A 65,609-nucleotide genomic window follows, 5' to 3' on the forward strand; every position below is an offset into this window, starting at 1 on the left:
AGAGAGGCGGCGATCGTAAATATTGCCTATCAGAAAAAAAGAACTACAGTTAGTTTCAGTATTGAGATATTTAATGTGCCCTCCATGGGCGTACCAAAAATAAACGAGAAATAAAAAGGGGCCCCACAGGGGCGTAGTTTGGGATTACAGCAGAAGAAATGTGATTCGTCACACGGTGACCTTATTTTGACCGGAAGAAATGGACCGTGACTCGCCCGTGCATCTTGACCTCGATGCGGAATAGTCGGTCGTCTGCCCACATGAGGAAACGGTGGTTTCTGCGGGGTCCATCCTGACGTACTCGTCTATCGGGGATGTCGACGAGCCATTCCGGTGGTGTGAGGACCCAATTGGAAGCCGCGGGGGTGGCCTCCGGCACATAAACTGCAATGGATCGGCGCAAAGGACCTCGCGACGTTGGTATTTGGCGGGCGTGGGTCGGCGGGGTAGCGGTGTTTTTGGCTGGGGCGAGCGGTGGTCGAGAGCGGGGCCAAGAGAGATCCAGAGGCATCTTCTCGTCGACAGGTGGACACTCGCGGACCCTGACGGCTGGGGGACTTATCGGCTCATACACGGGCCGCGAGGGGGGTGTCCGGCATGGCTACTTCTATGGCTGCCAGAGATGGACGTCACTCCAGACACTCACAAACGGGCCGCGGAGGGGTGTCCATTGTGAGTGGAACTCGGTCTGCTCGGCCTTTGGAGGATCCCTGGTCATCGGCGGCTGGGACTCTGTAATCCTCCATTGGGACGGCGAGTACTTCATCAGGGTCCGACCCGGGGTACGGCAGGAGGGGCTCCGTTTGTGGAAGCGGGGGTGTGACCATGTTTTGTCGATATTGTCCGAGAGCCGTATCTGGGGGGCACACGGGCACCGGGACTGATCCAAAGAATGTAGCGGCGGCGGAGACGTTCGTCTCTTCCTCTGCATGAATGGGGCCGGCAGACTCCGAGGGTCCGATATCTTGTGCCAAGGAGGGGAGGTTGACCACCGACAGCATCACGGCGCGCTCCGGTCGCGCAGAATCTGCAACACGTTGAGCCTCGTCGGGTGGTTTTCGGTCGCCCTGGTGACCCTTGCTCCCTGATGGACGCTCGATAGGGATGTCTGTCGGGGCCAACTCTACGCGGCAAAGTCGGACAGGTTTTTCCGGTGCACTATCGCGTGTAGGAGGGATGGGCATGACAGGGCCATGTTCTCTTTCCCATACGGCTATCATTTCTTCGACGATCCGGGCTGAATCTGCCGCGCGATCGCCGTCGTCTTCTCCTTGCTGTGACATACTTTGAAATATAAAGTGCGTTAAAACTACCCTGCCTTCTGAGTGTACTAACGGGGCCCTATGAGTGCGGTTTACAAAAATGCTATTATTAAAGCTAAGATACAATGGTTTTAGACAATTCTTGCCTAGCATCGGCGCGAAGAACCCCTCTTTAGAAGGGAGGGGGACGTTGGGCAGGCGCATCCACCAACAAGTGGTCCCCCTTGAAAGATCTTTAATCAGTGGCCTCGTGCGGGCCGTGAGAACGCGGTGTCCCGAGGCCGATGTCGTCAGAAGGACCAAGTTCTGGTGGTTCGCCGTCGTTACTATTGAAGACCTTTAAGTCAGCCAGACCGGCGGTACGTCGTTCACGCACCTGGGTTTCTTGTAATCTAACGACGTTGCTGGCGCCAGTTTGGCATTGAACCCTTCGATGGCATTAGACAGCACGTGTTGCTTGAGCATGACCATGCTCCCGATGTTTGGACGCCAGTCGCGTCGCCTCAGGTCGTAGTATTTCTTTTGATTCTGGGTCGCGTTCAGTTGATTCTCATGTACGAGCTTGAAAATATCTTCCATTCGTCGGGTGCGCTCTTCAGGGCTAGGGGGTTCGTTACCGGCGACATTCGTTACTTGATCATGAAGGGCGCCGGGCATACGGGGTTCCCGCCCCAATATGATGTAGGCTGGACAGAATATGGTGGTGTCGTTGACGCTTGAGTTAATCGCTAGTGTTATTTCTGGAAGCCATTGATCCCACGTGTTTTGCCCATTCTCCAGGTATTGTGTAATCATGGTTTTAATTGTTCGATTTGCGCGCTCGGTAGGATTCTGCTGTGGAGAATAAGGGGCGGTATGCTGGAGTATAATTCCGGATGTTTTGCAAAAGTTTTTGAAAAGCTTGCTAGTGAACTGGGTACCGTTATCGCTCACGAGGGTACGAGGATTGCCGAATCGGGCCCAGATCCTTTCCCGAAATGCCTTCTCCAAAGCGGCTGCAGTGGTCTTACGAAGTGGTACCATCTCGACCCAGTTACTATATAAATCCAAGAAAACTAGTAACATCGTATTACCTTGCTTAGCGCGACTTGACGGGTGAGCATTTTGCCCGCCGGTTTCATTTGCGCCGGCTTAAACTGCGAGCAGACGAGGCAGCATCTAACGTAACGCGCGACATCTCGGAAGAGGCCAGGCTAAAAGTATCTTTGGGTCACTCGCAAAGTGGTTTTCCTGATTCCCAAGTGGCCAGCCGTCACCACATCATGACATTCCTTTAGTACTTGGTGTCGAAATTCTAAGGGGACGTATAGTTTCCAAGGTGTAGAATCGTAGTCATCGGGGTGGGAGTCTCGTCTGCGATAAATCTGGCCGTTTTTGAATATATAGTCTGAGAAATCCAAAACTTTACAGCGAAATCTGGACAAGCTAGGACAGGGGCAGTGGTGAGACGTGTCTTGAGTGCATCGAATGCCTGTTGTTGCTTTACGTTCGAAAACCAACTCAAACCTTTCTTTAACAAACTTGTGAGAGGTTGTACCGTGTCGGAGAAGTTGGGTACGAACCGACGATACCAAGAGGCGATACCGAGACATCGACGTAACTCCTTGACATTGGTTGGGGTCTGAAGGTTACGGATAGCTGCTACCTTTTCAGGGTCGGTATGGATACCATCCTCACTGACGACATGACCTAGAAATTGGATCCGTTTTTGAAGAAACGACATTTGTCTCGGTTGATCCTTAAATTTGCTTCTCGTAGACGTCGGAAGACTTCAAGCAGGTGTGAGAGGTGTTCCTCGAGCGTCTTTCCGATTACGATAATATCGTCTAGGTACGCGAAGGCATGTGGTTCCATTTCGGGTCCAATCACACTATCCAAAGCCCTCTGGAACGTGGCGGATGCGGAATGTAAGCCGAAGGGCATGACTTTCCAATGGAATAACCCGCGTCCGGGCACTGTGAACTTTCTACTTTTGACCTCTAAGGGTATTTGCCAATATCCGCTCTTTAAATCTAGAGTAGAAATGTACTTCGCGTTCCTCAATTTCTCTAAGATATGGTGTATATGAGGCAAGGGGTATGCGTCACGTACTGACTGAGCGTTCAGTTGTCGAAAGTCTATACACATGGGAGTGTCACCAGTTTTCTTACCTACCAACACGATTGGTGCGCTGTGAGGGCTTTTTGATGGTTCAATACGGTCCTCCTTCAGCAGTGCGTCTACGGTTTCATTGATAATTTGTTGCTGGGCCGAATTACGGGGATAATACCTCTGCTTCATGGGCCGATCGTGCTTCAATAAAATGACATGTTGTGCTATTTGGGTAACACCGTTGAGTCCGTCGAACTTAGTGATTTCCGCGTCAAGAACCGCTTGAAGTTCCGGCTCTAGTGTCTCCTGTTCCATACTGGATGATTGTTCTGGCTTTAAGTCCTCGTCACGGGTCTCAGCTTCTACTGAGGCTAATCGGGCGTCCACCTCGGTTACCGGTTCCTTTTTGCCGCCGGGCTGGCGAAATAGGTTTTTACGGACAGCGTCAGGTGTTGGAGGCGGCAAAACTGAGCCTGCTTGACATACTGGTTTATTGCTATGCTGAGAGTCAGAGGTATCCTTGGGCATAGTGGACGTTTCTGTAGGACACATTGATTTGTATGAGCATCCGGCTGCGTGTGGTCATCCGCCACTAGGGATGGCTGAATTGTAGAATTGACTGGGCTGTGCGTCTTATCGAAAGGAGGCAATTGCAATAGATAACCTCCACAACGTATAGAAGTTCCTATGTTCCGAAGGAAATCTACTCCTAGAATAAGGGGATCTATCATCGATGGCATCGCTAACAAGGTCATATGCACGGTCTGTGCCCCGAGGCTGATGGTTGCCCTAAGAGAGCTTTTGATTGCTGTTCGAGTATTATCGGCAAGGTTAATATTAGTATGAATGTCTCGCAGAAGGAACGGAGCGAAGTGTTGAAGAGCCACTTCCTCGTTTATGAAACTCTTGTTCGCTCCTGAATCCAAGGTAGCTACCATTGGTTTTCTATTGACGAAGACATGGAGTTGGATGCGGTCTTTCTTTAGGAGGAGTGGGTTACTGGGCTGAGGTCCTGGTCTGGTCCCTCCGTCTGGCCCAGATTGAGACGGAGGTTTGGCCCGTTTCCCGAACGACGGCAACATTCGATGGTACGTACTCCCCTTAGTCCGCATTGCCAACAGAACAAAACACGGAGCTTCGTGCATACTCGTGCGAAGTGACCAGCTCCCGCACATTTGCGGCAAGCGGTACTGGTATCTACTAGTGCTTCGGAGAGTTGACATATAGCAGTCCCGTTTAGGCTGGAAGGCGTACGATCCACGGGCTTACTCTAAACGGCGTTGCTTCTTTTCCAAACATTCGCTGAGTCCTCGCTGCCTTGCTCCAACCGAATTGTCTCATAATTTACCACCAACTTGGTTAGGCCGGGTAACGTTTGGAAATCATTTCGTCGGGTATACAGCTTGTAGTCTGGTAAAAGATTTTCGTAGATCCGGCCAAGTTCTTGTAACGTCGAGTAATGCGCTCTCTTCATCATCAACCGAAGGTCTACTAGATACTCCTTATATGGTTCCTGATGGCGTTGCTTTCGAGCGCGTATACTATCCTCTAGTTTCTCAAAATAGCGTGGGGGTAGAAAGAACTCTAAGAATTCGGACTTGAAGTCGACCCATGTCATCTCCGGATAGCCGCTGGTTTGCCACCAGCTTTCGGCCCGTCCGGTCAATAGGATGGCTATCATCGGAGGCAGTGTCTTCAAACTCAAACGGTAAGTCGCGGCTCGAGCCTCTATTTGCTCTATGAAATAGATAGGGTCGGTAGATCCGCTGAAGGCAATTCCCCATTTAGTTATACGTTCCACGATCGAGGCATATCTCCCAGTGGTACGGCCTACCATAGATTCATGGACTCGACTCCGCTCACTGGGCTCGATGTTAATCGTTGAGCCAGCCATGCCGAAAGGTGTCGGAGAACCGGAGCGAGAACCAGAATGCGATTCCGAACGATAGTTGGGGTCTTGTGGCACCGGTAGTTGAGAAATGATTCCTTCGGGGCTAGCGACGGTGCTCTGGACTGCGTCTTTACATCTAACTTCTTGTCCCCGGCACTAAATTGGGCTTCGATTTCTGCGAGTCGACTCAATACCTCAGGATGATGATCCTCCCTTGAGGCGAACTCACGGAACCGATTTCTTAGTTCTTCCACTATTCCACCGGTATCTAATCCGAATTCGTCACAAAGGACTTCCAATTCGGCTTTACGACGATGATTTATCCAATGAACGCCCATTGCTAGTATGTTAGTAAAGACTCGGAGTCGTAGTATAAGTGATAACCAGCTTAAGGATCTTGGAGTTTGCGCAGTAGGTTACGCGATACTGATTGAGGATGGCTACGGTAAACCGATAGACTATGATGTGGACATGCAATTTGACCAATGCGTATATACATATATATTTTATTTAATTTTTAATAAATTCTGCAAGGGAGGGGTCAGAAAATATAAAAAATGTATATATGTTTGTTCAAAGAAGAGTAAGAGACGGTGACGCGTAAAGGAGAATTATCGCCGCCGGAGAACTTTCGAGGTGGTTTAAATATTCTGAACAAAATCTTTGCAATGGCTCAAATATATATAAGAAAGATCTTGCCTGTTGGTAGAATTCGATCCAGTTTGTTTATTTGAAATAGATAAATCCTTGAACGTAGAATATAGTTATTGGGGACGTGATTGATTCTCCCTCGATGTTGTCAAAAAAAAAAAATAAAAGTTTACTCCGATTACTGTCTAGAATATCCTTGAGAAAATAGTGGTCCTTGCTGCCGACCACATAGGGACCAGCCTATGCCTATGCGTCACTCTGATGTCCTTTGCATTAATCTCCGTTGGGTCCTTGAAGCTTAGTTCAGCTTGGCGATGAATGTCCTTGTCCTATGTCCTTGATGATCCTTGTACGGGTACCGATCCTTGTCCTTGTATTGGTGAGTAGTCCTGATAATGATCCTTGTCCAGTTGCAATTTTTTTCGATGTTTCCTTGTTGAGTTCCAAACACTGACTGCCTTTGCCAGTGCATAGGCTTGGTTTTAAATAGTCCCTTGTGCGTCACTCTTCTGTCCCTTTCCTCTGCTGCTGTGACTTTTTTGGGTGTTTTGGGTGAGAGTGGTGGATTTTTAGGTTACCCATGCCCAGGTCCCGTTCGACTCGTAATGCGGTAGGTTACAACCTCACTAATGGCTCTCTGAGAGAGACTCCTAGACTCGTTCTATGTGCTTCTGGTAACGTTAGCTTTTTTTTTTTTTTTTTTATTTTGTTTCAATAAAACTAATCCCTATATGCGACTCTGTCGATGGCTCCGTTGATGACCCTATTGCTAGCTCTGTCGGTAACTCAGTAGCTGACTACATTAATAATTCTCTCCAAACTACGCTGTTAATAAAATTATTAATCCTGTCGGAAACTCTGTTGATGACTCTGCTAATAATTCGGTAGCAACCCTACCGGATACTGTGCCGATATTCTTCCTTAGCATGACCTGGCTTTGAGCGTGTTATAAATATATATATATTATTATTTTTTTTTTTTTTTGAAACTGATTTCCATGAGTGACTCTGTCGATGGCTCGGTTGATGACTCTATCGTTAGCTCTGTCGGTAGCTCAGTAGTTGACTTCATTAATAATTCCCTCCGAACTATGCTGTTGAAGATGCTATTAATCCTGTCGAGAACTCTGTTGATGACTCTGCTGATAATTCTGTCGAAACCGTGCCCGAGACTCTGCCGTTTTTCTCCCATAGCAGGGCATGAATGTGTACGTGTCGTATGTAAATATAGGTTTTTTTTTTTTTTTTTTTTTTTTTAAATGTTGTGTTTGTTCCACTGTTCTCAACGAAACAACGAAAAAAAAACAATCATGCAAGTCTGCATAAAACAAATGGTTTTCTTTTGCTCATGTGTGTGTTAGGCGATATACCTGTGCATACCCTTCCATTCGAATACCCATACGGTTGAGTCAATGCCTATGAGTCGCCTCTTCACGCATATGTACGTCACGAGTGAACCAGAAATTCTTATGCCTTGAAAGAAGTGTGTGACGTAATTGTCGCACCCCGACACTTTCAGGCCAATCTCTGCGATTCGTGTCGTGAGCGCACACATACACGAGAGTCAGCGACACTCATACACACTCACACGATCGAATGTAGCAGCACAAGTGTGAGAGCCAATGCACACGAACATAACAGTTTTTTTTCCACACACGCATTTTGAAAACTCTTTTTCTTTCCGCACAATAAAAAAACTCACACGAAACTCTACGCGCGACTGTACTTGCAACTCAGTGTGAATAAAGGAAAGACAAAAAAAAACGGTTGAATCAAAGCTATGTGTATGAGTGAGAGAGAAATGGCGAGAGAATGCTCGTAGCTCACACACACGCCCCGAATCAAACGGTGAATTGTCTGCTCTCATTCTTACTGGCCACTCGCGTGTCCCTGTCTCTTTCTCGCATGTAACTGTTGCTTGCAAAAAAAACTAAAAGCACGTGGCACATCGACAACGCATATACGTGAAAAAACATAAAATTCAAAGTTTCCTATAGCAACTCTTATTTCGAATCAATAGGCATCTCAACTATTAATCTGAAAAAAAATCTCAACATCTTTAGCTTTTATTCGCCTCCCAATTAAGATACTAACAGCTTTGAAAAAGGATGTACCGACATTTTGAACGCTGCCGCTGCCCTTAATGGACAGTCTATTGTGGGAAGAGATTTCAATGCCAGATCTTCTATCTGGGGCAATCCCTCCCATGATACGAAAGGTCTTATTTTGGAACAGCTGTTGGACTCCTCAGGCTTTAAATGCGTTAATGATGGATCCCCTACGTTTGCGCCCAATTCGTCGTACAATTCAATATTAGATTAGATCAGTTGGTCTGTTATAAACTGTAAAATTTCAAATAGCAATCATCTCCCTATACTCATGAGAATCAATGAAAATACTGTAATAGCACGTCAGAAATTCATAAAAGCAACTAAAGTCTTAGAGGACTTCTCTAAAATAAAAATATCTTCAATCCATAATCTAGCTCAATCTGCCAAAGACATCTTAGAAAAAAAAACACCATCGCATTAGCTGAAAATAATAAATATGTACGTAACAAATTCTGGGACATGAATTGCGAAAGATTATTTAGATTGCGTAATGCTAGCCGACAGAAATATTTCAAAACTAAATTATTGTCTGATGCTCTAATCTATTTTGACATCAACAAAAAACTCAACGCTCATATTTATAAAGTCAGAAAGGAGAATTTCAATAAAGTTATTGAAAACTTATCAAACTCGGCATCCCCCAAAGAATTATGGGCAACAATAAAATCACTGAGGAAGTACAAACAAATTAAACCATCCAATACCCAATTCAACGAACAAGATCATGTTAACTTTCTGCAGCAAATAGCTTTCGCACCGGATACCAATAAATGCATTCAATTAACGTTACCCACACTCAATAAACAAGTATTAACGAAAGCCAATTTGAATTCAGATGACCTCCTTCAATTCTTAAAAACACGCAGCTTGCACTCGGCCAAAGGCCTAGATAGAATCTCTTACAATATGTTGCTCACCCTTCCACCAGGGGAAAAATTAGCTTTTGAACAATGGACTCATTCCGGATGCCTGGAGAAATATAAAAATCAGAAGTTCTTAGTAAAGATAAAATGGAAGCACATATAAATAAATTCAATTTGTTACCAAAGAGATCATACGCATTTAGGCGTAATCACTCGACAGCAAACTGCATCAATGACGTTATCAATAACATTACTAACTTGAAGGTCCAAGGATTTCAAGTTGCAGCAGCTGTCTTAGTTATTAGTAAGGCATTTGACTCTGTAAACGTTCCAATTTTAGGTAAAGTACTGATAGGCTGCGGTTTTAATCATTTATATATTAACTTTATTACCAATTTTCTTTCAAATAGAAGACTTCAAATGGGAAACACTTCAGTCAATGTGAAAAAAGTGTTAGCCAAGGCAGCTGCCTTAGTCCAATATTATTTAACCTATACACAGCTGACCTAGACACAATCAATGACAATAATAGTATTTTATTTCAGTACGCTGATGATTTCTTTCTAATAACCTTTCATAGAGACTTCCTGACAGCTAGAAACACACTTGAACAAAAAATTAAAGATTTTATGGAGCTATGCAATTCAATAAACTTAACATTTAACGCCAGGAAATCTTCAGTTTTACACTTCAACCGAAGACGTTAAAATCTCAACCTAATATTAGGAAATACCTCAATCAGAGATGTTGATCAAGTTAACTATCTAGGTAGAAAAATTAGTACAAACAATTCCCCTGTAAATCATATGAAATCACGATTATCCAACTCTAATAAGTCTAATATTTTTCTACAGATGTTGAGCGTTTGTAGGTTCGGAGTTTACCATCCAAAGCCCTTAATTTCTTCAAAGCTTTTGTCAGACCTAAATACGAATATGCATGCTGTGAGGAACATTATATAGACAAGAATAATGTCCCACACAACAAACAAGCTACAACAAACAAGATACAACAAACAAATTACAAAGATACAACATACAGCCATATACAAACACAGCCAAGACACAAACTAAACACACGATATAAGACTAAGCACAGAATTGGTCGTATACGAGTGAAATCGGCTGTGAATGAACAAATGAACGAACATGGCCGATCGAACCCCACGCAACCGTTTGGCAATTTCGTACAAGCGGGAAGATGCGTGGGAAGCATAATACATTAAGTTCGATCGTATAAGAGCCAATGAGAGAGACCGGTCGAACATGGCCGATCGAACCCCACGCAACCGCTGGCGATTTCGTACAAGCGGGAAGATGCGTGGGAGGCATAACGAAAAACCAATATACATGCACAGGCGATGGGCAACCAAGTCCAACAAGGCTCGATCGAACCAAATCGAACCACATGCAACCGTTTGGCGATTTCGTACAAGCGGGAAGATGCGTGGGAAGCATAACAAATATGAGTGGCTGTATAAGAGTAAATGAAGCCGGGCTTGAGGGCACAATTGCATGTAAAAAGGGGGCATTGGCCTCATTAGATAAATTAAGAGCATGGAGAGGCAAATAAATGCATGCATTAGCATACATATAGGTCACACGTACACTATGCGTGAGTGACGGCAAGGGAGAATACCGGTGGCCAATGGGCCGCGCTATGCATACGTCACGCTCATGAGAGCGAAAGCAGTAAATTGCAAGCACCAAAAGAATTTCGTGAGCGAGAGAAAACAAAAGTGAGGGCCAAGCAAGCCCAAAAGACGGGTGCGGGGGGACGCTTGGTACCGAAATGAAACCATGTGAGGACTATGCTTATGAAACGGGGAGTAGGGGGGAGAGTAAAGAAATTGTAAAACGAAAATGGTTTGTGGATTTGTGAGGGGAATATGCAAGCCGAAGGGGGAGGGATGAGCCATGGGGAAGCCCTCTATCTAATAGATACGAGATGCGTATGAAAGTGTTTTGCGTGGGGAATTAAATATTGTTATATATTAAAGTAATCAAGCTAATTATGTTTAAACGTTAATTTAGTTAATACAATTAACATATATGTATGTAGATAATAATATTGAGTAAATGTGGGTGAATTTGGGTATGACGAGTGGATCAAAGGGAGCGACGGGCGACGGCAGCGTTGGCAGAGAAAGCAGAGAGAGTCAACGGGATACGGAGGGCGGCCAATAGAAAGGCGACGCCAATGCGAGAAAGTGATGCAAGTCAATATGTACAAACAAGAAGGATAAGGACAAGGCATAAATGGGCGCTCAGCCATAAAGAAAGTGGTCATATGCGCCAAGGATTTACGGGACTTTCACCACGCATAGCAACAAGTGGATGCGTGGGTGAAAGCAGAGGGTCGATGGAAATGTACCAGCTGTATAGCGGTACTACACCAAGATATTCCTGAGGCCATGGGATCTGCCTATATAAAGGCAATGCCCATCAAGCAAATCATCAAGTCAACAAGTCGTGATCAAGTAACAAGTAATTAAGGCCTTACGAGTAACCTTAAGAAACTTATCAAGGAAACACAAGAAACAACAGCAAAACTAAGAACTATACAGGCCTTACGAGTAACCTGTACAGCTTCATTCAATTATAACAAGTCCTTAAACAAGGATAACAAACACCGTACCCAAGCTAAAGTAAATTTTAGAGAAGCCAAGCAATCTCCAGGAGCGTCCAAAGTCAGTGGTAGGAACGAGGATATATCCTACTGCCGAAATTCCAGGATCTATATATCCTGATGAGTACCAATTTCTGAGGAAACATCCTGCGTCGTGATAACAGCCTTAAAGCAAAAGCATTCTCAACAAATTTAGCGAAAAGGGTGCAGAGGTGTATCGCAAATCAAGCACATTGTACAGATCGAGGCAGTAGCCAGCAACGGCTACAGAAACAAGAGGAAGACAGGAAAGGACGACGAGGGATTCAAAGTGACTCACCAACGCTATCCAAGCCCAGCACTACCATCGAGAAACCGTCATATCCAACCAACTCCATTAACGATTTGAATAAACATACAATTAAACATTAGCAACTGAAATCGAACGTGTTTTAATTTCACCGGGGCACAAAATAAATTTGTTGTGCCGAACCTAGCCCAAGAGATATTGTAAATATTCCGAAAGACGAAAAAGGATCGTTACAACTGGCGCCCAACGTGCTATACTGGTGAAATTTTAACAAAACAAAAGTTTGAAAATTGTAAAGAAAACATTCAAAATGGGGAAAGGATGGATTTACCACATGAAGAGGGGAGGATCTGTTACAGACAGGCCAAAGGATTGGGATCGAAATGACCGGCACAGTGGAGGAAATGAGGAAACAGCTAGGCGAGTGGGTAGAAAGGAACGAAACGGACCCAGACTGGAAGGAGGAAATAAATAGATTGGAGACAAAGTACTCGAAAAATATAAAAATGAAAACAATAGCAAGCACATCAAAAACATGCGAAAATGGCGTAGACAAGGAGGCCGATGAATTCCAGAAAATAAACATCGCCACACTAGCAATTCCTCCATATTTACCACCAAGATGGGGAAGCGAAGGAGCCCTAGATAGCGCAGAAACAAAGAGGGACATAAGGAGACAAACGATAGACCCCAAGAAAACGGTACCAAATGCAACAAAGAGGACCACCGAATACGCCAAGGTGGCAAAACAAGTGAGGGAATGGACATTCAGATTCGACGGCAATTCCAGACCGCTAGAATTTATAGAACAAATCGAGTGGTCAGCAGACATGTATGGCATCGAGCTGGACATGATCCCAAGAGCAATGCCAGAACTACTGAAAGACAAAGCACTCAAATGGTACCTCGTAAACAATAAGCAGTGGCGATCGTGGAAGGAATTCGTTGAGGGCTTCAAGAAATACTTCCTGCCAAGAGGATTCTTCAACAAATTGGCTGATCAAGTAAAAAATCGCAAACAAAACAGAAACGAGTATTTCAAGGACTATATGGTCGACATGCAAACAATGATGAGACCCCTTAAAATACCAGAGTATGAGCAATTGGAGGTTATATTAGAAAATTGCACTCCAGATTTGAGGATATTCGTTCGGCCGCACAGAGTCAGAAACCTAGATGAGCTGATGCAGTTGGCGGAAGAACATGAGATGCTTGAACAAGAACGATCAGATTTCCATCGCCCAAACAATGCTCAAAGAACACACAACAAACAATCAAGACATAGAGGAGGAAATAATTACGGGCCACCAGTCACACAGTGCCGAAGATGCCAAAACAACAGCATGGAGAACAATTCAAGACCTAGCAATAGTGTGGGCAGTACGCAAGCTGAGACCATATCTCGAGGGATACCGATTTAAGGTGGTGACAGACCACATGGCGTTGAAGTGATTGAATAGTATAGAGAGCCCCACGGGCCGCATAGCTCGATGGGCACTGGAATTACAACAATACGATTTCGAAATAGCATATCGAAAGGGCAAATTAAACATTGTCGCCGATGCACTATCAAGACAACCGATGGAAGGGTGCAAAAGAATAGTAGACAATGGCGCCCGATTACGACAAGCAAACAAAGAATGTGAGTGGATTCAAGATATAATACAGAAAATACAACAACAACCACAGAAATATCCAGATTACATAGTAGAAAACAGCCAGGTGTACAGGAATATTCCGCATAGAGCAGGCCAAGAAGAAGTAATATCATGGAAATTGTGTGTGCCCAAGACGCTACGGAACCAAGTGATGGAAGAAAACCACACTTCCATAACGGCAGGGCATACAGGAAACAGGCGAACGATTGCTAGAACTGCGTCAAGATATTATTGGCCAGGAATGCAACGAGATATCAAGAAATTCGTGGGAAAGTGTACAACGTGTCAACAATACAAACCCAACCAACAGCAAGCAGCAGGGAAAATGCTGACGCAAATACCGGATGAACCATGGGCCACCGTCTGCGCTGATTTCGTCGGACCCTTACCACGGTCGAAACATGGAAACACAATGTTACTAGTAATCATTGACCGATTTTCAAAATGGACAGAACTGATACCCATGCGAAAGGCAACTGCGGAGAATCTAATCAAGGCCTTTAGGGAAAGGATTCTGTCGAGATTTGGAGTTCCTAAAGTGGTAATAACGGACAATGGGGTCCAATTTACTAGCAGAACATTTAAGAAAATGCTAGAGGAATGGGGATGCCACCACCAATTAACAGCACCATACACACCACAAGAAAACCCAACCGAAAGGGCAAACAGAACAGTGAAAACAATGATTGCTCAGTTTACCGGTGAAAATCAACGGAATTGGGATGAGAGCTGGCCGGAAATAACACTGGCTGTAAATACTAGTCAATCAGAGTCAACTGGATTTACGCCAGCATATGTGATACAAGGACGTGAACCTAGAATGCCAGGCGCGATATACGATAGTGTCACGACAGGCACAGGAAAGCAAAGCGTACCACCAGAGGCGAAGGCAAAACAAGTACAAGAGCTGTTCGAGCTAATAAGACGTAATCTGGAGACGGCGTCACAAGATCAGGCACGTCACTATAACCTAAGGAGGAGAGAGTGGAGACCAACAATTGGAACCACAGTATGGGCAAAAGAACACCATCTCTCGAATGCGGCCGAAGGATTCGCAGCAAAGTTGGCACCAAGATTTGGAGGCCCCTATGAAGTGACAGGGTTTTTGTCTCCAGTTATATGTAAATTACGGCACAAAGAAACAGGAAAAACAGAAGCAGAATTCGCCGGAAGAGGCGACCCACTTCTGACACGATCCCAACGCCGCTGCCAACAGCTCGACGCCGCAGCCAGCGCCCTATGGGCATCTCGGGATTTTTTTAAGGGACCACGCTCGACAGAGCCGGCAGTCTTAGTTTAGACGTGGAACTAATTGACTCAAGTATACAAGTCATGATCAACCAAGGGAGTTTTTAAGGCCTTACGAGTAACCTTAAAGGCTCAGACTAGTGAAACAAAACAAGTGAAAGGATCAAGAAAAGTCAGAATAATTCGAGACGGCCTTACAAGTAACCTCTCAAATTATCCTATAACCAGCAAGTCCTTGGAATAGGACTAAAACACCGTGTTTAGGCAAGAATCGAGTAAGGACAAACTGCTCCAGGACGATCCCCAGCATATTGGAAGGTACAAGGATATATCCTGTTACCGAAATTCCAGGAAAGAGCTCGGGACTCCTCTAAAAGAAACTTGTCATATCCAACCAAGCCCATAAACAATCGTAAATAAACATACCACCAAGACAAATCATTAAACAAACCTATTCTAATTTCACCGGGGCACAAAATAAATTTTGTTGTGCCGAACCTAGCCCAAGAGATAATTGTAAATATCCCGAAGGACGAAAAAGGATCGTTACAAGTCTCTCACTCCGTATAGGTAATTTCGAAGTGTTTTTAAAGCCCAAGCGATTGCCAAGAGTTCCCTTTCATTAATCGCTAGATCGGGTTCGCTGTCCCGCAATATTCTTGAAATCATTGTTGTAATAGACTGACTCTGGCGAGGTTTTTATACCTGCCCTAGCAACAACAAAACCGAGGTATTCGACGCTTTTTTTGAAAAACTTCGAATTTTTCTGGGAAACTCTTATACCTGCATCGCCTGCAGAATAATGTCAATGTGAAATACTAAGGGCGCTTTTTAGTCCGAATAAGAGTCGACAAAATTCGTACTTCCCACTGTTGACAGAGAAGGCGATTTTCTCCCTATCCCCCTCTGCCAGCTCAATCTGGTGAAATTCCGACTTATGGTCCAAAGTTGACAAATACTGTGCTTTTTCCATGTTCGACAGTATTGTCGTAATAGAGGGAATCGGATACTTGTCCGGCACAGTTACTTGATTTAATTTTCGAAAATCAAGAAAAGAATGGCTTTTCTTTTTATGGCCGTGTTCGTCAACGCTTTTTTTGTCTACAACCCAAATGGGCGATCTAGGCGGTCGTATAATGCCGTCTCCGCATTAACGAAGTCAGATACCCCCAACGGATATTGATATAATCTTGAAACAACAGGTTCTCCCTGTGCTCGAATGGTTGCCACCGTGTTTATATTGAATGCTAAAGCTACATTTGGGTGTGAAAATGAAGAAGCTCTTAGCTTAATCATTTTCTTAAATTTCCCTTTCATAGCAGGAGGAACATCTTCTTCATCTATTTCAATGAAATTTACGTCCACACATTTTTGCAATTTAATATCCTCAGAGCCCCCCATTAAAAAAAATTTTGCCTTCCGTAAAATTGATGGTGGCGTTCACCTTTGAATGAAGAAAAACTATTTTTTCCGAAGAGGTTGATTTTACATTTTGTATTGACAGAGGAGGAGCCATGGATGGAACTAACTTGAAACGGACTTTGTTCTGGGACAATGTGTTTTAGTTCGGACAATGGTTTAATATAATATTTCCTCCGCTTTCGACTCATAATCTTCGTCACCGTCTGGGACAACCTGATTATGGTTCACATTTTGTCGACTTAACGGCAAATTCACGAAAGGTTTTCGCTGCTGATAGGCAGTTGTTTGTTTAAGCAGAGGATCAAAAAATATATAACCATATACAACGGCAGCACTAGTTTATTTCTAAATGATAAATGAATAAAAATTAAAAAATAATAAAAATGTTTTATCGAAGGTTGTCCTTATGGACCACCTTCCCCTTTATGAGAACAGACGTTCTCAGGTCTGCCTCCACTGTACCTTCCGTATATAACGGGGACAGTTTGTTACCTAATCGTTTATTGGACTTCACCCATACCTTGTCTCCAACCTGATAATTTTTGTCAGCTCTTTTTTTATTCCCTTGCATTGTTTAAACCGCGATGTGGATGGATCAGTGTCCATTGGTTCCACGGACTGAGTTTGGTTGCGTCCCTGAAGTTTCCATTTTGAACTGGTGAATTGTCTGGAACTTTGGTTTTCCTTGCCAGCATAGTGAAATGTGGTTTTTTATTTTGACCCGAATTGACCATCGTGATGGTACTCAGATTTCTTTGAATGTTCTTGGGAATTGTTAATTGAATTTTTATTTGCAAAGGTTGCAGCGAAATTGGCATACTCGTTACTGACTTGTGCCATCGCAAGGGCAATTGGCAGTCTTGGGCCTTGCCGGTAAAACGTGTGCCTTAAGAGACTTTTTCAGTCTGGAACGAATGAATGCAAGGCATCCTCCCGATGCCGCTCGTTGAGAGCTAAGGCTGTTGACATATCATGAGTCATCAACGTTTTGTTTGTTAGGAGGGTCAAAGTTTTTTCGACTTCGTCGTAATACTCTAAAAGGAACAATTCACCCTGCCTAAGCACACCCAACTTTTGTTTTATGACACGAGCTGGTGTTTTATGTGCGTAAGTGAAGTCTAGTCTTGCTAGACGGTGTTATAGGATGAAAGTGTTGAACTTGCCGTACCTTTGATTTTATTTCTGATTATTCCCAATGCTTGACGCCATTGCCTTGAATGCCATTGTACGGACGGAACAGATCGTATGTAAATGTTGCTGCTGACAGCCATGCAACATATTCTGTTTGATTACCACTAAATTCCGGAACTAATCCTACTATATCAAGTGGCTCCTTACACTCAACTCCTGGTACTACTTTTACTGTTTCATATACTTACTTTTCCGGTGTGGAAATTTTTAATTCATTAACTTGTCTGGTTAACGCACCTATTTTTTCTTCTAACTGTTCCGCGAATTTGCTTTCTAAGTGTTTACCTTGCTTTATTCATTATATTAATTACTTCTTGAGCATTCATTTTTCTTATTTTATTCTTTTTGCTTTTGATATAACAATTTTATCCCTCACCCAGCTTAGCTAACTCTTCGTCACTGCAATTATTGTCACTTGTCATCAAAATTTTCACTATTACACTTTGTTATGGCAAATAGGGTGATAACCAAAAATTTATTAAAAATTTTGTTGTTTTTTTTCCCCCTAAAAAAGGAAGGGAAAAAGGAAATCAATAACAAAATTCTCACTTACATGAAATACATTGACTGCAATTCCTTAATATTTCTCCATATTTAGTTATACTAAAGTACCCAGGTGTCAGTCAAGTGTCAGAGTAATGGGCGTTGATGACGATGTTTTGATGTTGTTTTGTTGCGACTTTAGTTCTCCTAATTTTTGTTTATTTTGCCACAAATTTTATTTTGCGAATATTATTATTCACACGCGCCATGTTTTCCGTGGATTCGCGCTTACTTTTCGAAGCATTTCGCCTACGGATTGTTTTATTTTATTTACACGTTGGGCGCCAGTTATTTATATTAATTCGATATATTTGATCTTTATTGGCGACCGACTGGTCGACTCCAAATATTGCTAGAAACTAAACTTATAATATCTTATTATGTCGCAAGAAACCCACAGCTAACCAAGAATAGCTGAATCAGCGCCTCCTGCCATCCAGTTGATAGCCGCGGTCAATGCGCCTCAACTGAAGGATAATATTTCTGTGGGACCGCCTAATTGCTGACGCTGCGTCTGCTGCTATGTCGCAATCGCTTCCGTTCACTTATTTGTTTGGCTGGTCATAATTTATATACTTTATAGGGTAACATACATTTTGGCGACTTTAATATACCATTTCACCCTATGGGTCTATGGTATAAAAACACTGGACAAAATGGGTCGGAAGAAACAATACAATATGTACATACAAGTGTATAAATGTGTGCAAGTCGTTATGAAAGAGCGGGAAACCTCACACTTTTATTGGTATGTCACGTGGTACGATAAAAATATTGATAATAATAAATGTTGTACTTATCAAGAATTCCGCCGATGCAAGCTGAAGGAGCGGAAGGATATCCGGCTCGAAGGGCCGATGTTCGTGGAAAAGCGGTTATTTCCGGAAAAATCCAAATCAATACCAACACTTGGCGGTTCCCAATTTCTTCTGGTATGGTGAGTTGGTACAAGTAATTAAAAACGAGCGAAAACTTCGTTTTAAACACTATGGTTTATTTACAGGCAAATATCTTCACACACCAAATAATTCGGTTAAAGAAAAACTGAAGTTAATATAAAAAGTGCGGGTGGTCCTGGAAAATTCTCGAATTAGAAGGCCAATAGCGATTCCCATCAGAATTAAATTCACTTTTTTGGAGTGACTGTATCCGCCGAGGATCAAAAAATCCTCCTCACTGCTCACTGCTCTTCGCGGCTCACTGCTTTTTACCTGGTGGGGTGAAAACACATAAATTTGCAAATTTTTATTTGTATGTCAGTATTCATTTATTATAAGTATTGTGTTTGCTTTATATTTCCCCATATTTAAAACAAAAGAAATGAACGAAGAAAGTCTGGATATTTAAGCGGAGGATCAAAAAATACATAACCATATACAACGAAACTTAAAAGAATTTCAGCTAAAAGTGGTAACATGCTAAAGGCCGACACCTCCAGAAACAGAAACATTTCATTTGGCCACCACTTTAATAAACAGAGTGCTGGCAACGTAATAAGCAAAACTGTTTTTTCGTGTACCTGAACAATTTAAGAGAAGAAAGTATGAAAATAGACAAAATGAAGTAAGTAAGTCGTTTCGCCAACTTTGGTATACCATGCATCAGGTGAAACAAATATTTTAAATTTCGAAAGACCAAATGTATGTTTATTAAATTATTTTACATGACTCATCGTAGCATATGCAATCTCGCTCATTCTTACAAACACACGCGGATTTTAGCGCCGCCAGTAGCCTACGGCCAACTCCTGCCTTTTTGAATTAAAGAAATTTTGAATTTTGAACTAAACAAAATCCTCGCGCATACTAATCCAGTATACATATCAAATTCGGTGTCACTAGCTAGTATAGTCTTTATAAATTGATTTTATTCAATTTGCGGGGGCGAATGGTGGCTTGGTAAAAATTTGAAACAACCTCGATAACTGTTCATACTGCACAAGTCTACATACCAAATTTAGTGGCTCTATCTTTTATAGTCTCCGAGATCTACTGGTTCAAACGGACGGACATGGCTAGATCGTCTCAGCTGGTAGTGCTGATTAAAAATAAATATACTTTATGGGGTCGGAAAAGCTTCCTTCTGCCTGTTACATACATTTTGGCGATTTTAATACACTATTTCACCCTATGGGTGCATGGCATAAAAATATCAAAGAGGCTTACTTCGGTTGTGCCGCAGTTTATATACACTTGCAGTTCTTGGTCATAATATTTTTATATGTTAAAACTACTTTACTGTAACTTAATTCATCAATGCACAGACAAAACATTCCAAATATCATTTATATTTTTTGTTCGTCTTCTTCAACATTCCCTTGCATGTGTGCATGTACCATACTGCGATAGGCACGCATACCCATACAGGTGATGTAGCGTTGCGTTTGAGTGTATGCGTGTGCATCGAACCAATTTTCTAATAGCCTCTGCAAGGGTATAAAAAAACAGCCTACAAATACATGCTTGATATGAGAATAAAAAAAAACTAGCAGCAGTGTTGAATAGAGATAGTAAGAAGCCAAGTTGGCTTCTTCGGTGAAGAACTGCCAAATTTGTAGGTAGCGAAGCAAAAAGTGTAGTACCCAAACAAATTAACGCCATATGATGATTTGAAAAATATTTTCTATAAAAGATGGAAGTCATTGAACTCCTTCAAATATACCATACTTTAATTTAAAAATAATGTTCACTGAACACCAAAAGCTGGCAACTTTGTCTTCAAATACTCCACGATTCACTGGAAAAAGGCGACTGATAACTTCCATGAAGGTTTTTAATGATCGTAGCCAAGGGTACCAAACAAGTCCAAATGTCGATAAAACAATTGTTGCAATTAGTATAAACTTAATTGCAACCCATGAAAAGCTGAAAATAAAATTAAAAATTTTTGTTTTAATTATTTTATATACATACATACATATACATGTATACATATACATGTATACAGCTGTGAGCAAAAAAATAGTTGTTGCATCGCCCATTTTACTTAAAGCATAGAAAGTTATGTTACCGGCGCTAGACCAAGATTTTTTAGTATGCAAATTTATTATTGGACATGTTATTATTTATATTGTAAAAAAAAAAACCACTCCATTTTGATTTTTCGAAAATAATGAAGATTTTGTGTCAACAGTGCTAAGTTGAGGCTAGCAAAATAATAGTAGCACATAATTTAAACACAACAAAGTTTCAAAGTATAGAATATTATTTTAGGGAAAAAATAACAAAGACCAATTCAATATCAGCCCATTAATAATTAGTGGCATGTCTACTGAAGTCTACCGGCGATTGGCTGTGTAGCAGCTACTCTCTTCCTCCTTGTCCATAATATTTTAAAATGTTCCAAACTCTTTTTCTGTAACTCAATTCATCACTGCACAGACAAAACATTCCAAGTACAATTTACATTTCTTTTTCTTCTTCTTCCCCATGCATTCTGCGATTGGCACGCATATGCGTGTGCTCAGCTGCTCTATGGGTTTCAAGCAACGACGAAGTAGTATCCGATCTGATTGAAATTTCGACACATGATGTTTTATATTCAAAACTATCTTATAAGAAAATTTCATAGAGATACTCCAGTTTCAACATCTATGTTTCTTCTATAACTATATGGTGTGGTGGTCCGTTCCTGACAATTTTCATAATTTATCTGCTTTAGCTCAAATATCAGTTTCATCCCGATAGCTCCTAAGATGGCAAAAGTTGATTTTCACTGACGGGCGGGCGGACAGACGGACATGGCTATATCGACTCAGCTTCTCATTCTGATCAATAATATATACTTTAAGGGGTCGGAAACAACTCCTTCTGTGCGTTACAAACAGCTGACCAATTTTATAATTCCCTCTACAAGGGTATAAAAACAGCCCGACACCAACACACTTCATTCGCCATGTTTAATAGTCTTGGTGGACTTTACTCCGTGTTTTTCGGTCGACGAACATTTAGTCTAGATTTCACAAACAACACAACTTTGGAGTCATCTGACCTCAGTATGTTGTGTCATTTCGCCACAGGCTAATTTATGTGCAATTTTGAGTATTCAATTCGTTTTTCTATGTTCTTCTGTGGGAGAAGCGGAACTTTCCGAGGGCTGCGAGCGTTCAAGTTATCTAGTGTTAAGTCTTCCCGCACTGTCCGTACACGGGCCGGCACTTTAAGCTCTTCCTAGATCTCCACAGCAGATGCAAACTGACGAAGCCTTGAGGCTCGCACTATTGTTTTTTCTAATTTGAGCGAGATTTTAAGCTTTCGGCCCTTTCTTACTATTATTTTTTCTCATCTGTTAATGCATTTTGAACTGCAGTTGTAAAACCTTTAAACATTTTTCGTACTTCTCTGTAAGTTTTGCCGTCAGTTATAAGGTTTTTGTTGTGAATGCTCTTCTCAAAAGACATTTGGATATCACGGCCCATTTAAGTAGGCAAATTGAAATATTTTAATGAATCTTCTATCGGGAACACTTGACACAAGAAATAGATTTAAAAAATCCAACCTTCTAGCAATAGTTTAAGTTTCCTGCATGGAAAGTTCCTTCACTACTATTATTTTGCTCTCTTAAAAACGATGCCTATTGAAGTGTCCGATGGTTCCGGGCAATCACCCATTCCAATGGATATTGCCGATAGTTCTAAAAGTATCGAGGGCATCGTAAACAAGTTGACGGCTGCAGTGGGTGATGTGTCCAACGTTACTGCTGCCGCTGACGCTTCGGGACCGCGGCCTCTCGTTGGCATACCACCTAAAAAACATATATTTGTTTCTAGGCTAGACCCTGTTGTCACATCTGATGATGTAATAGCCTATATTCGGAAGAAAGTTAACGTCTCGAATAGAAGAAGTTTAAATTTTCTTGTTCTCGGGACATTTCGTCCTTTAAAATTAGTGTTTCTGCCAATATCTTCGACACTATATGTCGAGAAGACTTTTGGCCGAAACATATAATAGTTAAGGAATATACTGTAAAAAGAAAAATCGGCAACCGATTCTCTTGCCAACAACAACAACTAATACTATTCCTGTCACATCAGCATCTGCTGGTGTGTCAAAAAACTAGCTTCATCCCTTAGCCTGGGTTACCAGAACGTTAGAGGACTGAAATCTAAACTTTCTAATCTCTTTGTAGATAGTCTTTCTTTTGAGCATAACATTCTAGCTTTTACAGAGACGTGGCTAAGACCTGATATTGCTGATGCATCGGTTTTTTCCACAAACTTTTCTATATTCAGACGTGACCGGATTTCTCGCATAGGTGGTGGCGTTCTGATAGCTGTTGATGCTGCTTTATCATCTGAAATGATTAAATTTTCTAGTACCCAGGAGATTGAGTTTGTCAGTGTTAAAGTAAATTTTAAATCTTTTAATGCTTTCATTACTTGTTCCTATATTCAACCATTGTCAGACATGGTGGTATATTTAAATCATTTAGAGGCGATTCAGTTTGTCTCCTCTTTAGTTTCCAGTCAAGACATGCTCATAATTGTAGGTGATTTTAATTTACCCGCTTTAGCATGGTTGGTGACCACACCAACAGATGAATGTACCATGTTGCTGCCCTCTTTGTCACATGTCTTTATTGATGGCCTTCTAGGCTTATCTTTATCCCAAGTCAATCCTGTCTTAAATTCTAATGTAAAATCGTTAGATCTTATTTTTGTATTGGATTCTTCTTATTGTGATGTTTCTAGGATTGAATTAAATTTAAAAATTGAACTGCCCTTCCTTTCACCATTACTTGGTTCAAAAGTTACCTCTAACTTGGTGCTTTCGTAAGACTGACTTTGCCAGCCTTAATGAAAACATTACCACTACCGATTGGTCTTATCTGTACAATTGTAGAGATATGAACTCAGCTGTTCGTTTTTTCTATGATACTCCGAATTCACTCTTTGATATTTGTGTGCCTCTTGGTAGGCTGAAGCGGCTTAACAAACCTCCCTGGTTCTCTCGTGAGTTATCCAATTTGAAAAATGTGAAGACACGATATTATAAGAAGTTTCAAAAAACACGGCGTTCATCAGATAATGCTCTGTATACAGTCGCTCGTTCAAAATTCATGATGCTTAATACACAATGCTATACGAATTATCTTCAGCGGTTTAAGCTTCAGTTTTCTTCTGACCCTAAACAATTTTATAATTTTGTTAATTCTAACGTAAGACCTCTGTGCACCCATCTTTTTTGTCTTTTCAAAATAAAAAAGCGAGCACTGATCAGGCAATTGCCGTTATGTTTGCGAGTTTTTTCAAAACAACCTAGTCCTTAACGGAATATCGAGCAAGTCTGTATCCTTATCATTTAGACAAAGCTAATTGCATTTTCAATCCAGTGATTGATGAAAGTTCTCTTCTTAGCGAACTTAAACTAGTTAAACCTAATTATTCTCCGGGGCCAGATGGTCTACCTAGATGTGTACTCAGATTTTGTGCAAACGCATTATGTAAAGCCATTTTAAAATTGTTTTTATTGTCTGTCGAATCTTCCTCTTTTCCATCTATTTGGAAAGAGTCGTATATCTTTCCTCTGCATAAAAATGGCAAAAAGTCCGAAGCCTCTAACTACAGGGGTATCTCAAAATTGTCCGCTATTCCGAAAGCTTTTGAGAAAATTATAACTATTTCGCCATCCCAACATGGGTTTGTGAAACGTAGGTCTACAACCACTAACCTTTTAGAATTTACCTCTATAATTATCAAGGGGTTCAAAAATGCTAAACAAACTGATGTCATATACACTGACTTCAGCAAAGCCTTTGATTCCGTTAATCATACTCTATTACTTCCTAAGCTGAGCGACATTGGGTTTCCACACCTTTTCCTTTCTTGGGTTCGAGAATATTTAACAAATAGAAAACAGTGGGTACTTTTTAAGTCTTTTTTTCCGATTCCTTTTCTGTGACTTCTGGTGTACCTCAAGATAGTCATCTTGGCCCTCTGCTTTTCACACTATTCATTAACGATCTTCCATCAGTCATTGTTCATTCGCGTGTGCTTATGTATGCTGACGATGTCAAGCTTTGTCTTACTTATAAAGATACAAATTCATTTAGTCGGCTACAAGCTGATCTTAAAAACTTTCAATCCTGGTGCCAGTTTAATCTATTAAATCTTAACACTACCAAATGTAAGGTAATGACTTTTTTTCGTAAGTCTCTTCAACTGGTCACTTATTTTCTAAACAATAGCCCTTTAAAACGTCTAAACAATATGAATATTTTGGGCGTAGTTATGGATCTTAAGTTAAATTTTAACACCATAATTTCCACCACGGTCGCAAAGGCCATGAGTGTCCTGGGTTTCATTAAAAGATGGTTAATAGAATTTGATGACCCCTATACAACTAAAGTTCTTTTTACTTCGCTTGTCTGTCCAATTTTAGAGTATGGATCTTGCATTTGGTCACCTCAATTTGAGTCGCACCAGATTAAACTTGAATCCGTTCAAAAGCAGTTCTTGCTATTTGATCTTCGTGGCTTAAGCTGGGATCGCAATGTCCATTTGCCTTCGTATTCTAGTAGACTTCTCTTGATTAACCTTCCGTCCCTAACTAACCGTAGAATTATGCTTGGTGTCATTTTTGTGCACAAGCTCCTAATTGGTGATATCGACTCGCCCGAGTTATTAGCTCAGGTAAATCTGTCGGTACCATGTAGACGGAGTAGACATCCTTTGATACCTTTATCCCTTAGTCGTTGTTTTTCTAACTATGCCTTGCATGAACCTTTTAGGGTCCTCTGCTCTGATTACAATCTTCTATTCCCTGTAATCGGGCCAGAGTTTTCTATTAATATGCTTAAAACATCTATCCTATCCCATTTAGTTAATAGATAGCTATAGTAATATTTGTTTGTCTGTTCTATTGTGTATTTGTCCACGCGATTCGTGCCGTGCGTTATACGGCTGCACCCCTCTTGAACGTACTGCGCATAGTATCGTCAACGTCCGCTAGACTAAAAAAAAAAAAAAAATACTCCGCGATTCACTGGAAAAAGGCGACTGATAACTTCCATGAAGGTTTTTAATGATCGTAGCCAAGGGTACCAAACAAGTCCAAATGTCGATAAAACAATAGTATAAACTTAATTGCAACTCATGAAAAGCTGAAAATAAAATTAATAATTTTTGTTTTAATTATTTTATATACATACATACATATATACATAAATACATGTATACAGCTGTGAGCAAAAAAATAGTAGTGGCATCGCCCATTTTACTTAAAGCATAGAAAGTTATGTTAGCGGCGCTAGACCAAGATTTTTTGGAATGCAAATTTATTATTGGACATGTTATTATTTATATGCCATTTCGCCACAGGATAATTTATGTGGAATTTTGAGTATTCAATTCTTTTTTTTATGTTCTTTTGTGAGAGAAGCGAGCTTTCCGAGGGCTGCGAGCGTTCAAGTTACACGTCCGCACTCGGGCCGGCACTTTAAGCGCTTCGTGGATCTCCACAGCTGAGCAAACGGACGAAGCCTTGAGGCTCGCACTATTTTTTCTAATTTGAGCGAGATTTTAAGCTGGGGAACAATTGACATGCCACTATTCAATTTTTGTGCAGTTTTAGCGAACAGCTAGCTGTGGAAATAAATGTACATGTGGGGAAGAAAATTTACATATGTATGTATGTGGGTGGAGTAAATTTGAAAGTAAGTTTATTGCAAATATAAAAACACTGGACAAACACAAAATGGGTCGGAAGAAACAATACAATATGCCCATATGCACAAGTGTATAAATGTGTGCAAGTCGTTATGAAAGAGCGGGAAACCTCACACTTTTATTGGTATGTCATGTGGTACGATAAAAATATTGATAATAATAAATGTTGTACTTATCAAGAATTCCGCCGATGCAAGCTGAAGGAGCGGAAGGATATCCGGCTCGAAGGGCCGATGTTCGTGGAAAAGCGGTTATTTCCGGAAAAATCCAAATCAATACCAACACTTGGCGGTTCCCAATTTCTTCTGGTATGGTGAGTTGGTACAAGTAATTAAAAACGAGCGAAAACTTCGTTTTAAACACTATGGTTTATTTACAGGCAAATATCTTCACACACCAAATAATTCGGTTAAAGAAAAACTGAAGTTAATATAAAAAGTGCGGGTGGTCCTGGAAAATTCTCGAATTAGAAGGCCAATAGCGATTCCCATCAGAATTAAATTCACTTTTTTGGAGTGACTGTATCCGCCGAGGATCAAAAAATCCTCCTCACTGCTCACTGCTCTTCGCGGCTCACTGCTTTTTACCTGGTGGGGTGAAAACACATAAATTTGCAAATTTTTATTTGTATGTCAGTATTCATTTATTATATGTATTGTGTTTGCTTTATATTTCCCCATATTTAAAACAAAAGAAATGAACGAAGAAAGTCTGGATATTTAAGCGGAGGATCAAAAAATACATAACCATATACAACGAAACTTAAAAGAATTTCAGCTAAAAGTGGTAACATGCTACAGGCCGACACCTCCAGAAACAGAAACATTTCATTTGGCCACCACTTTAATAAACAGAGTGCTGGCAACGTAATAAGCAAAACTGTTTTTTCGTGTACCTGAACAATTTAAGAGAAGAAAGTATGAAAATAGACAAAATGAAGTAAGTAAGTCGTTTCGCCAACTTTGGTATACCATGCATCAGGTGAAACAAATATTTTAAATTTCGAAAGACCAAATGTATGTTTATTAAATTATTTTACATGACTCATCGTAGCATATGCAATCTCGCTCATTCTTACAAACACACGCGGATTTTAGCGCCGCCAGTAGCCTACGGCCAACTCCTGCCTTTTTGAATTAAAGAAATTTTGAATTTTGAACTAAACAAAATCCTCGCGCATACTAATCCAGTATACATATCAAATTCGGTGTCACTAGCTAGTATAGTCTTTATAAATTGATTTTATTCAATTTGCGGGGGCGAATGGTGGCTTGGTAAAAATTTGAAACAACCTCGATAACTGTTCATACTGCACAAGTCTACATACCAAATTTAGTGGCTCTATCTTTTATAGTCTCCGAGATCTACTGGTTCAAACGGACGGACATGGCTAGATCGTCTCAGCTGTTAGTGCTGATTAAAAATAAATATACTTTATGAGGTCGGAAAAGCTTCCTTCTGCCTGTTACATACATTTTGGCGATTTTAATACACTATTTCACCCTATGGGTGCATGGTACAAAAATATCAAAGAGGCTTACTTCGGTTGTGCCGCAGTTTATATACACTTGCAGTTCTTGGCCATAATATTTTTATATGTTAAAACTACTTTACTGTAACTTAATTCATCAATGCACAGACAAAACATTCCAAATATCATTTATATTTTTTGTTCGTCTTCTTCAACATTCCCTTGCATGTGTGCATGTACCATACTGCGATAGGCACGCATACCCATACAGGTGATGTAGCGTTGCGTTTGAGTGTATGCGTGTGCATCGAACCAATTTTCTAATAGCCTCTGCAAGGGTATAAAAAAACAGCCTACAAATACATGCTTGATATGAGAATAAAAAAAAACTAGCAGCAGTGTTGTATAGAGATAGTAAGAAGCCAAGTTGGCTTCTTTGGTGAAGAACTGCCAAATTTGTAGGTAGCGAAGCAAAAAGTGTAGTACCCAAACAAATTAACGCCATATGATGATTTGAAAAATATTTTCTATAAAAGATGGAAGTCATTGAACTCCTTCAAATATACCATACTTTAATTTAAAAATAATGTTCACTGAACACCAAAAGCTGGCAACTTTGTCTTCAAATACTCCACGATTCACTGGAAAAAGGCGACTGATAACTTCCATGAAGGTTTTTAATGATCGTAGCCAAGGGTACCAAACAAGTCCAAATGTCGATAAAACAATTGTTGCAATTAGTATAAACTTAATTGCAACCCATGAAAAGCTGAAAATAAAATTAAACATTTTTGTTTTAATTATTTTATATACATACATACATATACATGTATACATATACATGTATACAGCTGTGAGCAAAAAAATAGTTGTTGCATCGCCCATTTTACTTAAAGCATAGAAAGTTATGTTACCGGCGCTAGACCAAGATTTTTTAGTATGCAAATTTATTATTGGACATGTTATTATTTATATTGTAAAAAAAAAAACCACTCCATTTTGATTTTTCGAAAATAATGAAGATTTTGTGTCAACAGTGCTAAGTTGAGGCTAGCAAAATAATAGTAGCACATAATTTAAACACAACAAAGTTTCAAAGTATAGAATATTATTTTAGGGAAAAAAATAACAAAGACCAATTCAATATCAGCCCATTAATAATTAGTGGCATGTCTACTGAAGTCTACCGGCGATTGGCTGTGTAGCAGCTACTCTCTTCCTCCTTGTCCATAATATTTTAAAATGTTCCAAACTCTTTTTCTGTAACTCAATTCATCACTGCACAGACAAAACATTCCAAGTACAATTTACATTTCTTTTTCTTCTTCTTCCCCATGCATTCTGCGATTGGCACGCATATGCGTGTGCTCAGTTGCTCTATGGGTTTCAAGCAACGACGAAGTAGTATCCGATCTGATTGAAATTTCGACACATGATGTTTTATATTCAAAACTATCTTATAAGAAAATTTCATAGAGATACTCCAGTTTCAACATCTATGTTTCTTCTATAACTATATGGTGTGGTGGTCCGTTCCTGACAATTTTCATAATTTATCTGCTTTAGCTCAAATATCAGTTTCATCCCGATAGCTCCTAAGATGGCAAAAGTTGATTTTCACTGACGGGCGGGCGGACAGACGGACATGGCTATATCGACTCAGCTTCTCATTCTGATCAATAATATATACTTTAAGGGGTCGGAAACAACTCCTTCTGTGCGTTACAAACAGCTGACCAATTTTATAATTCCCTCTACAAGGGTATAAAAACAGCCCGACACCAACACACTTCATTCGCCATGTTTAATAGTCTTGGTGGACTTTACTCCGTGTTTTTCGGTCGACGAACATTTAGTCTAGATTTCACAAACAACACAACTTTGGAGTCATCTGACCTCAGTATGTTGTGTCATTTCGCCACAGGCTAATTTATGTGCAATTTTGAGTATTCAATTCGTTTTTCTATGTTCTTCTGTGGGAGAAGCGGAACTTTCCGAGGGCTGCGAGCATTCAAGTTATCTAGTGTTAAGTCTTCCCGCACTGTCCGTACACGGGCCGGCACTTTAAGCTCTTCCTAGATCTCCACAGCAGATGCAAACTGACGAAGCCTTGAGGCTCGCACTATTCTTTTTTCTAATTTGAGCGAGATTTTAAGCTTTCGGCCCTTTCTTACTATTATTTTTTTTCATCTGTTAATGCATTTTGAACTGCAGTTGTAAAACCTTTAAACATTTTTCGTACTTCTCTGTAAGTTTTGCCGTCAGTTATAAGGTTTTTGTTGTGAATGCTCTTCTCAAAAGACATTTGGATATCACGGCCCATTTAAGTAGGCAAATTGAAATATTTTAATGAATCTTCTATCGGGAACACTTGACACAAGAAATAGATTTAAAAAATCCAACCTTCTAGCAATAGTTTAAGTTTCCTGCATGGAAAGTTCCTTCACTACTATTATTTTGCTCTCTTAAAAACGATGCCTATTGAAGTGTCCGATGGTTCCGGGCAATCACCCATTCCAATGGATATTGCCGATAGTTCTAAAAGTATCGAGGGCATCGTAAACAAGTTGACGGCTGCAGTGGGTGATTTGTCCAACGTTACTGCTGCCGCTGACGCTTCGGGACCGCGGCCTCTCGTTGGCATACCACCAAAAAAACATATATTTGTTTCTAGGCTAGACCCTGTTGTCACATCTGATGATGTAATAGCCTATATTCGGAAGAAAGTTAACGTCTCGAATAGAAGAAGTTTAAATTTTCTTGTTCTCGGGACATTTCGTCCTTTAAAATTAGTGTTTCTGCCAATATCTTCGACACTATATGTCGAGAAGACTTTTGGCCGAAACATATAATAGTTAAGGAATATACTGTAAAAAGAAAAATCGGCAACCGATTCGCTTGCCAACAACAACAACTAATACTATTCCTGTCACATCAGCATCTGCTGGTGTGTCAAAAAACTAGCTTCATCCCTTAGCCTGGGTTACCAGAACGTTAGAGGACTGAAATCTAAACTTTCTAATCTCTTTGTAGATAGTCTTTCTTTTGAGCATAACATTCTAGCTTTTACAGAGACGTGGCTAAGACCTGATATTGCTGATGCATCGGTTTTTTCCACAAACTTTTCTATATTCAGACGTGACCGGATTTCTCGCATAGGTGGTGGCGTTCTGATAGCTGTTGATGCTGCTTTATCATCTGAAATGATTAAATTTTCTAGTACCCAGGAGATTGAGTTTGTCAGTGTTAAAGTAAATTTTAAATCTTTTAATGCTTTCATTACTTGTTCCTATATTCAACCATTGTCAGACATGGTGGTATATTTAAATCATTTAGAGGCGATTCAGTTTGTCTCCTCTTTAGTTTCCAGTCAAGACATGCTCATAATTGTAGGTGATTTTAATTTACCCGCTTTAGCATGGTTGGTGACCACACCAACAGATGAATGTACCATGTTGCTGCCCTCTTTGTCACATGTCTTTATTGATGGCCTTCTAGGCTTATCTTTATCCCAAGTCAATCCTGTCTTAAATTCTAATGTAAAATCGTTAGATCTTATTTTTGTATTGGATTCTTCTTATTGTGATGTTTCTAGGATTGAATTAAATTTAAAAATTGAACTGCCCTTGCTTTCACCATTACTTGGTTTAAATGAGTTACCTCTAACTTGGTGCTTTCGTAAGACTGACTTTGCCAGCCTTAATGAAAACATTACCACTACCGATTGGTCTTATCTGTACAATTGTAGAGATATGAACTCAGCTGTTCGTTTTTTCTATGATACTCCGAATTCACTCTTTGATATTTGTGTGCCTCTTGAGGCTGAAGCGGCTTAACAAACCTCCCTGGTTCTCTCGTGAGTTATCCAATTTGAAAAATGTGAAGACACGATATTATAAGAAGTTTCAAAAAACACGGCGTTCATCAGATAATGCTCTGTATACAGTCGCTCGTTCAAAATTCATGATGCTTAATACACAATGCTATACGAATTATCTTCAGCGGTTTAAGCTTCAGTTTTCTTCTGACCCTAAACAATTTTATAATTTTGTTAATTCTAACGTAAGACCTCTGTGCACCCATCTTTTTTGTCTTTTCAAAATAAAAAAGCGAGCACTGATCAGGCAATTGCCGTTATGTTTGCGAGTTTTTTCAAAACAACCTAGTCCTTAACGGAATATCGAGCAAGTCTGTATCCTTATCATTTAGACAAAGCTAATTGCATTTTCAATCCAGTGATTGATGAAAGTTCTCTTCTTAGCGAACTTAAACTAGTTAAACCTAATTATTCTCCGGGGCCAGATGGTCTACCTAGATGTGTACTCAGATTTTGTGCAAACGCATTATGTAAAGCCATTTTAAAATTGTTTTTATTGTCTGTCGAATCTTCCTCTTTTCCATCTATTTGGAAAGAGTCGTATATCTTTCCTCTGCATAAAAATGGCAAAAAGTCCGAAGCTTCTCTAACTACAGGGGTATTTTAAAATTGTCCGCTATTCCGAAAGCTTTTGAGAAAATTATAACTATTTCGCCATCCCAACATGGGTTTGTGAAACGTAGGTCTACAACCACTAACCTTTTAGAATTTACCTCTATAATTATCAAGGGGTTCAAAAATGCTAAACAAACTGATGTCACTGATGTTTGATTCCGTTAATCATACTCTATTACTTCCTAAGCTGAGCGACATTGGGTTTCCACACCTTTTCCTTTCTTGGGTTCGAGAATATTTAACAAATAGAAAACAGTGGGTACTTTTTAAGTCTTTTTTTTCCGATTCCGTTTCTGTGACTTCTGGTGTACCTCAAGATAGTCATCTTGGCCCTCTGCTTTTCACACTATTCATTAACGATCTTCCATCAGTCATTGTTCATTCGCGTGTGCTTATGTATGCTGACGATGTCAAGCTTTGTCTTACTTATAAAGATACAAATTCATTTAGTCGGCTACAAGCTGATCTTAAAAACTTTCAATCCTGGTGCCAGTTTAATCTATTAAATCTTAACACTACCAAATGTAAGGTAATGACTTTTTTTCGTAAGTCTCTTCAACTGGTCACTTATTTTCTAAACAATAGCCCTTTAAAACGTCTAAACAATATGAATATTTTGGGCGTAGTTATGGATCATAAGTTAAATTTTAACACCATAATTTCCACCACGGTCGCAAAGGCCATGAGTGTCCTGGGTTTCATTAAAAGATGGTTAATAGAATTTGATGACCCCTATACAACTAAAGTTCTTTTTACTTCGCTTGTCTGTCCAATTTTAGAGTATGGATCTTGCATTTGGTCACCTCAATTTGAGTCGCACCAGATTAAACTTGAATCCGTTCAAAAGCAGTTCTTGCTATTTGATCTTCGTGGCTTAAGCTGGGATCGCAATGTCCTTTTGCCTTCGTATTCTAGTAGACTTCTCTTGATTAACCTTCCGTCCCTAACTAACCGTAGAATTATGCTTGGTGTCATTTTTGTGCACAAGCTCCTAATTGGTGATATCGACTCGCCCGAGTTATTAGCTCAGGTAAATCTGTCGGTACCATGTAGACGGAGTAGACATCCTTTGATACCTTTATCCCTTAGTCGTTGTTTTTCTAACTATGCCTTGCATGAACCTTTTAGGGTCCTCTGCTCTGATTACAATCTTCTATTCCCTGTAATCGGGCCAGAGTTTTCTATTAATATGCTTAAAACATCTATCCTATCCCATTTAGTTAATAGATAGCTATAGTAATATTTGTTTGTCTGTTCTATTGTGTATTTGTCCACGCGATTCGTGCCGTGCGTTATAGGGCTGCACCCCTCTTGAACGTACTGCGCATAGTATCGTCAACGTCCGCTAGACTAAAAAAAAAAAAAAATACTCCGCGATTCACTGGAAAAAGGCGACTGATAACTTCCATGAAGGTTTTTAATGATCGTAGCCAAGGGTACCAAACAAGTCCAAATGTCGATAAAACAATAGTATAAACTTAATTGCAACTCATGAAAAGCTGAAAATAAAATTAATAATTTTTGTTTTAATTATTTTATATACATACATACATATATACATAAATACATGTATACAGCTGTGAGCAAAAAAATAGTAGTGGCATCGCCCATTTTACTTAAAGCATAGAAAGTTATGTTAGCGGCGCTAGACCAAGATTTTTTGGAATGCAAATTTATTATTGGACATGTTATTATTTATATGCCATTTCGCCACAGGATAATTTATGTGGAATTTTGAGTATTCAATTCTTTTTTTTATGTTCTTTTGTGAGAGAAGCGAGCTTTCCGAGGGCTGCGAGCGTTCAAGTTACACGTCCGCACTCGGGCCGGCACTTTAAGCGCTTCGTGGATCTCCACAGCTGAGCAAACGGACGAAGCCTTGAGGCTCGCACTATTTTTTCTAATTTGAGCGAGATTTTAAGCTGGGGAACAATTGACATGCCACTATTCAATTTTTGTGCAGTTTTAGCGAACAGCTAGCTGTGGAAATAAATGTACATGTGGGGAAGAAAATTTACATATGTATGTATGTGGGTGGAGTAAATTTGAAAGTAAGTTTATTGCAAATATAAAAACACTGGACAAACACAAAATGGGTCGGAAGAAACAATACAATATGCCCATATGCACAAGTGTATAAATGTGTGCAAGTCGTTATGAAAGAGCGGGAAACCTCACACTTTTATTGGTATGTCATGTGGTACGATAAAAATATTGATAATAATAAATGTTGTACTTATCAAGAATTCCGCCGATGCAAGCTGAAGGAGCGGAAGGATATCCGGCTCGAAGGGCCGATGTTCGTGGAAAAGCGGTTATTTCCGGAAAAATCCAAATCAATACCAACACTTGGCGGTTCCCAATTTCTTCTGGTATGGTGAGTTGGTACAAGTAATTAAAAACGAGCGAAAACTTCGTTTTAAACACTATGGTTTATTTACAGGCAAATATCTTCACACACCAAATAATTCGGTTAAAGAAAAACTGAAGTTAATATAAAAAGTGCGGGTGGTCCTGGAAAATTCTCGAATTAGAAGGCCAATAGCGATTCCCATCAGAATTAAATTCACTTTTTTGGAGTGACTGTATCCGCCGAGGATCAAAAAATCCTCCTCACTGCTCACTGCTCTTCGCGGCTCACTGCTTTTTACCTGGTGGGGTGAAAACACATAAATTTGCAAATTTTTATTTGTATGTCAGTATTCATTTATTATATGTATTGTGTTTGCTTTATATTTCCCCATATTTAAAACAAAAGAAATGAACGAAGAAAGTCTGGATATTTAAGCGGAGGATCAAAAAATACATAACCATATACAACGAAACTTAAAAGAATTTCAGCTAAAAGTGGTAACATGCTAAAGGCCGACACCTCCAGAAACAGAAACATTTCATTTGGCCACCACTTTAATAAACAGAGTGCTGGCAACGTAATAAGCAAAACTGTTTTTTCGTGTACCTGAACAATTTAAGAGAAGAAAGTATGAAAATAGACAAAATGAAGTAAGTAAGTCGTTTCGCCAACTTTGGTATACCATGCATCAGGTGAAACAAATATTTTAAATTTCGAAAGACCAAATGTATGTTTATTAAATTATTTTACATGACTCATCGTAGCATATGCAATCTCGCTCATTCTTACAAACACACGCGGATTTTAGCGCCGACAGTAGCCTACGGCCAACTCCTGCCTTTTTGAATTAAAGAAATTTTGAATTTTGAACTAAACAAAATCCTCGCGCATACTAATCCAGTATACATATCAAATTCGGTGTCACTAGCTAGTATAGTCTTTATAAATTGATTTTATTCAATTTGCGGGGGCGAATGGTGGCTTGGTAAAAATTTGAAACAACCTCGATAACTGTTCATACTGCACAAGTCTACATACCAAATTTAGTGGCTCTATCTTTTATAGTCTCCGAGATCTACTGGTTCAAACGGACGGACATGGCTAGATCGTCTCAGCTGTTAGTGCTGATTAAAAATAAATATACTTTATGGGGTCGGAAAAGCTTCCTTCTGCCTGTTACATACATTTTGGCGATTTTAATACACTATTTCACCCTATGGGTGCATGGTATAAAAATATCAAAGAGGCTTACTTCGGTTGTGCCGCAGTTTATATACACTTGCAGTTCTTGGCCATAATATTTTTATATGTTAAAACTACTTTACTGTAACTTAATTCATCAATGCACAGACAAAACATTCCAAATATCATTTATATTTTTTGTTCGTCTTCTTCAACATTCCCTTGCATGTGTGCATGTACCATACTGCGATAGGCACGCATACCCATACAGGTGATGTAGCGTTGCGTTTGAGTGTATGCGTGTGCATCGAACCAATTTTCTAATAGCCTCTGCAAGGGTATAAAAAAACAGCCTACAAATACATGCTTGATATGAGAATAAAAAAAAACTAGCAGCAGTGTTGAATAGAGATAGTAAGAAGCCAAGTTGGCTTCTTCGGTGAAGAACTGCCAAATTTGTAGGTAGCGAAGCAAAAAGTGTAGTACCCAAACAAATTAACGCCATATGATTTGAAAAATATTTTCTATAAAAGATGGAAGTCATTGAACTCCTTCAAATATACCATACTTTAATTTAAAAATAATGTTCACTGAACACCAAAAGCTGGCAACTTTGTCTTCAAATACTCCACGATTCACTGGAAAAAGGCGACTGATAACTTCCATGAAGGTTTTTAATGATCGTAGCCAAGGGTACCAAACAAGTCCAAATGTCGATAAAACAATTGTTGCAATTAGTATAAACTTAATTGCAACCCATGAAAAGCTGAAAATAAAATTAAACATTTTTGTTTTAATTATTTTATATACATACATACATATACATGTATACATATACATGTATACAGCTGTGAGCAAAAAAATAGTTGTTGCATCGCCCATTTTACTTAAAGCATAGAAAGTTATGTTACCGGCGCTAGACCAAGATTTTTTAGTATGCAAATTTATTATTGGACATGTTATTATTTATATTGTAAAAAAAAACCACTCCATTTTGATTTTTCGAAAATAATGAAGATTTTGTGTCAACAGTGCTAAGTTGAGGCTAGCAAAATAATAGTAGCACATAATTTAAACACAACAAAGTTTCAAAGTATAGAATATTATTTTAGGGAAAAAATAACAAAGACCAATTCAATATCAGCCCATTAATAATTAGTGGCATGTCTACTGAAGTCTACCGGCGATTGGCTGTGTAGCAGCTACTCTCTTCCTCCTTGTCCATAATATTTTAAAATGTTCGAAACTCTTTTTCTGTAACTCAATTCATCACTGCACAGACAAAACATTCCAAGTACAACTTACATTTCTTTTTCTTCTTCTTCCCCATGCATTCTGCGATTGGCACGCATATGCGTGTGCTCAGCTGCTCTATGGGTTTCAAGCAACGACGAAGTAGTATCCGATCTGATTGAAATTTCGACACATGATGTTTTATATTCAAAACTATCTTATAAGAAAATTTCATAGAGATACTCCAGTTTCAACATCTATGTTTCTTCTATAACTATATGGTGTGGTGGTCCGTTCCTGACAATTTTCATAATTTATCTGCTTTAGCTCAAATATCAGTTTCATCCCGATAGCTCCTAAGATGGCAAAAGTTGATTTTCACTGACGGGCGGGCGGACAGACGGACATGGCTATATCGACTCAGCTTCTCATTCTGATCAATAATATATACTTTAAGGGGTCGGAAACAACTCCTTCTGTGCGTTACAAACAGCTGACCAATTTTATAATTCCCTCTACAAGGGTATAAAAACAGCCCGACACCAACACACTTCATTCGCCATGTTTAATAGTTTTGGTGGACTTTACTCCGTGTTTTTCGGTCGACGAACATTTAGTCTAGATTTCACAAACAACACAACTTTGGAGTCATCTGACCTCAGTATGTTGTGTCATTTCGCCACAGGCTAATTTATGTGCAATTTTGAGTATTCAATTCGTTTTTCTATGTTCTTCTGTGGGAGAAGCGGAACTTTCCGAGGGCTGCGAGCGTTCAAGTTATCTAGGGTTAAGTCTTCCCGCACTGTCCGTACACGGGCCGGCACTTTAAGCTCTTCCTAGATCTCCACAGCAGATGCAAACTGACGAAGCCTTGAGGCTCGCACTATTCTTTTTCTAATTTGAGCGAGATTTTAAGCTTTCGGCCCTTTCTTACTATTATTTTTTCTCATCTGTTAATGCATTTTGAACTGCAGTTGTAAAACCTTTAAACATTTTTCGTACTTCTCTGTAAGTTTTGCCGTCAGTTATAAGGTTTTTGTTGTGAATGCTCTTCTCAAAAGACATTTGGATATCACGGCCCATTTAAGTAGGCAAATTGAAATATTTTAATGAATCTTCTATCGGGAACACTTGACACAAGAAATAGATTTAAAAAATCCAACCTTCTAGCAATAGTTTAAGTTTCCTGCATGGAAAGTTCCTTCACTACTATTATTTTGCTCTCTTAAAAACGATGCCTATTGAAGTGTCCGATGGTTCCGGGCAATCACCCATTCCAATGGATATTGCCGATAGTTCTAAAAGTATCGAGGGCATCGTAAACAAGTTGACGGCTGCAGTGGGTGATTTGTCCAACGTTACTGCTGCCGCTGACGCTTCGGGACCGCGGCCTCTCGTTGGCATACCACCAAAAAAACATATATTTGTTTCTAGGCTAGACCCTGTTGTCACATCTGATGATGTAATAGCCTATATTCGGAAGAAAGTTAACGTCTCGAATAGAAGAAGTTTAAATTTTCTTGTTCTCGGGACATTTCGTCCTTTAAAATTAGTGTTTCTGCCAATATCTTCGACACTATATGTCGAGAAGACTTTTGGCCGAAACATATAATAGTTAAGGAATATACTGTAAAAAAGAAAAATCGGCAACCGATTCGCTTGCCAACAACAACAACTAATACTATTCCTGTCACATCAGCATCTGCTGGTGTGTCAAAAAACTAGCTTCATCCCTTAGCCTGGGTTACCAGAACGTTAGAGGACTGAAATCTAAACTTTCTAATCTCTTTGTAGATAGTCTTTCTTTTGAGCATAACATTCTAGCTTTTACAGAGACGTGGCTAAGACCTGATATTGCTGATGCATCGGTTTTTTCCACAAACTTTTCTATATTCAGACGTGACCGGATTTCTCGCATAGGTGGTGGCGTTCTGATAGCTGTTGATGCTGCTTTATCATCTGAAATGATTAAATTTTCTAGTACCCAGGAGATTGAGTTTGTCAGTGTTAAAGTAAATTTTAAATCTTTTAATGCTTTCATTACTTGTTCCTATATTCAACCATTGTCAGACATGGTGGTATATTTAAATCATTTAGAGGCGATTCAGTTTGTCTCCTCTTTAGTTTCCAGTCAAGACATGCTCATAATTGTAGGTGATTTTAATTTACCCGCTTTAGCATGGTTGGTGACCACACCAACAGATGAATGTACCATGTTGCTGCCCTCTTTGTCACATGTCTTTATTGATGGCCTTCTAGGCTTATCTTTATCCCAAGTCAATCCTGTCTTAAATTCTAATGTAAAATCGTTAGATCTTATTTTTGTATTGGATTCTTCTTATTGTGATGTTTCTAGGATTGAATTAAATTTAAAAATTGAATTGCCCTTCCTTTCACCATTACTTGGTTCAAATGAGTTACCTCTAACTTGGTGCTTTCGTAAGACTGACTTTGCCAGCCTTAATGAAAACATTACCACTACCGATTGGTCTTATCTGTACAATTGTAGAGATATGAACTCAGCTGTTCGTTTTTTCTATGATACTCCGAATTCACTCTTTGATATTTGTGTGCCTCTTGGTAGGCTGAAGCGGCTTAACAAACCTCCCTGGTTCTCTCGTGAGTTATCCAATTTGAAAAATGTGAAGACACGATATTATAAGAAGTTTCAAAAAACACGGCGTTCATCAGATAATGCTCTGTATACAGTCGCTCGTTCAAAATTCATGATGCTTAATACACAATGCTATACGAATTATCTTCAGCGGTTTAAGCTTCAGTTTTCTTCTGACCCTAAACAATTTTATAATTTTGTTAATTCTAACGTAAGACCTCTGTGCACCCATCTTTTTTGTCTTTTCAAAATAAAAAAGCGAGCACTGATCAGGCAATTGCCGTTATGTTTGCGAGTTTTTTCAAAACAACCTAGTCCTTAACGGAATATCGAGCAAGTCTGTATCCTTATCATTTAGACAAAGCTAATTGCATTTTCAATCCAGTGATTGATGAAAGTTCTCTTCTTAGCGAACTTAAACTAGTTAAACCTAATTATTCTCCGGGGCCAGATGGTCTACCTAGATGTGTACTCAGATTTTGTGCAAACGCATTATGTAAAGCCATTTTAAAATTGTTTTTATTGTCTGTCGAATCTTCCTCTTTTCCATCTATTTGGAAAGAGTCGTATATCTTTCCTCTGCATAAAAATGGCAAAAAGTCCGAAGCCTCTAACTACAGGGGTATCTCAAAATTGTCCGCTATTCCGAAAGCTTTTGAGAAAATTATAACTATTTCGCCATCCCAACATGGGTTTGTGAAACGTAGGTCTACAACCACTAACCTTTTAGAATTTACCTCTATAATTATCAAGGGGTTCAAAAATGCTAAACAAACTGATGTCATATACACTGACTTCAGCAAAGCCTTTGATTCCGTTAATCATACTCTATTACTTCCTAAGCTGAGCGACATTGGGTTTCCACACCTTTTCCTTTCTTGGGTTCGAGAATATTTAACAAATAGAAAACAGTGGGTACTTTTTAAGTCTTTTTTTTCCGATTCCGTTTCTGTGACTTCTGGTGTACCTCAAGATAGTCATCTTGGCCCTCTGCTTTTCACACTATTCATTAACGATCTTCCATCAGTCATTGTTCATTCGCGTGTGCTTATGTATGCTGACGATGTCAAGCTTTGTCTTACTTATAAAGATACAAATTCATTTAGTCGGCTACAAGCTGATCTTAAAAACTTTCAATCCTGGTGCCAGTTTAATCTATTAAATCTTAACACTACCAAATGTAAGGTAATGACTTTTTTTCGTAAGTCTCTTCAACTGGTCACTTATTTTCTAAACAATAGCCCTTTAAAACGTCTAAACAATATGAATATTTTGGGCGTAGTTATGGATCATAAGTTAAATTTTAACACCATAATTTCCACCACGGTCGCAAAGGCCATGAGTGTCCTGGGTTTCATTAAAAGATGGTTAATGGAATTTGATGACCCCTATACAACTAAAGTTCTTTTTACTTCGCTTGTCTGTCCAATTTTAGAGTATGGATCTTGCATTTGGTCACCTCAATTTGAGTCGCACCAGATTAAACTTGAATCCGTTCAAAAGCAGTTCTTGCTATTTGATCTTCGTGGCTTAAGCTGGGATCGCAATGTCCTTTTGCCTTCGTATTCTAGTAGACTTCTCTTGATTAACCTTCCGTCCCTAACTAACCGTAGAATTATGCTTGGTGTCATTTTTGTGCACAAGCTCCTAATTGGTGATATCGACTCGCCCGAGTTATTAGCTCAGGTAAATCTGTCGGTACCATGTAGACGGAGTAGACATCCTTTGATACCTTTATCCCTTAGTCGTTGTTTTTCTAACTATGCCTTGCATGAACCTTTTAGGGTCCTCTGCTCTGATTACAATCTTCTATTCCCTGTAATCGGGCCAGAGTTTTCTATTAATATGCTTAAAACATCTATCCTATCCCATTTAGTTAATAGATAGCTATAGTAATATTTGTTTGTCTGTTCTATTGTGTATTTGTCCACGCGATTCGTGCCGTGCGTTATACGGCTGCACCCCTCTTGAACGTACTGCGCATAGTATCGTCAACGTCCGCTAGACTAAAAAAAAAAAAAAATACTCCGCGATTCACTGGAAAAAGGCGACTGATAACTTCCATGAAGGTTTTTAATGATCGTAGCCAAGGGTACCAAACAAGTCCAAATGTCGATAAAACAATAGTATAAACTTAATTGCAACTCATGAAAAGCTGAAAATAAAATTAATAATTTTTGTTTTAATTATTTTATATACATACATACATATATACATAAATACATGTATACAGCTGTGAGCAAAAAAATAGTAGTGGCATCGCCCATTTTACTTAAAGCATAGAAAGTTATGTTAGCGGCGCTAGACCAAGATTTTTTGGAATGCAAATTTATTATTGGACATGTTATTATTTATATGCCATTTCGCCACATGATAATTTATGTGGAATTTTGAGTATTCAATTCTTTTTTTTTATGTTCTTTTGTGAGAGAAGCGAGCTTTCCGAGGGCTGCGAGCGTTCAAGTTACACGTCCGCACTCGGGCCGGCACTTTAAGCGCTTCGTGGATCTCCACAGCTGAGCAAACGGACGAAGCCTTGAGGCTCGCACTATTTTTTCTAATTTGAGCGAGATTTTAAGCTGGGGAACAATTGACATGCCACTATTAAATTTTTGTGCAGTTTTAGCGAACAGCTAGCTGTGGAAATAAATGTACATGTGGGGAAGAAAATTTACATATGTATGTATGTGGGTGGAGTAAATTTGAAAGTAAGTTTATTTCAAATATAAAAACACTGGACAAACACAAAATGGGTCGGAAGAAACAATACAATATGCACATATGCACAAGTGTATAAAAGTGTGCAAATCGCTATGGAAGAGCGGGAAACCTCACACTTTAATTGGTATGTCATGTGGTACGATAAAAATATTGATAATAATAAATGTTGTACTTATCCAAAATTCCGCCGATGAAAACTGGAGGAGCGGAAGGATATCCCGAACGACCATTTGTTCGTGAAAGGGCGGTTAAATCCGGAAAAATCCAAATAAATACCAACACTTGGCGGTTGCCAATTTCTTCTGGTATGATGAGTTGGTACAAGTAATTCAAGAAAAACTGGAGTTAATATAAAAAGTGCGGGTGGTCATGGACAATTCTCGAATTAGAATGCCAATAGCGATTCCCATCAGAATTCAAGTCACGTTTTTTGGAGTGACTGTATCCGCCGAGGATCAAAAAATCCTCCTCACTGCTCACTGCTCTTCGCCGCTCACTGCTTTTTACCCGGTGGCATGAATACACATAAATTTGCAAATTTTTATTTGTATGTCAGTATTCATTTATTATATGTATTGTGTTTGCTTTATATTTCCCCATATTTAAAACAAAAGAAATGAACGAAGAAAGTCTGGATATTTAAGCGGAGGATCAAAAAATACATACCCATATACAACGAAACTTAAAACAATTTCAGAAATATTTACAACGCCCTTTAAATAATACGAATATATATTACTGCTTTTATACTGAAAGCGAATACATTTCAATGTTAAGTGGAAAATAATAATAGTCGCTAATGACGGTAATAATAATTTGTCTTTAGCTAAAAGTGGTAACATGCTAAAAGCCGACACTTCCAGAAACAGAAACATTTCATTTGGCCACCTCTTTAAGACACAGAGTGCTGGCAATTAAGAAAAGTCACTGTTCGTGATTTTGGCGTTTGTATGCGAGCTATTTGACATAGTCGTCCGATCCGGCTGAATCCGAGATATACAAGCCTACGTGCAAAATTTTCAGATCTGTAGCTCTTACGGTGTAGGAGGAGTTTGCGTTGATCCAGACGCGCGAGCCCAAGCAGATAACTGCCCACCTCCCACCCGACCGACCGAGGGGTGCAGCCGTATAACGCACGGCACGAATCGCGTGGACAAATACACAATAGAAAAAACAGACAAACAAATAATACTACAGCTATCTATTAGCTAAATGGGATAGGATAGATGTTTTAAGCATATTAATAGAAAACTCTGAGCCGATTACAGGGAATAGAAGGTTGTAATCAGAGCAGAGGACCCTAAAAGGTTCATGCATAACATAGTTAGAAGAACAACGACTAAGGGATAAAGGTATCAAAGGACTACTCCGTCTACATGGTACCGACAGATTCACCTGAGCTAATAACTCAGGCGAGTCGATATCACCAATTAGGAGCTTGTGCATAAAAATGACACCAAGCATAATTCTACGGTTAGTTAGGGATGGAAGTTTAATCAAGAGAAGTCTACTAGAATACGAAGGCAAATTGACATTGCGATCCCAGCTTAAGCCACGAAGAGCAAATAACAAGAACTGCTTTTGAACGGATTCAAGTCTAATCTGGTGCGACTCATATTGAGGTGACCAAATGCAAGATCCATACTCTAAAATAGGACGGACAAGCGAAGTAAAAAGAACTTGAGTTGTATAGGGGTCATCAAATTCTTTTGACCATCTTTTAATGAAACCCAGGACACTCATGGCCTTTGCGACCGTGGTGGAAACATGGGTGTTAAAATTTAACTTATGGTCCATAAGTACGCCCAAATCATTCATATTATTTAGACGTTCTAGAGGGCTATTGTTTAGAAAATAAGTGACCAGTTGAGGAGAGTTACGGAAAAAAGTCATTACCTTACATTTGGTAGTGTTAAGATTTAGTAGATTAAACTGGCACCAGGATTGAAAGTTTTTAAGATTAGCTTGTAGCCGACTAAATGAATCTGTATCTTTATGAGTAAGACAAAGTTTGACATCGTCAGCATACATAAGCACGCGCGAATGAACAATGACTGATGGAAGATCGTTAATAAATAGTGTGAAGAGCAGAGGGCCAAGATGACTACCTTGAGGTACACCAGAAGTCACAGGAATGGAAGCGGAAAAAGAAGACTTAAAAAGTACCTTCTGTTTTCTATTTGTTAAATATTCTCGAACCCAAGAAAGGAAAAGGTGTGGAAACCCAATGTCGCTCAGCTTAGGAAGTAATAGAGTATGATTAACGGAATCAAAGGCTTTGCTAAAGTCAGTATATATTACATCAGTTTGCTTACCATTTTTGAACCCCTTGATAATTATTGATGTAAATTCTAAAAGGTTAGTGGTTGTAGATCTACGTTTCACAAACCCATGTTGGGATGGCGAAATAATAGAGCTGCAAAAATGTTGCATTTGAGAAGTTATAATTTTCTCAAAAGCTTTCGGAATAGCGGACAATTTTGAGAAACCCCTATAGTTAGAGGCTTCTGACTTTTTGCCATTTTTATGCAGAGGAATGATATACGACTCCTTCCAAATATGTGGAAAAGAGGAAGATTCGACAGACAATAGAAACAATTTTAAAATGGGTTTACATAATGCGTTTGCACAGAACCTGAGTACACATCCGGGAAGACCATCTGGCCCCGGAGAATAATTAGGTTTAACTAGTTTAAGTTCGCTAAGAAGAGAACTTCCATCAATCACTGGATTGAAAATGCAATTAGCTTTTTCTAAATGATAAGGATACGGACTTGCTCGATATTCCGTTGAGGAATAGGTTGTTTTGAAAAAATTCGCAAACATAACGGCAATTGCCTGATCAGTGCTCGCTTTTTTATTTTGAAAAGACAAAAAAATGGGTGCACAGAGGTCTTACGTTTAGAATTAACAAAGTTATAAAATTGTTTAGGGTCAGAAGAAAACTGAAGCTTACACCGCTGAAGATAATTCTTATAGCATTGTGTATTAAGCATCATGAACTTTGAACGAGCGACTGTATACAGAGCATAATCTGATGAACGACGTGTTTTTTGAAACTTCTTATAATACCGTGTCTTCACATTTTTCAAATTGGATAACTCACGAGAGAACCAGCGAGGTTTGTTAAGCCGCTTCAGCCTACCAAGAGGCACACACATATCAAAGAGTGAATTCAGAGTATCATAGAAAAAACGAACAGCTGAGTTCATATCTCTACAATTGTACAGATAAGACCAATCGGTAGTAGCAATGTTTTCATTAAGGCTGGCAAAGTCAGTCTTACGAAAGCACCTAGTTAGAGGTAACTCATTTGAACCAAGTAATGGTGAAAGCAAGGGCAAATCAATTTTTCAAGAACAAATGGTTCGATCCTAGAAATCTCACAATAAGAAGAATCCAATACAAAAATAAGATCTAACGATTTTCCATTAGAATTTAAGACAGGATTGACTTGGGATAAAGATAAGCCTAGAAGGCCATCAATGAAGTCATGTGACAAAGAGGGCAGCAACGTGGTAGATTCATCTGTTAGTGACCATGCTAAAGCGGGTAAATTAAAATCACCTACAACTATGAGCAAGTCTTGACTGGAAACTAAGGAGGAGACAAACTGAATTGCCTCTAAATGATTTAAATATACCACCATGTCTGACAATGGTGGAATATAGGAACAAGTAATGAAAGCATTAAAAGATTTAAAATTTACTTTAACACCGACAAACTCAATCTCCTGGGTACTAGAAAAATTGAATCATTTCAGATGATAAAGCAGCATCAACAGCTATGAGAACGCCACCACCTATGCGAGAAATCCGGTCACGTCTGAATATAGAAAAGTTTGAGGAAAAAACCGATGCATCAGCAATATCAGGTTTTAGCCACGTCTCTTTAAAAGCTAGAATGTTATGCTCAAAAGAAAGACTATCTACAAAGAGATTAGAAAGTTTAGATTTCAGTCCTCTAACGTTCTGGTAACCCAGGCTAAGGGATGAAGCTAGTTTTTTGACACACCAGCAGATGCTGATGTGACAGGAATAGTATTAGTTGTTGTTGTTGGCAAGCGAATCGGTTGCCGATTTTTCTTTTTACAGTATATTCCTTAACTATTATATATTTCGGCCAAAAGTCTTCTCGACATATAGTGTCGAAGATATTGGCAGAAACACTAATTTTAAAGGACGAAATGTCCCGAGAACAAGAAAATTTAAACTTCTTCTATTCGAGACGTTAACTTTCTTCCGAATATAGGCTATTACATCATCAGATGTGACAACAGGGTCTAGCCTAGAAACAAATATATGTTTCTTTGGTGGTATGCCAACGAGAGGCCGCGGTCCCGAAGCGCCGCAGCAGTAACGTTGGACAAGTCACCCACTGCAGCAGTTAACTTGTTTACGGGGCCCTCGATACTTTTAGAACTATCGGCAATTTCCATTGGAATGGGTAATTGCCCGGACACATCGGACACTACAATAGGCTTCGTTTTTAAGAGATCATTCCCAGGTGATACCGGTAATTCCTTACTAATAGCATTCACAACAGGGCTCTTAAACGAAATCAATATCTGTACATTAGGAGTGGACGGTGCATGAGACCGGTCGGGGACGATAAGAGACGCTGGCGGATCTACAGATACAGAAACACCCCAAGGACTGGTCCTTTTACGTTTCGGAGACTCATTCATAAGCGATAAACTTCTGAACTGAGTCTCCACCGCAGCAAACTCCGCTTGGAGTTTTTTAAAACCTGCCCTTAAAGTGTCAAAACTATCTCTAGTCCGCCTCATGAAAGAGCGCATCTCATTCTCGACCTCCCGACAAGCATCACATCCATATTTTAAGCCACCACCTTTAGCAATAGACTCCTTGATTCTGCCTGTGTAACCTGCACACTTAACGTGAACCGCATTGTCACACAACCAACAAAGAATATAATCATGGGAGTCAACCGCATTAGTGGCAACTATGCAATTATTTTTTGAGCAGACAACCATTTTATCAAAAAGTTTAATTTAATTAAAAAAGGAAATACAAAAAATAAAAAATAAAAATTCTAAGGGTAAAAATTCTGTGTATAAGAATATACTGACCAGTTCTGACACAAGGGTTAATGTGCAGAGTAAGCCTTCACAACTAAAGAATAAAAAGAGATGAAAGCACAAAAACAAAAACACGTATCACAGAGTCGCGGGTAGGCAAAAGACGAGAGCGCAAATCAATCAAGAATAGGAAAGAGCGGGAGAGCGCGTCAAATTGAACACATGCAACAGCAATTTGTACGCAAGAGCGCGAGAGTTAGTTAAAACGGTAAAGACACAAACGCAAAAGAGATAAGCAAAACAACAACACCGCTAATGCAAGTATTGTTGTAAGTTTTGATATTATTTAAATTTAAACAAAAGCGACAGCAAGAATTCGCGAAATGAAAATAAAATTCGGATGTTGAAATTATTATTAATTAAACCGATAATGAATTTAAGAAATTTGTAAAAGTATTTAATCGCGAGAAAAAAATAAAAATTGATAAGCGCAAAAAAAAACACGTCCGTCCTCTGCAACGAGTGAAAGTTTTTTTTTTTTTTGACAGACAGACGGACATGGCTATTTGAACTCGTCTCGTCGTGCTAATTAAGAATATATATATACATACTTTGTATGGTATTAGATGCTTCGTTCTATGCGTTGCACACTTCTGACCAAAATTAATATACCCTTTTTGCAAGGGTATAATAACTATTCCGATGAATCCTAAATAGTGCATGGTTTTTCACCTCTGAAAGTATCATAAGAAAAATCCAACTGATATTTCCGGAACATTTTAGGAGCTATAAGCCAAGATTCTCGCGAATTCAAACTACAGATGTACATGATCAAAGCCAGTAGTAAGATATCATAGCCAAAGATCACGTTAAAGCCCATAGAAATGCTATAGAGAATAAAAAAAAGATTTTATCCGGTATGAAGAAGAAAATTAAAGCTGTTGTAAATGCTTGCCAAACATGTAAGCATTCGAATAATCAAAGACACACACCAAACTAAGAAATACAACCAACACCTATTCCAACTTATCCAGATGAAATAATCCATATAGACTTACATATATTCAACACAAAATAAAATCATTTGAACAGCAATAGACAAGTTTACTAAATATGCGCAGGTAAAACTTGTAAATTCAAAGGCAGCAGAACCACTACGCGAGTTATTGATAGCTTTCAGAATGACAAAAACAAATCAAAAGATTTCATTCAACAATTTACAGTTGCACTAACAAGAAACCAATAGAAGCATTCTTTGCAAGAAACTTAGTACATTTAACGGATCATTTGATCCAGGCGATGTAGTATACGTTGGGATTATTAAGCGATTGGGTTTTAAATTAAGACAAGATAAAAGAAAGAAACGTTAGCCGAAGATTTAAACACTCAAGTCAAAACCAGATCAGGCAGGATAGTCTACATAAATCCCTTTAAATATAGAGATAACCTTCCTCTTTTGAGAGGTTAACCTTGTTACCGGTCTGCTAGGGACACACGACTTTTTTAGATTACTCAAAATCTACGGTAATAATGTTGGAAAACGGAATGGCAGAGAGACAGAATGGGACCTTCAACATCATTCACGTTGAAGAGGTAGAAAAAAATTAACAGGCATTACCGATATTGAAGGAGGTCGTTGAGAACGCAACAAGAACAAGTCCGTACCACCAGCGTACTTAGTATATGAAATAACTCGTATCGAAAATGAAATCAAACAAATAAAGCCAATGAGATTCAGATGCATACGTTCTCTAGACATACTTGGAACAGCGAGGAAACGGCACCCGGGTACCCCGGACCATGAAGATCACAGAATCGTGGTTGACAAAATAAATGAACAATTAAAAAACAATAATAAGCAAGAAATAATTAATAACTTGGCAAAAAATAAGATAAACGACCTAATTAAAATAACCAACAATTGGTTACTTAAAAACCCGAAACAAACGAAAAAACTAAAGAAATATAAATAACAAAATATTAATTAATCTTACTAAGAGAAGAATTAACCAACATTATCTATGGAATAGATTGCGCTAAGGCCAATATAGTAAATTCCTTAATTTTATCTCCTGCAGAAATCACGATAAGTCAGTCAATTGTGGAAGAAAGTCTAGCATTTGTAAATATCGAAGAGCTAATAGAATTTACCGAAGTTAACATTGCATCAGATGGCAAAGCTCTTCTTTATATTCTTAGTATACCTAGAGTAATCAAGTAAAATAGTAAAAAAAGTAATATGCTGACGATGTCAAACTTTGTCTTACTCATAAAGATACAGATTCATTTAGTCGGCTACAAGCTGATCTTAAAAACTTTCAATCCTGGTGCCAGTTTAATCTACTAAATCTTAACACTACCAAATGTAAGGTAATGACTTTTTTTCCGTAACTCTCCTCAACTGGTCACTTATTTTCTAAACAATAGCCCTCTAGAACGTCTAAATAATATGAATGATTTGGGCGTACTTATGGACCATAAGTTAAATTTTAACACCCATGTTTCCACCACGGTCGCAAAGGCCATGAGTGTCCTGGGTTTCATTAAAAGATGGTCAAAAGAATTTGATGACCCCTATCCAACTCAAGTTCTTTTTACTTCGCTTGTCCGTCCTATTTTAGAGTATGGATCTTGCATTTGGTCACCTCAATATGAGTCGCACCAGATTAGACTTGAATCCGTTCAAAAGCAGTTCTTGTTATTTGCTCTTCGTGGCTTAAGCTGGGATCGGAATGTCAATTTGCCTTCGTATTCTAGTAGACTTCTCTTGATTAAACTTCCATCCCTAACTAACCGTAGAATTATGCTTGGTGTCATTTTTATGCACAAGCTCCTAATTGGTGATATCGACTCGCCTGAGTTATTAGCTCAGGTGAATCTGTCGGTACCATGTAGACGGAGTAGACATCCTTTGATACCTTTATCCCTTAGTCGTTGTTCTTCTAACTATGTTATGCATGAACCTTTTAGGGTCCTCTGCTCTGATTACAACCTTCTATTCCCTGTAATCGGCTCAGAGTTTTCTATTAATATGCTTAAAACATCTATCCTATCCCATTTAGCTAATAGATAGCTGTAGTATTATTTGTTTGTCTGTTTTTTCTATTGTGTATTTGTCCACGCGATTCGTGCCGTGCGTTATACGGCTGCACCCCTCGGTCGGTCGGGTGGGAGGTGGGCAGTTATCTGCTTGGGCTCGCGCGTAACAGGCTATGTCCTGGTGTCGTAGGGGCCACTTGAACGTACTGCGCATAGTATCGTCAACGTCCGCTAAATTATCGCACTACCTATAAAATACGCAAAAACCATTAAAAAAACAGACTATGGATACACACTTAAATCTAACAAACAATATTTTTGGTTTACCAATAAGACTAACTGTACAAATAAGAATAATAAGATATTATGTAAACTAGAAGACCTAATCGACCTTAGAAATAGTAAATGTATAGGAGCGTACTTTCACAGAAAAAAACCTAACTGCAAAGATACAAACAACCAACATGTCAAAACGCATTCAAAAGTGGCTTCCGGTACACTTTTGCTCAACCAATTTAAGGGAGACACCAATATCATAATCCAGTCGCAAAATCAGATAAACAACACCAAGGCAAGACTTTATCATTGGAAATGATTAAGGAACTATACCTGAACAACACAGACAACTCAGAGAAGATTCAGACAAATAATACCATCATATCATCATTATATTGGCTTATTTTAGCATTCCTAGGAAACAAGAAACAATGCAATCGTAGATCAGCAGAAAATAATCCAACAACTGAGATGCCGCTTGCACCCATACAGTATGTGCTAGCGACCGAGGACGACCCATTTAAGAAGGGAGAAGGTAAGACCAAGCATCCTATAAATCTCTTAGCATTCCATTACTATACCCCGCACTCATTCTACACTCATCATAAGTCAAAGCTTTTTATAGAGGGCACTGTCAGACTAAACAATCCTAAGGAATGTCGAGTTCAGCGATAAACGAACCCCACACAAGTGATGTACCCTTGGATTTAGCAAGCGTCGCTGTCAACAACGACGCGCAGTAGCAGAGGCTTCCTCCAAACATAATCGATCTGTCTCAAATCAGTCTTAAGCCCGAGTTCTGCGGAATTCCTTCCTAAGTTAGTTGTCAGAATCTTTCAGTAATTTCAAAGATATCGTGAATGTAAAAAGTAGTAAAGAAATTTTGAATACAACTTTATTAATATACGACAAGCTTTCTGCTCTCTAACGTGACGGTCGTGTTTTTGCATAGCTTCTAAGTTTTTATTAATATTTATTGTTTTCTCTCAATTTTTAATTGTGCTTAGTTTGTTTACGCTTTCGCTGGTATTGTTCGATTGACTCCCTTGTGTTTTATTTCCATAATTCGCCAAATTAATCAGTTTAAGCAGTTTTTTCTTTTTCGTGATTAGTGTTTAAGAAAATGCACCCCTTATTTTTTTTCTCTCGTCATTGCTTCTGCAGTTGCTCTCCTCATCGCCCCCATCTTACCATCAGTGCTTTGTGCTTGTGCTCAGCTTCTCTCCCGCGTAATCACTTTTGTAAGGCCGCCTCTCAAAGCTCGGCTTATAACTGTTCTTGCACTCTCTGTTGTGCTGTGCACTGTAGCTGTCTCTTTGTTTTATTTGTAATTATTGATTTTTTTATCGATAATTAACTTTGTGCTGTGTATTTAAATCTTTCTATATATTCTTATATATATATTTTTTTTCTTGTGTTTCTTTTGGTTTTTCAATGGCTTGTTGTCTACCTACTTGATCGTTTTGATGATCAGTATAGATCAGCTGGCCTCAATGGCCGGTCTAAGCCTGAGCTTGGCTTAATGCGCTGGACTTGCCCATCTTGCCAGTAAGCAGCTTGATTTTAGCCATATGTATAGGGATCTTCGTTTAAAGTTTCTTCAAAAGATTTTACAACTTTGTCAATTCGAAAAGACGCTCTAATGAATTACCTTCCACCTTCATACTTAACGACCATTCTGCTAATAATGATTCAGATATTGCAGATCTGTTTGCTAAATTCTTTCAGTCGACGTATTCTACTACTGTTTCGGATCCCACACCCTATCCCTTTTCAATCCCACATTTAAATTGTATGTTTTTTCCCAGTATTAGTGAAGACTGTATTATCTCTAGCTTGTCCTTCGTTCCCGCGCCTGATAATATACCTAGGTAGTTGTTGTACTAGTTTCATCCTTAAAATGTGTTCGATTTCCCTATCTAAGCTTTTATCTCGGTTATTGTTTATATCGAGTGAGACTTGTAGCTTTCCTGATATTTGGAAGGAGTCTTTTATTATTCCGCTTTTTAAAAAGGGTAGCAAATCGGATGTTTCTAACTACCGTGGCATTGCCAAACTTTCGGCAATACCTAAGCTGTTTGAGAAAATTATTACGTCTTCCCTTCAACATCTATCCAGATCCACTATTTCTCCTTGTCAGCATGGCTTCATGAAAAGTCGTTCGTCGTTCACCAACCTTTTAGAATTGACTACCCTTGTACACCATGGCTTCCGTAAAAAGTGTCAAACTGATGTTATTTATACTGACTTTAGTAAGGCTTTCGATACGGTTGATCATTCTATGCTTCTCGCGAAACTTAACATCATGGGTTTTTCCCCAAAACTATTGGCTTGGTTAAAGTTGTATCTTATTGGCAGAACCCAAAAGGTGTCTTTTAGTTCCTCGATATCTAAAACTGTTCGAGTTACGTCAGGTGTACCCCAAGGCAGTCATCTGGGCCCACTATTATTTACATTGTTTATAAATGATTTGCCTTTGGCTTTGGCTCATTCACGCGTTTTCATGTTTGCGGATGTCGTCAAGATTTGTTATTCCTATAATGATCCTTCTATCCAACAGTACTTGCAATCACGTTAATAAATTACACCTTAATGCCTCTAAGTGCTCTTTTATGACTTTCAATCGTTTGTCTTCGTTCCTAGCTCATTACTCTATTTAGTCTGTTCTGTTAGATTGTGTACCATCATTCAAAGACTTAGGCGTTATGTTTGACCCTAAACTTTCATTTAATGTTCATATATCTTCAATTGTCAATAGAGCATGCAGCCTTCTTGGCTTCATTAAACGTTGGGCCAAAGAATTTGATGATCCCTATGTAACAAAGGTTTTATACACTTCGTTAGTTCGCCCTACTCTAGCAATTCCTTAAGTTTGCGCTCCGCGGTCTAAATTGGGACCCGGGTCTTTGCCTACCTTCTTATTCGGACAGACTTCTTCTTATTAATCTTCTTTATAACTCTTCGCGCTATACTTTTTAATCATCTACAGCGAAACCAATGAAAATATTCTGGACTTGGATTGGCTGCAACTCATCCCTCACCACATTGGCTGTGAATCGGGGCATAGCGGGCACCTTGTGCAAATAAAACACCTCCACCGGGTCGGGGATGTTTAGTTGTGTATAAAGCTAAGCTATCTTCTTCATTTAATTACAATCTGTCTTTAGCTTAAGCTTTTTTTTCGATTGCTGTGTTAGTTGACGTAAATAAATAAATAAACAAATACCCTTTTTGCAAGGGTATAAAAAATGGAAAAGTTACCTTGAAAATTTAGGTCACGAACTCATTCCAACAATGAAAATTTCCAACAATGTCTTAACAAACCAACTGGCAACAACGAAACCACCAAGTTCGAAATACCATCCTAGACATACAGTAGTAAAAAACCAGAGGGCCGGGGCCAACTTTGGCCGCGTCAAAGTTTGATACCCTCGCAACATTTTTGGTAACTCTTTCCTTACCTATTAGCCATCATTGTGGAAGAACGTTTTATTTAAAAAGGCTTATGTTTGCGAAAGAATGGCCTACAATCATAGGAAATAACGAAGATACGAAGATATATGATATAGTCGCACGATCTTGATTAAATTTGGCACAGGCATTAACAGATATATTTAACTAACAAATGTTAAATTTGTCACTGTTTTCGACCGATTGTTCCTTTGCGAGCTATATGATATAGTCACCCGATCTTCATCAAATTTGACACAGTAGTTTATAGGCGTAATAAACTCTCTAATATTAATTTTCACGATACTAGCAGAAAATATCGAAGTTATTGAGAAAAGTCACTCTTCGTGACTTTGGGGTTTGTATGGGAGCTATATGATCTATCGTAGCCAGAGTGGTCCGATCCGGCTGAATCCGAGACATACAACCCCTGCAGTATATACAAGCCTACGTACAAAATTTTCAGCTCTTTAGCTCTTACGGTGTAGGAGGAGTTTGCGTTGATCCAGACAGACGGACATGGCTATTTGAACTCGTCTCGTCGTGCTGATCAAGAATATATATACTTTGTATGCTCGGTGATGCTTCGTTCTATGCATTGCACACTTCTGACCAAAATTAATATACCCTTTTTGCAAGGGTATAAAAATTCAAATATCAAGTATTGCTTAAAAACCAAACAGAACATGCATCCACACTCTGCGGAAAAGCACCTAAGATTATAACAACGGCGCAATATTAAGTCGCAATATCAAGTCGCCAACGCTGAGCATGAAATATAAACATTAGAATAAGCATTTTGAAAAACAATTGTCGCCTCCTAGAGCCATTTATATACACAACACTTTTGTAAATAAAATCAGTTCATATTTTGAATTCAAAGAATGAAAATCGTGTTTTATAGTTGTGGTACTAGATTCCCCTTCACATACTATAAACCTATTAGCATTCCACTAAGTATACCCTGCACTCTCTGCACTTGAATTCAAGGAATGAAGATCGTGTTTTATAGTTGTAGTACTAGATTCCCCTTCACATACTATAAACCTATTAGCATGCCATTACTAAGTGTACCCTGCACTCATTCCACACTCATCATAACGTTGCGAAAGCAAAAAGTCAAAGCTTATCACAGAGGGCACCGCCACAAATGTCATCCGATAACCCTTAGGCGCATAATTGCCATATGGACATTCTCCAGACTTAACATTCCTATAAAATGGTGTCGAGTTCGGTACATCAGATACCGAATCGCCAAATTAATTAATTTATATAAAAACCCTTCTGCAATATTGTATACATTAAAAAACCATAGACTTAAATGTGTAAACAATTGAGATAATTTGTTGTTTTCGATGCCCTCAAAAATTTCATAAAGATTGTATACTGCGAAATTTAATTGAACTTTTGTCCAGATTGGGCATACATTTTTTGACCGTTGCTCAATTGCTCGAAATTTCAAAACTTTCTGTTTGTTTTTTGCCATTGTTTATATTTTCGCTGTGAAATGCTCATTCGTTATAGTGAATGTGAAATTTTTAGCCTTGCATGTCGATAATATCAATAAAAAGGTTAATCAAGGCGCCATAGGAACGTCTCGTTTAGATGGTGATATTCAGTTCCACTCTAAACCTCTCGGAGACAAGACGTGTTACTTCTGCGATTACCTAGGTGCCGAAAGAGCAATCCAAGAAATCGCACCAGCTAACAAACAAACATCAAACAAGTGCACAAAACAAAACACAACACACACAAAAATACAAAAACAACAAACACACTTCGTAGTGCAGGGCGCGAGCCCCAAAACAACAACAATGGACAAACCGCCTAAAATACACAGACTTACAACAACTCCAATTTCCAGTAAACATACAAACCTAGACAACCCAAAATATATCGTGATTAACAGAAAAGACAACGCTTCATTTAAAAAAGTATCACCCTTTGTTATTAAAAAATCAATAGACTACACATGCGGAGGCGAAGTAGAAAGTTGCAGAAAAACCCACGCCGGTTTTTTGTTAGTTAAAACAAAAAAATACACACAAGCAACAAAACTACTTAAACTGAAAAATATGGCAGATAAAGAAGTGACAGCCTCTGAGCACAAATCCCTTAACCATTCTAAAGGAGTTATATACAGCAACGAGTTACGCATCGTCGACGAAACAGAAATACTAAACGAATTACAATCACAAAACATAACCGAAGTGCGCAAAATACTAAAAAAACATAACAATCACGTTCGCATCGCATACTGTGTCAGAGTATATAAAAATTGGATACGAGAAAGTAAGAGTCCGCCACTACATCCCAATGCCTCTAAGGTGCAGAAAATACCTCCGTTTTGGCCACCCTACAACTATATGCATTAACCCTGAGGAAATCTGCAAAAACTGCTCCAAAAAAACTCACACCGTGGAAAACGAAACCTGTACCAATCACAAAAGTTGCATTAATTGCATTAATAATCCAGAAGTCGACTACAAACACAGCTCACTAGATCGAAAATTTTTTTTAAATAACCTCCAAGCCGTTTTAGAAACTTCACTCACACCTACGTTAGTCACTGGGTACTTTAACAGCTGGCATAAAAACTGGGGCTCAAACGCCAACAATGCTAGGGGAAAACTTATAGAAAAATTCATCGCCCAATCAAACTACATCCTACGAAAAGACGGATCACCAACACATCTCAGCCCCCACAACACACTAACAAACATCGACCTAATCTTTAGCAGCCCTATACTGAAAATTGACAGCTCATGGCGAACAGAAGACGATCTTTATGGAAGCGACCACTTTCCAATAATAATATCCCTTTTCACCTCTACAACAACAAACACAGAATACACCACAGGCGAACCTAACTTTATCACGGACAAAGCACACTGGACACAATTCTCTAAATTAACAGAAGAATCACTTAACAACACACATAATCACACCTATACCGCCAAAAAAAGAGCATTAGAAATAGAATAGCCAATAACCCTCATCGAATTTAGAGCAGCACTCAACACGCTAAAAGGCAGCACACCTGGGTTGGACAGAATAAACTACACAATGATAAAAAATCTCGACAAAAAAACAATTAAAAGAATCATAGACCTGCAGAACCTATACTAAACAACTTCATTCCCCAAGCCTACAAGAACAGCATAACTATTCCAATACCAAACCCCAATTCAGATAAAACTTCACTAGACTCCTACCGTCCTATATCACTTAACCCATACCTATCAAAAATCCTGGACAAAATAATAGCAAAGCGACTTTGGTGGTTTGTCTCTAATAACAAACTTATCCACAACAGTCAAACTGGTTTTACAAAGGGGAAATCGGCTGTCTACTACTAATCTACTTTTTGTAGACCATCTACTAGCCAGAAGCATCTCCAAAAAAACCATACATCCATTATTTCCCTTGACTTCGCTAGAGCTTTCGACAGAATAGGAATCCACGCAATCCTCGATTAACTAACAGAATCGAAAACTGGGAAAAAAATTCTAAACTATGTCAAAAACTTTATGACCAACCGTAAAACAACAGTACGCATACGCACAGCCTTCTCCACTTTTCACCCCATCCCCAACGGCATTCCCCAGGGATCACCGCTTTCTGTAGTTCTATTTGTCATAGCCCATAACAAACTTACAATAATTCTTAACCAACATCCGAACATCAGCCTAAGTGCATACGCGGACGACTTCAACCTAATATTAAAACTAAAAAACAGGAAAAATTTAAATATTAACCTAATCCCCATTCATAGCACAATAACAAACTGGGGCGATTACTCAGGCGCTATGCTCTCCGACACTAAATGCAACTGCACCCTAACTACAGGACAAATACAAATTAAAAACGAGACAGCAATAAAAATACTTGGCCTGTATTTCAACAACAAATACAAATGGAAAACTCACGTAGAAATATCACACGCAACTGACATAATAAAATGCCTATCAAGCCAAAAATTTAACTGCAACACATCCACCTTGCTAGACATAGCCAAAGCAATCCTTATCTCCAAAGCAGACTACGGACTCCCCATATACGGTAATAGCCCAAAATCTTACTTACGCACTATCAAATCCGCTATTAACACAGGCTTCAGAATTTCTTTCGGAGCATTCAGAACAACTCCCACTCAAAACATCCTCTAAGAAGCACACGTTGCCACATTAAAGGATAGAAGAGAACTCATGACTGCCAACCTTATTAAATTCCTGCTCACAGCCAAAAACTCTCCTATCATTAAAATACTTAAAGCATACCGACCTCCAAAAAAAACAGAAACACAATTCTACAACAGACAATATAATAGAATACAGCAAAACCCACAACTTACCCTACCAGCCCCCACCCTAAAAAATCACTGCAAAAAAAACACATCTACAGAAAATTACCGGGCAAACTTCAAAGCAAAGAAATCAGAAGATAGCAACAAATACACATATACATATATATACCGAAGGTTCCCAATCCTACTCAACTTCCACTCTTGCCATCACATATGAAGGAACGCACATAAAGTCGAGCCTTCTTCCACACTACTCGTCTGTCTTTTCTGCCGAAACGATTGCAATCGCAGAAGCTCTAGAAATTTTCAAAAACAAAAACTTCGTTAGTTCGCCCTACTCTAGCAATTCCTTAAGTTTGCGCTCCGCGGTCTAAATTGGGACCCGGGTCTTTGCCTACCTTCTTATTCGGACAGACTTCTTCTTATTAATCTTCTTTATAACTCTTCGCGCTATACTTTTTAATCATCTACAGCGAAACCAATGAAAATATTCTGGACTTGGATTGGCTGCAACTCATCCCTCACCACATTGGCTGTGAATCGGGGCATAGCGGGCACCTTGTGCAAATAAAACACCTCCACCGGGTCGGGGATGTTTAGTTGTGTATAAAGCTAAGCTATCTTCTTCATTTAATTACAATCTGTCTTTAGCTTAAGCTTTTTTTTTCGATTGCTGTGTTAGTTGACGTAAATAAATAAATAAACAAATACCCTTTTTGCAAGGGTATAAAAAATGGAAAAGTTACCTTGAAAATTTAGGTCACGAACTCATTCCAACAATGAAAATTTCCAACAATGTCTTAACAAACCAACTGGCAACAACGAAACCACCAAGTTCGAAATACCATCCTAGACATACAGTAGTAAAAAACCAGAGGGCCGGGGCCAACTTTGGCCGCGTCAAAGTTTGATACCCTCGCAACATTTTTGGTAACTCTTTCCTTACCTATTAGCCATCATTGTGGAAGAACGTTTTATTTAAAAAGGCTTATGTTTGCGAAAGAATGGCCTACAATCATAGGAAATAACGAAGATACGAAGATATATGATATAGTCGCACGATCTTGATTAAATTTGGCACAGGCATTAACAGATATATTTAACTAACAAATGTTAAATTTGTCACTGTTTTCGACCGATTGTTCCTTTGCGAGCTATATGATATAGTCACCCGATCTTCATCAAATTTGACACAGTAGTTTATAGGCGTAATAAACTCTCTAATATTAATTTTCACGATACTAGCAGAAAATATCGAAGTTATTGAGAAAAGTCACTCTTCGTGACTTTGGGGTTTGTATGGGAGCTATATGATCTATCGTAGCCAGAGTGGTCCGATCCGGCTGAATCCGAGACATACAACCCCTGCAGTATATACAAGCCTACGTACAAAATTTTCAGCTCTTTAGCTCTTACGGTGTAGGAGGAGTTTGCGTTGATCCAGACAGACGGACATGGCTATTTGAACTCGTCTCGTCGTGCTGATCAAGAATATATATACTTTGTATGCTCGGTGATGCTTCGTTCTATGCATTGCACACTTCTGACCAAAATTAATATACCCTTTTTGCAAGGGTATAAAAATTCAAATATCAAGTATTGCTTAAAAACCAAACAGAACATGCATCCACACTCTGCGGAAAAGCACCTAAGATTATAACAACGGCGCAATATTAAGTCGCAATATCAAGTCGCCAACGCTGAGCATGAAATATAAACATTAGAATAAGCATTTTGAAAAACAATTGTCGCCTCCTAGAGCCATTTATATACACAACACTTTTGTAAATAAAATCAGTTCATATTTTGAATTCAAAGAATGAAAATCGTGTTTTATAGTTGTGGTACTAGATTCCCCTTCACATACTATAAACCTATTAGCATTCCACTAAGTATACCCTGCACTCTCTGCACTTGAATTCAAGGAATGAAGATCGTGTTTTATAGTTGTAGTACTAGATTCCCCTTCACATACTATAAACCTATTAGCATGCCATTACTAAGTGTACCCTGCACTCATTCCACACTCATCATAACGTTGCGAAAGCAAAAAGTCAAAGCTTATCACAGAGGGCACCGCCACAAATGTCATCCGATAACCCTTAGGCGCATAATTGCCATATGGACATTCTCCAGACTTAACATTCCTATAAAATGGTGTCGAGTTCGGTACATCAGATACCGAATCGCCAAATTCATTAATTTATATAAAAACCCTTCTGCAATATTGTATACATTAAAAAACCATAGACTTAAATGTGTAAACAATTGAGATAATTTGTTGTTTTCGATGCCCTCAAAAATTTCATAAAGATTGTATACTGCGAAATTTAATTGAACTTTTGTCCAGATTGGGCATACATTTTTTGACCGTTGCTCAATTGCTCGAAATTTCAAAACTTTCTGTTTGTTTTTTGCCATTGTTTATATTTTCGCTGTGAAATGCTCATTCGTTATAGTGAATGTGAAATTTTTAGCCTTGCATGTCGATAATATCAATAAAAAGGTTAATCAAGGCGCCATAGGAACGTCTCGTTTAGATGGTGATATTCAGTTCCACTCTAAACCTCTCGGAGACAAGACGTGTTACTTCTGCGATTACCTAGGTGCCGAAAGAGCAATCCAAGAAATCGCACCAGCTAACAAACAAACATCAAACAAGTGCACAAAACAAAATACAACACACACAAAAATACAAGAACAACAAACACACTTCGTAGTGCAGGGCGCGAGCCCCAAAACAACAACAATGGACAAACCGCCTAAAATACACAGACTTACAACAACTCCAATTTCCAGTAAACATACAAACCTAGGCAACCCAAAATATATCGTGATTAACAGAAAAGACAACGCTTCATTTAAAAAAGTATCACCCTTTGTTATTAAAAAATCAATAGACTACACATGCGGAGGCGAAGTAGAAAGTTGCAGAAAAACCCACGCCGGTTTTTTGTTAGTTAAAACAAAAAAATACACACAAGCAACAAAACTACTTAAACTGAAAAATATGGCAGATAAAGAAGTGACAGCCTCTGAGCACAAATCCCTTAACCATTCTAAAGGAGTTATATACAGCAACGAGTTACGCATCGTCGACGAAACAGAAATACTAAACGAATTACAATCACAAAACATAACCGAAGTGCGCAAAATACTAAAAAAACATAACAATCACGTTCGCATCGCATACTGTGTCAGAGTATATAAAAATTGGATACGAGAAAGTAAGAGTCCGCCACTACATCCCAATGCCTCTAAGGTGCAGAAAATACCTCCGTTTTGGCCACCCTACAACTATATGCATTAACCCTGAGGAAATCTGCAAAAACTGCTCCAAAAAAACTCACACCGTGGAAAACGAAACCTGTACCAATCACAAAAGTTGCATTAATTGCATTAATAATCCAGAAGTCGACTACAAACACAGCTCACTAGATCGAAAATTTTTTTTTAAATAACCTCCAAGCCGTTTTAGAAACTTCACTCACACCTACGTTAGTCACTGGGTACTTTAACAGCTGGCATAAAAACTGGGGCTCAAACGCCAACAATGCTAGGGGAAAACTTATAGAAAAATTCATCGCCCAATCAAACTACATCCTACGAAAAGACGGATCACCAACACATCTCAGCCCCCACAACACACTAACAAACATCGACCTAATCTTTAGCAGCCCTATACTGAAAATTGACAGCTCATGGCGAACAGAAGACGATCTTTATGGAAGCGACCACTTTCCAATAATAATATCCCTTTTCACCTCTACAACAACAAACACAGAATACACCACAGGCGAACCTAACTTTATCACGGACAAAGCACACTGGACACAATTCTCTAAATTAACAGAAGAATCACTTAACAACACACATAATCACACCTATACCGCCAAAAAAAGAGCATTAGAAATAGAATAGCCAATAACCCTCATCGAATTTAGAGCAGCACTCAACACGCTAAAAGGCAGCACACCTGGGTTGGACAGAATAAACTACACAATGATAAAAAATCTCGACAAAAAAAAACAATTAAAAGAATCATAGACCTGCAGAACCTATACTAAACAACTTCATTCCCCAAGCCTACAAGAACAGCATAACTATTCCAATACCAAACCCCAATTCAGATAAAACTTCACTAGACTCCTACCGTCCTATATCACTTAACCCATACCTATCAAAAATCCTGGACAAAATAATAGCAAAGCGACTTTGGTGGTTTGTCTCTAATAACAAACTTATCCACAACAGTCAAACTGGTTTTACAAAGGGGAAATCGGCTGTCTACTACTAATCTACTTTTTGTAGACCATCTACTAGCCAGAAGCATCTCCAAAAAAACCATACATCCATTATTTCCCTTGACTTCGCTAGAGCTTTCGACAGAATAGGAATCCACGCAATCCTCGATTAACTAACAGAATCGAAAACTGGGAAAAAAATTCTAAACTATGTCAAAAACTTTATGACCAACCGTAAAACAACAGTACGCATACGCACAGCCTTCTCCACTTTTCACCCCATCCCCAACGGCATTCCCCAGGGATCACCGCTTTCTGTAGTTCTATTTGTCATAGCCCATAACAAACTTACAATAATTCTTAACCAACATCCGAACATCAGCCTAAGTGCATACGCGGACGACTTCAACCTAATATTAAAACTAAAAAACAGGAAAAATTTAAATATTAACCTAATCCCCATTCATAGCACAATAACAAACTGGGGCGATTACTCAGGCGCTATGCTCTCCGACACTAAATGCAACTGCACCCTAACTACAGGACAAATACAAATTAAAAACGAGACAGCAATAAAAATACTTGGCCTGTATTTCAACAACAAATACAAATGGAAAACTCACGTAGAAATATCACACGCAACTGACATAATAAAATGCCTATCAAGCCAAAAATTTAACTGCAACACATCCACCTTGCTAGACATAGCCAAAGCAATCCTTATCTCCAAAGCAGACTACGGACTCCCCATATACGGTAATAGCCCAAAATCTTACTTACGCACTATCAAATCCGCTATTAACACAGGCTTCAGAATTTCTTTCGGAGCATTCAGAACAACTCCCACTCAAAACATCCTCTAAGAAGCACACGTTGCCACATTAAAGGATAGAAGAGAACTCATGACTGCCAACCTTATTAAATTCCTGCTCACAGCCAAAAACTCTCCTATCATTAAAATACTTAAAGCATACCGACCTCCAAAAAAAACAGAAACACAATTCTACAACAGACAATATAATAGAATACAGCAAAACCCACAACTTACCCTACCAGCCCCCACCCTAAAAAATCACTGCAAAAAAAACACATCTACAGAAAATTACCGGGCAAACTTCAAAGCAAAGAAATCAGAAGATAGCAACAAATACACATATACATATATATACCGAAGGTTCCCAATCCTACTCAACTTCCACTCTTGCCATCACATATGAAGGAACGCACATAAAGTCGAGCCTTCTTCCACACTACTCGTCTGTCTTTTCTGCCGAAACGATTGCAATCGCAGAAGCTCTAGAAATTTTCAAAAACAAAAACTTCGTTAGTTCGCCCTACTCTAGCAATTCCTTAAGTTTGCGCTCCGCGGTCTAAATTGGGACCCGGGTCTTTGCCTACCTTCTTATTCGGACAGACTTCTTCTTATTAATCTTCTTTATAACTCTTCGCGCTATACTTTTTAATCATCTACAGCGAAACCAATGAAAATATTCTGGACTTGGATTGGCTGCAACTCATCCCTCACCACATTGGCTGTGAATCGGGGCATAGCGGGCACCTTGTGCAAATAAAACACCTCCACCGGGTCGGGGATGTTTAGTTGTGTATAAAGCTAAGCTATCTTCTTCATTTAATTACAATCTGTCTTTAGCTTAAGCTTTTTTTTTCGATTGCTGTGTTAGTTGACGTAAATAAATAAATAAACAAATACCCTTTTTGCAAGGGTATAAATAATGGAAAAGTTACCTTGAAAATTTAGGTCACGAACTCATTCCAACAATGAAAATTTCCAACAATGTCTTAACAAACCAACTGGCAACAACGAAACCACCAAGTTCGAAATACCATCCTAGACATACAGTAGTAAAAAACCAGAGGGCCGGGGCCAACTTTGGCCGCGTCAAAGTTTGATACCCTCGCAACATTTTTGGTAACTCTTTCCTTACCTATTAGCCATCATTGTGGAAGAACGTTTTATTTAAAAAGGCTTATGTTTGCGAAAGAATGGCCTACAATCATAGGAAATAACGAAGATACGAAGATATATGATATAGTCGCACGATCTTGATTAAATTTGGCACAGGCATTAACAGATATATTTAACTAACAAATGTTAAATTTGTCACTGTTTTCGACCGATTGTTCCTTTGCGAGCTATATGATATAGTCACCCGATCTTCATCAAATTTGACACAGTAGTTTATAGGCGTAATAAACTCTCTAATATTAATTTTCACGATACTAGCAGAAAATATCGAAGTTATTGAGAAAAGTCACTCTTCGTGACTTTGGGGTTTGTATGGGAGCTATATGATCTATCGTAGCCAGAGTGGTCCGATCCGGCTGAATCCGAGACATACAACCCCTGCAGTATATACAAGCCTACGTACAAAATTTTCAGCTCTTTAGCTCTTACGGTGTAGGAGGAGTTTGCGTTGATCCAGACAGACGGACATGGCTATTTGAACTCGTCTCGTCGTGCTGATCAAGAATATATATACTTTGTATGCTCGGTGATGCTTCGTTCTATGCATTGCACACTTCTGACCAAAATTAATATACCCTTTTTGCAAGGGTATAAAAATTCAAATATCAAGTATTGCTTAAAAACCAAACAGAACATGCATCCACACTCTGCGGAAAAGCACCTAAGATTATAACAACGGCGCAATATT

At 39.1% G+C, this 65,609-nt stretch overlaps 5 long non-coding RNA genes across 6 annotated transcripts; 2 read left to right on the top strand and 3 right to left on the bottom strand.

Moving 5' to 3' along the window:
• Positions 1-19,249: 19,249 nt before the first annotated feature.
• Positions 19,250-20,709, bottom strand: LOC137573337 (uncharacterized). Its single transcript, XR_011031858.1, has 3 exons — positions 20,514-20,709; positions 20,310-20,469; positions 19,250-19,366 (listed from the first exon to the last, which is right to left on the bottom strand). It is a non-coding gene; the product is annotated as an uncharacterized lncRNA (long non-coding RNA).
• Positions 20,710-25,879: 5,170 nt separating this feature from the next.
• On the top strand, positions 25,880-27,079 carry LOC137573179 (uncharacterized). The gene is made up of 3 exons (XR_011031839.1): positions 25,880-26,636; positions 26,693-26,825; positions 26,892-27,079. It is a non-coding gene; the product is annotated as an uncharacterized lncRNA (long non-coding RNA).
• LOC137573109 (uncharacterized) lies at positions 26,862-28,896 on the bottom strand. Its single transcript, XR_011031831.1, has 3 exons — positions 28,555-28,896; positions 28,351-28,510; positions 26,862-27,407 (listed from the first exon to the last, which is right to left on the bottom strand). It is a non-coding gene; the product is annotated as an uncharacterized lncRNA (long non-coding RNA).
• A 5,009-nt stretch (positions 28,897-33,905) lies between these two features.
• LOC137572868 (uncharacterized) lies at positions 33,906-35,106 on the top strand. Its single transcript, XR_011031753.1, has 3 exons — positions 33,906-34,663; positions 34,720-34,852; positions 34,919-35,106. It is a non-coding gene; the product is annotated as an uncharacterized lncRNA (long non-coding RNA).
• LOC137572929 (uncharacterized) lies at positions 34,889-36,910 on the bottom strand. 2 transcript variants are annotated; one of them, XR_011031762.1, is made up of 2 exons: positions 36,579-36,910; positions 34,889-35,126 (listed from the first exon to the last, which is right to left on the bottom strand). It is a non-coding gene; the product is annotated as an uncharacterized lncRNA (long non-coding RNA). The 2 variants fall into 2 exon arrangements; XR_011031765.1 differs by having other exon boundaries at positions 36,574-36,910.
• Between the last annotated feature and the right edge of the window lie 28,699 nt (positions 36,911-65,609).

This window comes from Drosophila tropicalis, unplaced genomic scaffold (genome assembly GCF_018151085.1).
Source record: "Drosophila tropicalis isolate 14030-0801.00 unplaced genomic scaffold, ASM1815108v1 contig_1002, whole genome shotgun sequence".
NCBI classification, from domain to species: domain Eukaryota; kingdom Metazoa; phylum Arthropoda; class Insecta; order Diptera; family Drosophilidae; genus Drosophila; species Drosophila tropicalis.